Here is a 60,948-nt window from a genome sequence, read left to right on the forward strand (position 1 = left end):
AAACGTGGATATATTGTAAACACAACATTCCTCATAGTAATGTGCAATTATTCGAAGACCAAAAAGAAAACTATGGTATGCATTCTGTAACTTACTATCACAAAAAACATTTTAGACTAGTAAGAGTAATTCATCATTTGAGCATTTCCAAATATTGGGTCAGGTCTAAATTTGAACCTCTTGAAGCACATGATAAAATTGTAGTGACTTTGACATTGCAGAAGATTGAAAAAGTAAATAACACAGAGAACATTTCTAAAAAAAGGAACACTGTGGATTGAATTGCAGGACAACATACTTGAAGCAGTATCAAACAATTCTGCAAATGTGGCACCGGTCATTATATTAGAGCAAGTGGTGGAATAAAGATGTTTCCTTTCAAGACCTCGAACCTATGGTGTATAGGTCCGTGCCTTGAAAAAGAATAACATGATGGCCTCCATAGCTTCAATGACCGTAAGAAACAGGCCACTTTAATAACAGGGCACTTTAATACAACTCGGTCAAAGAAAAAAGTGGATAAGGACAAAGAATTGAGAAAATTAAAACGTTCATTTTACTTATAAAAGGTTTTATTTTCTGATTTAACTGATGTTATTTTCAAACTGTATGTGTTATGCACTAGTCAATTGTAACCACGCCTCTCCCCTCCCCCCCGGTCCGGGGAATAGCGGGGACTTTCGGTCCTGCCAACCCCGGGTAAATCCACCGCATTCACCCGGCACCGCGGGGCCACCTGGAAGGTTAAAACACGGTTCATTTACCCGGCTATCCCCGGACCTGAGGGGGTTGGGGGGCGTGGTTACAATTGACTGGTGCATAAATACAGAATGTTTCTAAAACTCTATTTTTATCTGTTTAAAACAATTATGAGTATATAAAAACTGAGAAATGCATTTAAGAATTTAAAAAAATAACTCGAAAACATGTTCAATGGTTGTACCGTAAGTCGTGTGTCCGTGTATTTTAATATAAGTTTTGAACTAAAAATACGATTTAGTTATTATTCAACACTAAATTTTGAGTACAAAACAATAAATTACTTAAAACACACATAATAAATAATTATTGTCTTCGACGCTGTGAAACTGTTGTTGTTTACTGAAGACTATAATCCATTGACTATGACACTGATTAACACTTAAAACGTGTATTTTGCATTACAAATACTGAAAGTAACCTAAAAAATTAATACCGGAAATGAATAACAACGGTGCGTCCTGCAAAATATTCCCAACAAAAAAAGGCTGTCAACAAATGTCGGCTATTTTGCGGTTACCCGGACCTTATTTTGTCCTGACACGAGGAAATTTTGCTCGCGAAGAATGTAAAGCATGGAATTACCTTCAAAAAGGCGAAGTCGACGTTGCAGGTTTAAATTCTAAGTAAAACAATTTCAGAAAATAGAGGAAATTCAGAAGTCAACAAAAAAAATAAATATGCGCGGCCAAATAGCATGTGCGGGCGCAAAAAAAGTTTTTTTTATTTTTTTTTCGTTTTTCGAATTTTAGGTGCGGCAAATCCGACGAACAAATGATCAATTTGTTGTGGCCTAAAACATCAATTTTTTAACTTAAATATATTAAAATCTGCGATCTATTTTTTTGTCAGCAGTATTGAATAAATAACTGTTTTTCGTGGATTTTCGCAAAAATTGAACGGATCGATATGTGCAGTTATGATGGCGGCGTGTTTCAGGTTCTTGGATGCGTGAGTACCAGGAGGCGCGCGGCCGTGATGTGAGCGGCGTACAGCTCTGGAGGAAGAGGGAATCCACGTGCCTCCATGGCGCGCGTCTCTGCATCGCCGACCCCGCGTGCGTAGCCGTTCGCTGCGACCTCGACGGCGGTGACAGCAAGGGATATTCGTCTGTCACTGGGATTGGGAGTAGTAGGAAGAAGACCAAAGCTCTCTTTGTCTTTTAATGATGACAGATTTGTTGTAGTTTGTTTATTGTGTTAACTCTAATCTTTGTTACAAGAAGAATACACATTAGCGAAAAATATATACACTATTTAAACTTATGTAGTTGGAACACGAAGGTGATGCAGATTCGCATGATAAATATCATTTTCCGAAATATGATGCAAAGCAACAGTGTCATTGGAAAATTATTAAAATTACTAGTACAAAAAAATATAACCATCAGTTAATATGAATTCACCCTTCTGGGCATTGAAATAATTTCGGTATGAAGAAGAAGAAAGTTTATTGAAAAGAAATATACAACACTCTACATATTTGAAATACTAGTAGGCCAATATGAACCTTGATCAAATTAATGTAATACAATGGTTTATAACTTTATATATACATGTATGGCGGAGTAATTTATAAATAGGTTTATCTATACAATAATGTTAACAACTGTATTTGTATAATTCAATATAATTTTCTCAGTATGTCAACTATGAAAACCTTCTCTCTTGTATGTCTATTATTGGTATAACTTTCGCTTGTACATACATATTCGATTTAGAGCAAAAGGCCCATGATCAAAGTATTGTTCGTAAGTAAAATCTTCGGCGGGAAAAATAAATGATTAAACAAATACACATATCACAAGACAACAACTTTAATTATCTTAATTCACTATACCAATCTGATAATAATATAATTTGTATAATCTTAAAAGTGAATAAATATGTTTATGAAACTGGCTATATATTTTGGTCGACCAGCATGAAAGCAATTTAGGTCTCCCTTAATTAGCCTGGATTTGGAAATGTACCTTTTTTATTTCAAATGAATTAAAGGGACTGTCTCACAGATGATCAAATAGTAAAAATAAAATTGTCGAATAATGACATAAACTTGGCATCGATGTGTACAATGCATTGAAACTTACTAATTGAAGTACAACATCGTTTACAATTTATTTATGTTATTTCGTATTTTTCCATTAAAAAAGATTACTGGGTATGTCTATCAGGTAAAATTCATTCTTATGCGTGATTGGCTAGTCGGTGTTATCACGTGATATTACCGAGGTAGGTTTATAGTTTATTTATGTCACTATTTTAGTGTAAGCCTTGATAGCTCAGTAAGGAAGACACTGGACTCAATTTTGGCGACGCGGGTTCGAACCCGGTCTCCGACACAATATTTTTTTTTTACATTTTGGTACCTTTTTACAATTATGACATCAAAGCGTAACACATTCTATAAGATAAATGTCCTAAGATTCGTTACAGAAAAAAACTTTTTTGGTGCAAATCTGTGACACAGTCCCTTTAAAGATAAATAGAGTTAATTTCTTCACAACATTTGCATTATGCGAATTTAACAACTGAATAGTTTTAAACATACTTGGTCTTTCTCTATAGTATATCTTGATATATTTACCTCGTCTATCATTATACAATATGCATTCAAATAACAAATGGTATTCGTCTTCTAACTTATTACATGTAGCGCATAACCGTTCTTCTCTTCGTACGTTTCTCCATCAACCAGTCTCGATACCGAGCCGGTGTGAAGACAAACGTGACTTTGTTAGTGCTATTCTATACTTATGAATGATGACTTGATTAAGATATGATTGCATTTCAAATATTTGCATTCTAAATTGCAAATACTTTATAAAAAGTTGCTCAAGTTGAGTTTTCTAATCTGCTGTACCAATTTTGAATAAAAGTATCTAAAAACTCGACACTTAAATTTGCTAAGAAATATATTTTTGTTACCAACACCCTGTGGTGTTCACATGTCTCGAGTACGGAAATTGCATATCATATTTTTCACAATAACCGCCCAGTTGTTATTTCCAGGGTTATTTTCAATTTCAAGTAAGACTGTTTTATATATAATATTTATGTATTTCCGTTCATTCCAGTGAAATATCTTAAACCAATATTTTAAAATAGCTGTTAATCTCATCGAGTAAAAATCATTCCTGTCTAGTTCTTCATAACTAGAAGTTTTAATACCAAGTAAATTCTTACAAAACAAAGTATGTATTATATCTACATTTTTTTGCACGGGAACCCCCTAAACTTCACATAAAATAAAATAGGCTTAACTAATTTATCAAATAAATCCAAAACATGTTTAGTGTTTATGGTGACAAAGCTTTAAGGGAATTTCTTCTTTTAAATTTTTTGCCTTATTTGCCTGTCCTGACAATTTTTTCAGACATTCAATAAAGGAGCCTCCAGACGAAAATACAACTCCCTAATAACAATATTTTGTAACAATTTCTGAATCACCATAATAAAAATGAACGTTTTGCGCTAATCTACCACCTTTTCTGAAAACAACAATTTTGGTCTTTTCGCCATCTTCTACAGTAACTTTCTAAAATGTTAAGATCAGTTTGCATTTCTAAACTGGTCTTTGCAGAAATTACAATGTCATCTGCTTACAACAATAAAATATTGTTTAACTGTGTAAAGATCAATATCTTTGGCGTCATTCAGAAACAACTCGTCTTCTAGGTCATTAAGATACATAGATAATATAAAAGGGCTAAAACATTCCCCTTGTCGGACACCGAGAATACTTTCAAACATTTCACCAGTTTCCCGGTGAAGTTTAACTTGTGTCTTAACACTGATATATATGCCTTTTTATCACACTAAACAATTTTCCTCTAAGGCCTAATTTAAATAATCTAAAGTATATGTTTGGCATAACCGATAGTCAAAGGCTTTAGAATAACCAACAAACAAACAAAACAGCTGTATATTTATATTTAGAACTATGTAAAGAAAAATATTGCCAGAAGCTCCCATTTTGGAGCGAAAACCGGCTTGAACTTCAACATATATGTAATTAGTTCCGGCCAACATTGCCAAACGTTTATTTATACATCTTGTAAACAATTTTTCCCACCTCAGATACATGGTGATGATGCATAGCGGATTCTTTCCGTCCACATTTTTCCTTTTATCCGGCAGCGGTGCGGATTCTATCCGTTTTGTTTATATTTTACAATTGAAAGCCGAGCAATAAATCGTTTAAATAATCAGCAAGTGATGTAAGTATGTGTGTGATTGATTCCTAAAGAATAACTTCATTTAATATCGACTTAAAAAAACAAAAATGAAAGTCCAATATCGTTTTATTTATCTAAACGAATGAAAATAAAACAGCGATCATGATTCTGACAGCTACTACCATGCAAAAGAAAACGAAACGTTAAAATGTATGTATTATCTGATATTTGTAACCTGATAAATACGTTAAACTGTCAAAAGAAGGTATCGAAGTAGGTATTATTTAATTTTCTGCTTTTGCAAGTTATATGTAAGATAAAAATGGAAATGCAGTCCTTTGTTTTCAGTCGGAAAAGAAGATCTTTTCTCCCACCAGATAAGTAAATCCAATAATTTAACTATGGTAGAAATTCTTATCTTGCCCACGGGCGAAGATAAAATGCCCGTATGGAACTCCTTTTTAATGGTCACCACATTGTAATTACCTCCTTTGTTGAAGACTGTCGTCTATAGCATCATGGAAACTTTGTCTTGTGGCAATATTTAGAAAGCTAATTAATTATTTCTTGCTTCAAAGGTCACCTAAAACAGTTTCCACGCACCTTTCAAGAAATAATGCTTTACTCTCCTCAGAACTATTTAAACGATTTGACTATTAACATAATCTGAATCACTGCGCGCATATCCATGACAACCCCCGAATTATCGAATATCCATACGCAATTATTTTCACTAAGCACAAAAGAGTTCCTGCAAAAAAATACATTTTTACTTAATTTTGTTTTACTGAGGTGGGATAAAAAGCATCTACTAAGTTATACAGTGAGACAGGTTTTAACACTGTATACTGCGACCTCTGTAAAGAATATACTAGAGTATGTACGTAACAAGGCAATTGAAAAAGTGAATAAAGGGTTTATATTTCGTGGGATCTTGAATTCGTGGATCACCCAACCCACGAAAACCACGAACATTAATGCCCCACGAACATTAATGATTTCACAGTATATAGCCGCTCGTGTAAGATAGGTTATCCCGACCCTTGCAGAGGGTGTTTTGCGGAAACTCGGTAAACCTCGTTTCCACAAAAAACACAACGCTCGGGTCGGAATAAACCTATCTTACAATCTCGGCCATGGCAGATAATCTAATACACTTAACAATGTTATTCCTCTAAAAATATTCGATAATCTACCCATTTTATCACACTCGGCCTGCGCTACTATGCATCACTATCTAGGCCTGCACTAGTATACATCACTATCTCGGCCTGCGCTACTATGCATCACTATCTGGGCCTGCACTAGTATACATCACTATCTCGGCCTGCGCTACTATGCATCACTATCTAGACCTGCACTACTATGCATCATTATCTGAGCCTGCACTACCATGCATCACTATGTAACTTGCACTACTATGCATCACTATCTGGGCCTGCACTACAATGAATCACTATCTGAGTCTGCACTAGTATACATCACTATCTGGGCCTTCACTAGTATACGTCACTATCTGGGCCTGCACTACTATGCATCACTATCTGGGCCTGCACTACTATGCATCACTATCTGGGCCTGCACTAGTATACATCACTATCTTGGCCTGCACTACTATGCATCACTATCTGGGCCTGCGCTACTATGCATCACTATCTGGGCCTTCACTACTATACATCACTATCTTGGCCTGCACTACTATGCATCACTATCTGGGCCTGCACTACTATGCATCACTATCTGGGCCTGCACTAGTATACATCATTATCTGGGCCTGTATTAGTACACATCACTATCTGGGCCTGCAGAAGTATACACCACTTTCTGGGCCTGCACTAGTATACATTACTATCTGGGAATGCACTACTATGCATCACTCTCTGGGCCAGCTCTACTATGCATCACTACCTGGGCCTGCACTACTATGCATCACTATCTGGGTCTGAACTAGTATGCATCACTATCTGGGCCTGCACTAGTATACATCAATATCTGGGCCTGCACTAGTATGCATCACTATCTGGGCCTGCAGTACCATGCATCACTACCTGGGCCTGGACTACTATACATCACTATCTGGACCTGCACTACTATGCATCACTTAATTGGCCTGCACTTCTGTACATCACTATCTCGGCATGCACTACAATACATCAATATCTGGGCCTGCACTAGTATGCATCACTATCTGGGCCTGCAGTACCATGCATCACTACCTGGGCCTGGACTACTATACATCACTATCTGGACCTGCACCACTATACATCACTATCTGGACCTGCACCACTATACATCACTTAATTGGCCTGCACTTCTGTACATCACTATCTCGGCATGCACTACAATACATCACTATCTGGGCCTGCACTACTATGCATCACTATCTTGGCCTGCACTAATATGCATCACTATCTGGGCCAGCACTTCTACGCATCACTATCTAGGCCAGCACTACTATGCATCACTGTCTGGGCCTGCACTACTATGTATCACTTTCTGGGCCTGCACTACTGTGCATCACTATCTGGGCCTGCACTACTATGCATCACTATCTGGACCTGAACTACCATGCATCACTACCTGGTCCGGCACTACTATGCATCACTTTCTGGGCCTGGACTAATATGCATCACTATCTGGGCCTGCACTAATATGCATCACTATAAACTAAACGTTTATTTATATATATTGTAAACAATTGCTAATACACTTTACAATGTTAGTCCTCTAAAAAATTAACATCAGATAAACTACCCTTTTTATCACTATCTCGGCCTGCGCTACTATGCATCGCTATCTTGGCCTGCCTACTATGCATCACTATCTGGGCATGCACTACTATGCATCACTTTCTGGGCCTGCACTACTATGCATCACTACATGCGCCTGCACTACCATGCATCACTATCTGGGCATGCACTACTATACACCACTATCTAGGCAGCACTACTATGCATCACTATCTGGGCATGCACTAGTAAACATCACTAGTGGGCCTGCACTACTATGCATCACTATCTGGGCCTGCACTACTATACACCACTATCTGGGCCTGCACTACTATGCATCACTTTCTGGGCCTGCACTACTATGCATCACTTTCTGGGTCTGCACTACTATGCATCACTACCTGGGCCTGCACTACTATGCATCATTATCTGGGCCTGCACTACTATGCATCACTTTCTGGGCCTGCACTACTATACATCACTATCTGGGCCTGCACTACTATACACCACTATCTCGACCTGCACTACTATGCATCACTATCTGGGCCTGCACTACTATGCATCACTAGTGGGCCTGCACTACTATGCATCACTATCTTGGCCTGCACTACTATGCATCACTTTCTGGGCCTGCACTACTATGCATCACTTTCTGGGCCTGCACTACTATACATCACTAGTGGGCCTGCACTACTATGCATCACTATCTTGGCCTGCACTACTATGCATCACTTTCTGGGCCTACACTACTATGCATCACTTTCTGGGCCTGCACTACTATGCATCACTTTCTGGGCCTGCACTACTATACACCACTATCTGGGCCTGCACTACTATACACCACTATCTGGGCCTGCACTACTATGCATCACTTTCTGGGCCTGCACTACTATGCATCACTATCTTGGCCTGCACTACCATGCATCACTACCTGGGCATGCACTACTATGCATCACTATCTGGGCCTGCACTACCATGCATCACTATCTGGGCCTGCACTTCTATACCCCATTATCTGGGCCTGCACTACTATGCATCACTACCTGGGCCTGCACTACTATACATCACTATCTGGGCCTGCACTACTATGCATCACTACCTGGGCCTGTACTACTATACATCACTATCTGGGCCTGTACTACTATGCATCACTACCTGGGCCTGCACTACTATACATCACTATCTGGGCCTGCACTACTATGCATCACTACCTGGGCCTGTACTACTATACATCACTATCTGGGCCTGCACTACTATACATCACTATCTGGGCCTGCACTACTATGCATCACTACCTGGGCCTGCACTACTATACATCACTATCTGGGCCTGTACTACTATGCATCACTACCTGGGCCTGTACTACTATACATCACTATCTGGGCCTGCACTACTATGCATCACTTTCTGGGCCTGCACTACTATGCATCACTATCTGGGCCTGTACTACTATGCATCACTACCTGGGCCTGCACTACTATACATCACTATCTGGGCCTGCACTACTATGCATCACTACCTGGGCCTGTACTACTATACATCACTATCTGGGCCTGTACTACTATGCATCACTACCTGGGCCTGTACTACTATACATTACTATCTGGGCCTGCACTACTATGCATCACTATCTGGGCCTGCACTAGTATACATCACTATCTTGGCCTGCACTACTATGCATCACTACCTGGGCTTGCACTACTATACATCACTATCTGGGCCTGCACTACTATGCATCACTACCTGGGCCTGTACTACTATACATCACTATCTGGGCCTGCACTACTATGCATCACTACCTGGGCCTGCACTACTATACATCACTATCTGGGCCTGTACTACTATGCATCACTACCTGGGCCTGTACTACTATGCATCACTATCTGGGCCTGCACTACTATGCATCACTATCTGGGCCTGCACTACTATATATCAGTATCTGGGCCTGCACTACTATGCATCACTACCTGGGTCTGCACTACTATGCATCACTATCTGGGCCTGCACTACTATGCATCACTATCTGGGCCTGCCCTACTATGCATCACTATCTGGGCCTGCACTACTATGCATCACTATCTGGGTCTGCACTACTATGCATCACTATCTGGGCCTGCACTACTATGCATCACTATCTGGGCCTGCACTACTATGCATCACTATCTGGGCCTGCACTACTATGCATCACTATCTGGGCCTGCCCTACTATGCATCACTATCTGGGCCTGCACTACTATGCATCACTACCTGGGTCTGCACTACTATGCATCACTATCTGGGCCTGCACTACTATGCATCACTACCTGGGCCTGCACTACTATGCATCACTACCTGGGCCTGCACTAGTATACATCACTATCTTGGCCTGCACTACTATGCATCACTACCTGGGTCTGCACTACTATGCATCACTATCTGGGCCTGCACTACTATGCATCACTATCTGGGCCGGCACTACTATGCATCACTACCTGGTCCTGCACTACTATGCATCACTACCTGGGCTTGCACTACTATGTATCACTATCTGGGCTTGCACTACTATGCATCACTACCTGTGCCTGCACTACTATGCATCACTACCTGTGCCTGCACTACTATGCATCACTACCTGGGTCTGCACTACTATGCATCACTACCTGGGCCTGTACTACTATACATCACTATCTGGGCCTGCACTACTATGCATCACTATCTGGGCCTGTACTACTATATATCACTACCTGTGCCTGCACTACTATGCATCACTACCTGGGTCTGCACTACAATACATCACTATCTGGGCCTGCACTACTATGCATCACTACCTGGGCCTGTACTACTATACATCACTATCTGGGCCTGTACTAGTATACATCACTATCTGGGCCTGCACTACTATGCATCACTACCTGGGTCTGCACTACTATACATCACTATCTGGGCCTGCACTACTATGCATCACTACCTGGGCCTGTACTACTATGCATCACTATCTGGGCCTGCACTAGTATACATCACTATCTGGGCCTGCACTACTATGCATCACTACCTGGGCCTGCACTACTATACATCACTATCTGGGCCTGTACTACTATGCATCACTACCTGGGCCTGTACTACTATACATCACTATCTTGGCCTGCACTACTATGCATCACTACCTGGGTCTGCACTACTATACATCACTTTCTGGGCCTGCCCTACTATGCATCACTATCTGGGCCTGTACTACTATACATCACTATCTGGGCCTGCACTACTATGCATCACTACCTGGGCCTGCACTACTATATATCACTACCTGTGCCTGCACTACTATGCATCACTACCTGGGCCTGCACTACTATATATCAGTATCTGGGCCTGCACTACTATACATCACTATCTTGGCCTGCACTACTATGCATCACTACCTGGGTCTGCACTACTATGCATCACTACCTGGGTCTGCACTACTATATATCACTAACTGGGCCTGCACTACTATGCATCACTATCTGGGACTGCACTACTATACACCACTATCTGGGCCTGCACTACTATGCATCACTACCTGGGTCTGAACTACTATATATCAGTATCTGGGCCTGCACTACTATGCATCACTACCTGGGCCTGCACTACTATGCATCACTATCTGGGCCTGCACTACTATGCATCACTATCTGGGCCTGCACTACTATGCATCACTACCTGGGCCTGCACTACTATGCATCACTACCTGGGCCTGCACTACAATGCATCACTATCTGGGCCTGCACTACTATGCATCACTATCTGGGTCTGCACTACTATACATCACTATCTGGGTCTGCACTACTATACATCAGTATCTGGGCCTGCACTACTATGTATCAGTATCTGGGTCTGCACTTCTATATATCAGTATCTGGGTCTGCACTACTATACATCAGTATCTGGGCCTGCACTACTATGTATCAGTATCTGGGTCTGCACTACTATGTATCAGTATCTGGGTCTGCACTACTATATATCAGTATCTGGGTCTGCACTACTATGTATCAGTATCTGGGTCTGCACTACTATACATCAGTATCTGGGCCTGCACTACTATGCATCACTACCTGGGCCTGCACTACTATATATCAGTATCTGGGCCTGCACTACTATGTATCACTATCTGGGTCTGCACTACTATGTATCAGTATCTGGGCCTGCACTACTATGTATCACTATCTGGGTCTGCACTACTATGTATCACTATCTGGGCCTGCACTACTATACATCACTATCTGGGCCTGCACTACTATGCATCACTACCTGGGCCTGTACTACTATACATCACTATCTGGGCCTGTACTACTATGCATCACTACCTGGGCCTGCACTACTATACATCACTATCTGGGCCTGCACTACTATGCATCACTACCTGGGCCTGTACTACTATACATCACTATCTGGGCCTGCACTACTATGCATCACTACCTGGGCCTGCACTACTATACATCACTATCTGGGCCTGTACTACTATGCATCACTTCCTGGGCCTGTACTACTATGCATCACTATCTGGGCCTGCACTACTATGCATCACTATCTGGGCCTGCACTACTATATATCAGTATCTGGGCCTGCACTACTATGCATCACTACCTGGGTCTGCACTACTATGCATCACTATCTGGGCCTGCACTACTATGCATCACTATCTGGGCCTGCCCTACTATGCATCACTATCTGGGCCTGCCCTACTATGCATCACTATCTGGGTCTGCACTACTATGCATCACTATCTGGGCCTGCCCTACTATGCATCACTATCTGGGCCTGCACTACTATGCATCACTATCTGGGCCTGCACTACTATGCATCACTATCTGGGCCTGCACTACTATGCATCACTATTTGGGCCTGCACTACTATGCATCACTACCTGGGTCTGCACTACTATGCATCACTATCTGGGCCTGCACTACTATGCATCACTACCTGGGCCTGCACTACTATGCATCACTACCTGGGCCTGCACTAGTATACATCACTATCTTGGCCTGCACTACTATGCATCACTACCTGGGTCTGCACTACTATGCATCACTATCTGGGCCTGCACTACTATGCATCACTATCTGGGCTTGCACTACTATGCATCACTACCTGTGCCTGCACTACTATGCATCACTACCTGTGCCTGCACTACTATGCATCACTACCTGGGTCTGCACTACTATGCATCACTACCTGGGCCTGCACTACTATATATCACTACCTGTGCCTGCACTACTATGCATCACTACCTGGGCCTGCACTACTATATATCAGTATCTGGGCCTGCACTACTATACATCACTATCTTGGCCTGCACTACTATGCATCACTACCTGGGTCTGCACTACTATGCATCACTACCTGGGTCTGCACTACTATATATCACTAACTGGGCCTGCACTACTATATATCACTAACTGGGTCTGCACTACTATATATCACTAACTGGGCCTGCACTACTATGCATCACTATCTGGGCCTGCACTACTATACACCACTATCTGGGCCTGCACTACTATGCATCACTACCTGGGTCTGCACTACTATATATCAGTATCTGGGCCTGCACTACTATGCATCACTACCTGGGCCTGCACTACAATGCATCACTATCTGGGCCTGCACTACTATGCATCACTATCTGGGCCTGCACTACTATGCATCACTACCTGGGCCTGCACTACTATGCATCACTACCTGGGCCTGCACTACTATGCATCACTATCTGGGCCTGCACTACTATGCATCACTATCTGGGTCTGCACTACTATACATCACTATCTGGGTCTGCACTACTATACATCAGTATCTGGGCCTGCACTACTATGTATCAGTATCTGGGTCTGCACTACTATATATCAGTATCTGGGTCTGCACTACTATACATCAGTATCTGGGCCTGCACTACTATGTATCAGTATCTGGGTCTGCACTACTATGTATCAGTATCTGGGTCTGCACTACTATATATCAGTATCTGGGTCTGCACTACTATGTATCAGTATCTGGGTCTGCTTTACTATACATCAGTATCTGGGCCTGCACTACTATATATCACTACCTGGGCCTGCACTACTATATATCAGTATCTGGGCCTGCACTACTATGTATCACTATCTGGGTCTGCACTACTATGTATCACTATCTGGGCCTGCACTACTATGTATCACTATCTGGGCCTGCACTACTATGTATCACTATCTGGGCCTGCACTACTATGCATCACTATCTGGGCCTGCACTACTATACACCACTATCTGGGCCTGCACTACTATACATCACTACCTGGGTCTGCACTATTATGCATCACTATCTGGGTCTGCACTACTATGTATCACTATCTGGGCCTGCACTACTATACACCACTATCTGGGCCTGCACTACTATGCATCACTTTCTGGGCCTGCACTACTATGCATCACTATCTGGGCCTGCACTACTATACACCACTATCTGGGCCTGCACTACTATACATCACTACCTGGGCCTGCACTACTATGTATCAGTATCTGGGTCTGCACTACTATATATCAGTATCTGGGTCTGCACTACTATACATCAGTATCTGGGCCTGCACTACTATGCATCACTACCTGGGTCTGCACTACTATGCATCACTATCTGGGCCTGCACTACTATGTATCACTATCTGGGCCTGCACTACTATGCATCACTATCTGGGCCTGCACTACTATATATCAGTATCTGGGCCTGCACTACTATGCATCACTACCTGGGTCTGCACTACTATGCATCACTATCTGGACCTGCACTACTATGCATCACTACCTGGGCCTGCACTACTATGCATCACTACCTGGGCCTGTACTACTATGCATCAATATCTGGGCCTGCACTACTATGCATCACTATCTGGGCCTGCACTACTATGCATCACTATCTGGGCCTGCACTACTATGCATCACTATCTGGGCCTGCACTACTATGCATCACTATCTGGGCCTGCACTACTATGCATCACTATCTGGGCCTGCACTACTATGCATCACTATCTGGGCCTGCACTACTATATATCAGTATCTGGGCCTGCACTACTATGCATCACTACCTGGGCCTGCACTACTATGCATCACTACCTGGGTCTGCACTACTATGCATCACTATCTGGGCCTGCACTACTATGCATCACTACCTGGGCCTGCACTACTATGCATCACTACCTGGGCCTGCACTAGTATACATCACTATCTTGGCCTGCACTACTATGCATCACTACCTGGGCCTGTACTACTATGCATCACTTTCTGGGCCTGCACTACTATATATCAGTATCTGGGCCTGCACTACAATGCATCACTACCTGGGCCTGCACTACTATGCATCACTACCTGGGCCTGCACTACTAAGCATCACTATCTGGGACTGCACTACTATGCATCACTATCTGGGCCTGCACTACTATGCATCACTACCTGGGTCTGCACTACTATGCATCACTATCTGGGCCTGCACTACTATGCATCACTACCTGGGCCTGCACTACTATGCATCACTACCTGGGCCTGCACTAGTATACATCACTATCTTGGCCTGCACTACTATGCATCACTATCTGGGTCTGCACTACTATGCATCACTATCTGGGCCTGCCCTACTATGCATCACTTCCTGGGCCTGCACTAGTATACATCACTATCTTGGCCTGCACTACTATGCATCACTACCTGGGTCTGCACTACTATGCATCACTATCTGGGCCTGCACTACTATGTATCACTATCTGGGCCTGCACTACTATACATCACTATCTGGGCCTGCACTACTATGCATCACTACCTGGGCCTGCACTAGTATACATCACTATCTTGGCCTGCACTACTATGCATCACTACCTGGGCCTGCACTAGTATACATCACTATCTTGGCCTGCACTACTATGTATCACTACCTGGGCCTGCACTAGTATACATCACTATCTTGGCCTGCACTACTATGCATCACTACCTGGGCCTGCACTAGTATACATCACTATCTTGGCCTGCACTACTATGTATCACTACCTGGGCCTGTACTACTATACATCACTATCTGGGCCTGCACTACTATGCATCACTACCTGGGCCTGCACTACTATGTATCACTATCTGGGCCTGCACTACTATACATCACTATCTGGGCCTGCACTACTATGCATCACTACCTGGGCCTGCACTAGTATACATCACTATCTTGGCCTGCACTACTATGCATCACTACCTGGGCCTGCACTAGTATAAATCACCATCTTGGCCTGCACTACTATGTATCACTACCTGGGCCTGCACTAGTATACATCACTATCTTGGCCTGCACTACTATGCATCACTACCTGTGCCTGCACTAGTATACATCACTATCTTGGCCTGCACTACTATGTATCACTACCTGGGCCTGCACTACTATACATCACTATCTTGGCCTGCACTACTATGCATCACTACCTGGGCCTGCACTAGTATACATCACTATCTTGGCCTGCACTACTATACATCACTATCTTGGCCTGCACTACTATGCATCACTACCTGGGCCTGTACTACTATACATCACTATCTTGGCCTGCACTACTATGTATCACTACCTGGGCCTGCACTACTATACATCACTAACTGGGCCTGCACTACTATGTATCACTATCTGGGCCTGCACTACTATGTATCACTATCTGGGCTTGCACTACTATGTATCACTATCTGGGCCTGCACTACTATGTATCACTATCTGGGCTTGCACTACTATGTATCACTATCTGGGCCTGCACTACTATGTATCACTAACTGGGCCTGCACTACTATGTATCACTATCTGGGCTTGCACTACTATGTATCACTATCTGGGCTTGCACTACTATGCATCACTACCTGGGTCTGCACTACTATGCATCACTACCTGGGCCTGCACTACTATGCATCACTATCTGGGCCTGCACTACTATGCATCACTACCTGGGCTTGCACTACTATGTATCACTATCTGGGCTTGCACTACTATGCATCACTACCTGGGTCTGCACTACTATGCATCACTACCTGGGCCTGCACTACTATGCATCACTACCTGGGCCTGCACTACTATGCATCACTACCTGGGCCTGCACTACTATGTATCACTATCTTGGCCTGCACTACTATACATCACTATCTGGGCCTGCACTACTATACATCACTATCTGGGCCTGCACTACTATACATCACTATCTGGGCCTGCACTACTATGTATCACTATCTGGGCCTGCACTACTACACATCACTATCTTGGCCTGCACTACTACACATCACTATCTTGGCCTGCACTACTACACATCACTATCTTGGCCTGCACTACTACGCATCACTATCTGGGCCTGCACTACTATGCATCACTACCTGGGTCTGCACTACTATGCATCACTATCTGGGCCTGCACTACTACACATCACTATCTGGGCCTGCACTACTATGTATCACTATCTGGGCCTGCACTACTATACATCACTATCTTGGCCTGCACTACTATGTATCACTATCTGGGCCTGCACTACTATACATCACTATCTGGGCCTGCACTACTATGTATCACTATCTGGGCCTGCACTACTATACATCACTACCTGGGCCTGCACTACAATGCATCACTATCTGGGCCTGCACTACTATGCATCACTACCTGGGCCTGCACTACTATGTATCACTATCTGGGCCTGCACTACTATACATCACTATCTGGGCCTGCACTACTATGCATCACTACCTGGGCCTGCACTACTATGCATCACTACCTGGGCCTGCACTACTATGTATCACTACCTGGGCCTGCACTACTATGTATCACTATCTGGGCCTGCACTACTATACATCACTACCTGGGCCTGCACTACTATGCATCACTACCTGGGCCTGCACTACTATGCATCACTATCTGGGCCTGCACTACTATGCATCACTATCTGGGCCTGCACTACTATGCACCACTACCTGGGCCTGCACTACTATGCACCACTATCTGGGCCTGCACTACTATGCATCACTATCTGGGCCTGCACTACTATACATCACTATCTGGGCCTGCACTACTATATATCAGTATCTGGGCCTGCACTACTATGTATCACTACCTGGGCCTGCACTACTATGCATCACTATCTCGGCCTGCACTACTATGCATCACTACCTGGGCCTGCACTACTATGTATCACTATCTGGGCCTGCACTACTATGCATCACTACCTGGGCCTGCACTACTATGCCACACTATCTGGGCCTGCACTACTATACACCACTATCTGGGCCTGCACTACTATGCATCACTTTCTGGGCCTGCACTACTATGCATCACTATCTGGGCCTGCACTACTATACATCACTATCTGGGTCTGCACTACTATGCATCACTACCTGGGCCTGTACTACTATGCATCACTATCTGGGCCTGCACTACTATTCATCACTAACTGGGCCTGTACTACTATACATCACCATCTGGGCCTGCTCTACTAAACATCACTACCTGGGTCTGCACTACCATGCATCACTATCTGGGCCTGCACTACTATACATCACTATCTGGACCTGCACTACAATGCATCACTATCTGGACCTCACTATCTGGGCCTTCACTACTATACATCACTACCTGGGCCTGCACTATTTATCCCTATCTGGGCCTGCACTACTATACATCACTATCTGGGCCTGCACTACTATACAATTTTTATAATTATATGTGGTGACATTAACGTGCATTTAAATGGAAATAATTGTGACATTGCTTCCTTGACGTTTTAAGTAAAAACAGCTTAACCAACTGTAAAAGCACTGGACTACCATATACCATTAAACTCACACTAAAAACTCTTGACTATATCATTGTAAGCATATCGCAAACAGATTTAGTACTTTATAATACTGTTATAGATAATGATTGTACATGTGTACCTGATCACTTGCCTATTGTTACTCATTGTATCTGAAGATCGAAGCCATGATCCTGATCTAACGAAGGAAGTACAATCAGCTGATGTAGAATTAGCGGTTAAGATTCTGAAACTACGCAAAGCACCTGGCCATGAGGATATCACATCAGAACACCTAAAACATAGTGGCAACGTTTTACACAGATACCTAGCAACAGTTATTCACAATGATGATAAATAGTTAGTATGTGCCTGAAAGTTGTAAAATGGAATTATAATCCCAATACACAAAGAAGGAAAACCTAAAACAAACCCCAGTAGTTATAGGCCCATAACACTATTACCAGTTATATACAAACTGCTTGAACACCTGTTACACAAACGATTGACTCACTGGCTTTCTCTACATAAATGTACAGCTCACAAATAAACAACAAAACGCCTACCAGAAACACCTCGGATCAATTACTGCTTCCTTCAACCTACAAGAATCGATCTACGAGAGATTCGAACTTGGGTCAAACGTCTATGCTGCCCTACTTGACACTGCCGGAGCTTTTGACAATGTACCACACAGTGCAATAATCATTAAAATGAAAAAAGGGATAAAAGGAACGTTTCTATGCTTAATTGCGAACATGTACAGTGCCCTTAAAGGATACGCTTTGGTAAATGGTATAGCTTCAAAACACTTCGATGTAAAGCAAGGCATCCGACAAGGGGGAGTACTTTCCACGTGGAGTTATCTCTTCTTTATAGACGGTCTCCTGAACAAACTTGAAACTACCGGAAACGATCTTACCCTTAATAACAGTATGCATTGCGGTAATCCTACGCTTGCAGACGACTTGGCACTGCTATGTGGAAATAAAACATCATTAGAAAAGCAATTGGATGTTGTGAAACAAAATGCTAATACGTGGGGATATGACTTCAATGTTACCCAGCAAACACATGACGTTGGATCGACGTCGGATATAGGTTGGATTTAGGTCGCGACGTCGGCGACTTAAATACAACGTTGTATCAACGTCGAACTCACGATGTCAGTCCGACGTCGCAATTAGACCTCGAACCGACGTTTTGATTTGGTTATTGTTTGTAATAAGTTGTATTTTATCAAGTTAATACATGATATACACATGAAGTAGCAAGAAGTTGCTCGAAAATTCGTGATACTGCTGCAAATAAATACTAAAACTAGATCATTTTATTATTCAAGTTGCTTCCCTTGTCTGTGCCCTTGGTTTCTGTAATTTCCGCATGGTGTCGCATGTTTATAGTCTTTTTTCTTTCTTTTGATTTTGTTGTTGTTAAAATTCATCTTGTTGAACAAACATTAGCAGAAATACTTATATCGATAGCTTCAAATCATTTAGATTATTCCGAAAACAATGCATGTTTAATTCCTTATCTTAAAATAGACGCGCGCAATTTTGAAACCATTTCGATCCGCCATATTGCTCATGTAGTGTACGAGAGATAAGGAGTCAATTACTCCTCTAGAGACTTGACTGTTGAAATTTCAGTAATACAACAAGATAAGTTAATACAATGCATATTTAACGGTTTATAGCAATAATTTTCTGTTGTTTTACAAGGCTGTTTCAATTTGAATTTAGCATACATGTAATTCAACCCGATTCGTCCTTTTTGTGTGTGAAAACAATGTTTATTGTTCTCTTAAATAAAATCTGATTTTTTTTAGATAAATATTAGTCTTTTTTGTGTAACTTTGGTCAGAATCAGAAAGGCGCAGTTTTGTGTTGTATGTATACTGATATTAAACTAGTTTGTTATTTACCATTATTATTATTGTTCATTGTAAAATTCACTGTCATCCAGCAAAATTGTATATATTGTTATTAAAAAGATTTAAAAAGATTGTAATTATGACTGGTTGATTCAATAGTAAGAGGTATCTTAATTACCTTCATATTATTCTGAGTGTACCATTTTTTGACAGATTAAATATGACGGATGATGTAATGCCAGGCTTTAAAGTGAAGAAAATGACTTTCCAAACGCAGTTTTTCAAGGTGTTCAAGGTAATACTTGCTAAGTCAAATCTGCTTCTTGACATTTAATTATTTTATTATTAAAGTGAGTACCACGTATAGTCTTGTGCATTCACCTCATAAAATAGCACTGGTGCCCGTTCAAGGAAAACAAAGTAACTATTCACTGAAAATGATTTAATCCGCGATAGCTTTGATCACAGATTCTAGTCACTGAAATTAAGTACTAGTATAACCATTAAGAGACAATGAAAAAAAGCCAGCAGATATTGCACCAAACCTGGAGAAATTTTGATGTGTGGAATTTGATATCAAAACTTTATTTTCAGCAATTTCAAGTCAATATCATCTTATTTAGCAACATTTTTATGTATTTTAGCAAGTGTTACTGTGATATCTGCAACTGAACATGGGGTTGATTGGGCAATTGGATCCTGTCTGAAGTACGCTCCAGACGAACATGGAGGTGGAGGACAAACTGTTTACACAAGTTAATAAACTCTGTCTTTAAACTTATAAATTTACCATATGCCATTTAATTTGATGTGCCTTTATCATTCAACAGTTTTAGTGTGTGTATAGATTTGTTGTGAAAATAAAACTTGTAAATTCTCTGAGTTGTTTGATACATAATGAATGTTGGTAAGTCCTGTGGTAATTCCTAATTACCTGTTACCTCTGTGGTATACATGATTATACAATGGATTTTGTTCGTTATCACGACGTTGTTCCAACGTCGTTACTCCAACGTTGTTCCAACGTCGTTACTCCAACGTTGTTTCAACATCGTAACTCTGACGTTGTTTCAACGTCGTGATTCCGACGTCTAAAAAACTTTCAATTTCAACCAATATATAACGTTTATCCTACGTCAGTTTCTGACGTTGTTACAACGTCGTTCCGACGTCAATTGTTTGCTGGGTAACAAAAGTATAGCCATAATTTTTAGTACTAATAAACATATTTATGCAACAAATATTAAATTCGGCACTGAACATATAACCAGCACAGGAATATGGAGGTTATTCGTTGCCAAAAGTCCAAACGTGTAATTCCCACAATGAGCTTCTTAATCGTACTAAATATCTCTTACATTTGTCAATGTAGACGTGCTATTTGTTGTTTCTATTCGTCAGTTTTTCCGTATTGATTTGTCATTTGTCATTATAGTAGTCAAAATGTATATTTTGTCAGATCTACCCTGTATAAACTCACTAAAACATAGATCGTATAACTTGCCTTTAACAATATGATGATGTAATTTAGAAAGCCGAATCATGCATATGTAAAACTGCAATCCTACAGTCTCACTCGCATTCGTAAAATGATCGTTTGCTGTCCAACAAGTCCAGGTTTACAAAAGTCAATTGACAAGTTCAGAATTACAAGGATAGACGATTTCGCCTATACCTTGTGGCGGAGCTAACGAATCAGATTTTCTTTCGTTTATTTCCGTCGAATCAAGCAAGGGAGATAACATCTTCGCCTACCTCCAGTAAATTCCCGGTTGTAAGTCCGAGTACTCTCTTTTTATTTCACAATAAAAACTAAAATTAACTTTATCTTTTATTTTATTTTGACGATCAATGTTCTTAAATGGGTTATAAATCACCATATTATTTAGTCAATTGCAGTTGGGTGTATCTGAGTTGGGCTCACGGACCAAGAAATATACTGCCACTGTCAGTTGTTTTTTTACTTACATACCCAAGCAAGCAAAAATTGTTCATTTATTTTATTTTCAAGTGGACCATGTGCGGCTCGTTCAGTGTGGGGGGGGAGCTGTAGGGCCTGTGCCCCCCCCCCCCCCAGTTGGCCCGCAAGTTAATTTAAAGGTTAATTTTTTTGTCAATATTTCTCAGAAAAAAATACTTAATTACGCCATAATGCACCAATTCAGACTAAAATATTTAGAATATTCTTGGGGAGTACCCCTAAACCCCACTTCCCACATTTTAAACATATTAATGTCATGCCCACTCGAGGGATCATGTCCAAAAAGTTGTGCCCCTAAGTAACGCCCCTCTAACGCAAGTCCCTGTTCAAAACCTGCTCCAGCAAACCCACGAAACTTTTGATGGACATCATAATGATATCCACCTAGTTTTGTCTGATGTTATACATTTACTATCTTAATAAGCATGTATGGTGTAAACGTGTAATTTCAATACATCATTGAAACAAAATATCCATGTGGATGGAAGAACAGCCCTCCAACCCACTTGTGTCCCCCAGTTATGAATTACGGGATCTGCCACTGTGAACCATAACAATCAAGTGGGGGATTTCAAGAACATGAAAAAATAGATATCGTGAGTCTTGTAATAATTGTTTATTAGCAATAAATTGACTTCATCATTAAAATACTTTATTAATTACCTATAAAATAATATTCGTTACAGTATAATGTAAAAGTTATATGAAGTTGTAATCTAAGTATATTTTATCCATACAGTTCCAGCTACCAGGTAAGAAACCTCTGGGGCATCTTAGTGAATAATTTCAACTTAATGAAAATTTAGATTTTTTTCTTCATAAATTTTAAATTATCTAATATTACTTGCAATCTTAAACATTGCAAAAAGGCAAGAAAGTGTCCTCTAATGGTAGAATTTAAAATAATGTTTATAGTAATTTAAAGCTGCACTCTCACAGATTGACAGTTTTGACAACCTTTTTTTGTCCCAGACTCGGCTGATTTTGGCAGCAATGCTTTCTATACAAATGATAAGATTACTCACACTAAAACATATCTAAATTGTTTGGAAAACTGCCGACATTTTTCATTTTTCCTTAAACGTTACTGTAGTATCACTTTTAGCCATAAAACATCAATTTGCGAACGTAAAACTGAAAAACTGTATCTGATCTTTTGTCAGCAGTCTTATACCACTGGTATCCAGACATTAACGCAAAAATTGGCTAATTCCAAAACAAAAAATAAAAATAGTTGTCAACACGGTCAATCTGTGAGAGTGCAGCTTTAAAAGAAAAATAAGACAATGGGACTTTTCATTCTTAAAGTATAATTTAATGCTAATGACTTACATTTTGTTGTGTTTGAGTCAAGTATCATTTTGCATACATCTCATTTCATGTCATATGTGCGTATTAATTACTATTATATAGACAAAACATGTTGTAATATCATATATTATTTTATTCGACTTGAAATAATTTATAATCCATCATGTTTCCAAATCATAGTCCATAATGTCATAATATAGATGATTCGTAATATCCATAATAACGTTCGCAATGTCCATGGTCCAAAGTATCCATAATTGGTTTAAATAGAGCCGAGTGATAGCGGAAATTTCCGAAAGACGTAAGGAGGAGTTAAGACATGGTTTAGGCGGAGTTAAGACATGGTTAAGGCGGAGCTATCTATAAATAAAATTAAATTCATCTCGTAAACATGTTGAACTGCGAATGAAAAGTCACCACCATACAATGTACTTTGTAGTACTACGAACTGAAATCTGTCTTCTACACACCGCAATGTAAAATCGGCATGTGACTTTCACAGAATGACGTGTGTTTAACATACACAACTTTATAAACACGACTGAATCGTCTGTTGAACGAGAATAAAACTCCAATTGGTACAGTGAAAAATGAAAATGTGCAGTGTAAAATGTAAACATACAACCGATGAGTTGGCGGTTGTAAAATGTAAATTGGTAAATCATCAATGTTACAAACCTAAAATACACACATACACGTCTGGACTTTTGGCAACGAGTAGCCTCCATACAGGAACAGTAAAGTACGTTGGAATCATACTTGAAAGTACACTGAAATGCACCAAAGCAATTGACGAACGAGACAGAAAAGGACGGGCGTCTCTATTTTCAATCCTCGCGATGGAAAAGACCACCGGTGACGTTAACCCTCTAACACTTAGCCAATTAGTCCAGAAAGTATGTATACCTACAGTCTTGTACGGTTCCGAACTCTGGCATGACATATCAGGGCATGATCGCTTGAAGCTTGAAAAATACATCAGATTAGCTGCTAAACGTATACAACATCTACCAACGTGGTCAAGAACTGATATGACATTGAGTCTGCTAGGATGGTTCCCGTTAGAGCTGGAGGTCGATAAGCGCAAACTTACGTTCCTACAAAAGTAATGTACCCTTCCTAGTGAACACTTAACTCGAAGAATATTTAATCACAGACTTAATCTGTATGTGTTATGAGGATTCAAGCACCAACGAGGATTCATACCAAGCGTTGTGAGTTTGCTTATTCAGTATGATATGTTCAACTACTTACTGGTATATATCCGCACATCAACATTCCCTAGTAAATATAGCTGGAAGAAAATCGTTCGTTTTAACCTTAAAGAGTATGTAGAGACGGACCCTGAAGGTCGATGGGTGATCGCGGTGGTCGGCGATTCAATCCAGGACTCGCTCAGTTACTGACTCGATTTCACCTACACGCGCTGGCTCGGCACCGAGTACCCGGAAGGTGACTGCCGCCTCTACTCATCGATGCAGGAGGCCGTCGAAGTCAAAACCATTGAAGACAATGAAACCTATTTCGGTTTTCCAGAAACTACAGCAGCAGGTAATTGCAGTTATTTTCATTTACCACATCACGGCGGGCAATCATTGCCTTATGTCAATAAAAAGCCACTCACATGTAAAGAAAATGCTTAAACCTAAGGTACGAGAACAATTCTCACTAAAATCCAGGTTTTTACATTGTCAACACTAACATATACAATGTAGCAAGTTGTGCAAGTTCTAGACGATCAGATTTTAAATTTATTTAGAACTTTTTTATTTAAAACAACTCATAGCCATTCCTATGTGGAACTACATTCTCTAATTTTTAAAATTTACTCGTATAAACCTCTAAAAATGAAAAATAAGAAACCATACTCACTGTTTACATCCATATTCCACTCATTGGCACTATAACGGAAGACGCGTTGGAGCATTTTCAACACAACAAAAAGTTATGGCTCCAATGATTGCCCGCCGATCACATTTTAGCCTAAAAGTATGTTATAATTATAGGGAACTTCTTTTTATGCGCAGTCCCCCATAGTCGCTATTTGTTAATCTGATCTTAAAAATGTCATTGAAGTTAATTTTCGCCCCGTCCAGCCGTCCAGTATTTGACTTACAAATGAACAACATTGGTATAACAGACATTCACATGTCAAGTTCTAAACACTTGTATATAGAAAACATATTGCATATCCACTGCGGAACATAAACAACAAAATAATAACTAATTTTAGAATAATGTATGACTCGCTAAATTAACTTTCTGTATGAGCGCTAATTAATATGACCCCACTCGAAAAGTAAGATATTATTTGTTTTCTAGCCATACATTAGGCACACATGCATTCAAGCGCAGTGTTATGTAGACATCGGTTCCAACTGCAGCTTATGTCATTATAATAGATTCATTATTTCAATTACAGATCCTTTTATATCCAACGCGTCTGTATACCTCTTCGATGTGAATGAGGTCCCGGGGAGGTACAACGTTGAAGGATGGTGCGACTTCAGTTTCCCGGGCAAGTACGGTCGTAATGAGGCGTACGTCATCATCAACTACATGATGGAAACTGATGTCGCCTCGTACAGTGTAAGCTTTGGAAAACATTTGATTTGTATATTTTCACAAACCTAAAACCTCTTCTTTTTTGCTATTTGCAATTCTAAAATCCCAATATTTACAAAGTGGGTGCTTCATAAACCAATTGTTTTAAGAATAGTAGGTTTGCACTCAAAATAGATTTAAGATTTTATTTCCTCAAAGTTCATTCAAGTAAAATACTGGAAGCAAATACGCAGTAAATTAACAACAAGAAATGTCACAGAACATTTTCACCCCACGACTAAGATCTTAAATAAAGCGGTCCCTATTAAAGTATTAGCAAATGTGTGTTCCTAAGCGATACGATATACCATTGACACGTTTCAACTTTGACAACTCGTATGTATATCCGACTGCTTTTAGGATGACCAGGGTGGAATGGTGTTGATGCATGGTATGACGGGAGAGTTTACGTTGGCGCAAATGCATGATGCCTCCTTCACCACATCCAGCATTGAATTTTATGTTGCAACGACTAAGAAGCCTGTTCAGATGGAAAGTTGCTACTGCCTGTTGTATTCCCGTGAGGCTGATGCCCGCGCAATGGTTGAGACGCTATATCAGGTCACTGAGGCATCCCCAACACCAGGCGACGTGGGGTCAACGTCGACAACTGTTTCATCGGAGGCATCCACTACCACTGACGGCCCGGAGTCATCCACTACCACTGACGGCCCGGCGTCATCCACTACCACTGACGGCCCGGAGTCACCCACTACCACTGACGGCCCGTCGTCATCCACTACCACTGACGGCCCGTCGTCATCCACTACCACTGACGGGCCAGAATCATCCACTATCACTGACGGCACTCAGTCCGACATTACCACTGGCGGCATAGGGTCCACCACTTCCACTGGCGGCCAAGAGTTCACCGCAACCGCACTGCACCACGACCATGTCTACCTTACTAGATCGACAAACACCGGTATTTCCAACATGCGTTATAGCTATTTACATTATTTCGTTTTCACACAAGATCTCTTTCTTCACATGCCTTTGATATTTATCATAAGCCTTAATTATCCACGCATTATCTATTTAAAGCTGCACTCTCACAGATATACCATTTTTACAACTTTTATATTATTGTCTTTGAAGGAGCAATTTTTTGCGTAAATATCTGCATATCAATGATAAAAGATTGCTGACAAAAAAATCAGATCGGAGATTTTCATATTTTTCGTTAGAAAAATATGTTTATGGCTTAAGAAAAATGCATAAAACATCGATTTTTGAACTTAAATATTAAAATCTGCGATCTAATTTTGTTGTCAGCAGTCTTGTATATATAACTGGTTTCTGTTTTTTTTTTGCAAAAATTATTAAAAAAAAACGTAAATTTAAATCTACGAACACTGGTTGAGTTCTTTTACAATCCTATCAAACATATAAATCTCGTTTTTGTCTTCCGCCACAGAAATTATTTTAACTGATGACGTCACAAGTCCGGGTTACCCCAAACTTGTACGAGGACGACGCATGGTACGTCTCACCAGGCCGGACAACCACGCTCGGGAAACACGCCTGAAATCAGATTGGTAACTCAATTATTTTGTTTTTATTTAATAAGTTGAGTTGTTTCATGCAAATGGAGTATTTGTGGACTAATTTTAAGTGAAGAACATTTGCCACAATTGGCATTTAACACACACTACACCGTTTCGTCTGAATGAAATCCTTCGAACGAATGTCAGATTCATAAACAATTACCTATCTTCCATTGTGTCTACTGACATTAAGGTTTTTGAAATATCAAATATCAAGTCAGGCCTTTAAAGGGACCAGACACCAGATGAAAAGAAAAAAAGAGAAAATCGTTCAAAACGTTTAAAAATAACGTCGGTGTATTTATCGACACTCATCACGTGACCTTCTCGTGTTAATATATCCACAACAACACAACATGGATAGTGTAAGGAAGCGGAAAACTGCTGCGAAAAAACGTGGACACAGAGCCCGACATACTGACTTAGATATTTTGGCATCTTAACAATACATTGATAACATCACGTGATAATGTCATTTATTCAATCACGTAAAAAGAAAGCAGTACTTAAGTGACCATTATCGTTGTTAACGCTTACCAAAATTGTGGTCTTCCAGGACGACATTCGAGCAAATATCAACATTTGTTGAAGGGTTCCAACTTTTGGTATCATAGTGTTATCTCCTAATGATTTGCCACAATTTAGTCGTACAAAAAAACAAACGCATTTTACAGAAAAAAAGATATTTATATGTTATACATGTTATGTCTTAATACTTTAAAACAATCATCTTATTTTACCACGCTATTAAGATAAAAGAAAGCTTCCAAAGGCTTAATACAAGCACTCGTGAACATAAATCACGCCTCCGACTTGAATGACGCCATGGGTCCAGGACTGGTCACGCGGTGACCCCATATTTTTCCAAATTGAGTCACTATTTATAGTACCAAAATGGCGTCTGTGTTCTGATTCCCATGAAAATATGAAACATTTCCAAGAGAGAGTTGGCGTCTTGATCGATGAATACAGGTTGACAACGTGATATATAGGTTACGGTGTTAGTTGGTGACCCGATATTGGAGAAACGGGGCACAATAAACATGTTTATTAAATGGATGTATTTACTTTGCCCCGGTCAGCTGCTTACCCTGTGACTTATAAAACTGTTTTTTCCTAGTGTACTAACAACTGAAACCAAATAGTCATACTAGCCGTGTACATACCACGTTGACCGCGTTCGGGTATTTGTGAGGCATGAAGAGTATGCCGCCACTTTTCTGGTACACGTGACCGGCCTTACAAGGGGTGCCCTTCAACAGGAAGTCAAGGTAGAAGCACGAGTAAGCGACGAACTGGGGCTCCGTGCTCCACACCTCCAGGTACCTCCCCGTGTTTTTGTGCTCCGCCCTGCACGTGTAAGGGTGAGTTTCAATTATGTGTTGTCAAAAAAAGCATTGTGTTTCTTCGAAGAGCTTGATATAAAGCATGTGCATATCGAGGTCAATTTAAATGAAACTAAGAATCACTGGTTGGTTAAATAATAATAATTATTATTAATCAGTGCATAGGTTTAATGATCGGATGTATTGTCTGATCCTAGAGCATTACGATGTCTTGTTTATACATTTATTAATTATAATATAAATCTTCGCTACAGTGAAACTGAACCATATGACGTGGCACGCCATCCCTGTACTCCAGACAACAGGGTGGTCACAATAGATTTTGCTCAGATGAGATGAGCTTAAATGTAAAGTGGTAACCTGGCAACGAGTCTTTTCTGTCCGTCATGTCCTTGCACGAGATGCGAGTGGTGGAGCCCGTCTTTCCCGGGCATGCGCTCTAACACGTCGCCTAGCAACACCGGCTTCCGGAAGTCGAACAAGCTGCCCTCTACACTCAGAATTTTGCCTGAGTGAATAAACACAGAATGCTGTTACAGCTGATTTAACCTACATTAATAAGATAACATTTAAAAGAACAAACCATCAGACATGCTTTTCCTTTGCTTCGTGCAGAGCTAGCCACACACTAGTGACTATAGTTTAATGAATTTTATAAACATATATAAGTATTTATGTCTTTGTTTGATATTAATAAGATGTATATTTAGACCAATGACGTCAGAGCCAATTGTCTTATCGTCTTAAATCATGTGACCGAAACTTTAAACCACGTGACTAATATCAGCCAATCAAGGCACTCCTATTCCATCACTCTTCGTTCAGATTCAAAGCGGAACCACGCTAAAATTTTTGGAAAACCACCTCCTCCTCTCCTCCTCTCTACAACGTAAGACATTATTGGCTCACCTCACTTTTTGAATTTATTTTATTTTTATTTTCTTATTCCTTTTGATTTTATATTTTATATTTGTTCTTATATTATGGCGGTTTTTTAGCTGTCCAGATATGGAAAAATAACTTTAAACTTCCGGCATTCTAGAATAAATGCCCTTATTTCAATTCAAACAAGTGTTGTTATTATTTCCATACATAGTGAAACCAGGTTGTCCATTACTCCGGAAACAATAGAACATGATGATAACGGGGAAACACATTCGAATATCTAACCTGTTGGAATAAATCGTTCGTTAAATTCCAAGATTTCGGAGGAGTTTGAGGTAACGATATGATCGCCAACATACCCATGGTCCTAGAAATAATCGGGGCAATAGTAAGTAGTACAAGTACTGTATTTATAAGTTCTGACGACACATATGCAAAAACATTATACTAGTAAATTATTAGTAGTATACAAATGTAATTAATTACTCGTTTATATTTTAAAAAAGAACACATGTGTTGTTTGATTTAAACCAGTCATCTTCAGATCTGTATCTCTACTTATAGATACTATAACAAGTTAATGTATGTGCACAAACGACTAGGTGTACACTAAATTGTGAGCCTACATGTCCAGCTAGGTTAACCATGAAGTGATTCGCCATGTCTATTGGAGTGGCTTTGTTCGTAGTCGCCTGGTAATCCATCATGAACTCCGCGTCTGACGTCAGCTCATATGTCACCGTGACGTCAACGTCTCCCGGGAACCCCTCCGCTCCGTCCACGTCTGTGTACGTCAGGATTAACTTGAAGCCGTCGATTTTCCAGTCGAAACATCTCTATACGAATAATGTATACTGATATATTTATAACTACGTGTATAAGCAATATAATAAGTATGTAACCATATGATCAAACAAGATACACGACAAAGAACTACATGAACAGTGTGAGAATAGTTGTAAACTACTTAATCATTAACGTGCACAAATAAGTGTATTCGTAAATTAGGCAGTTTTTCTAAAACCGGCATGCACTTACATTTACACGAACTCATATTGCCGGTTAGCGCATTAAATACTGATTACTTCAATAATTACTCAATCATGGCTATGTATCATTAGTTTATGTTTTAAGACATAACAAAGGTCTTAAATAATAAACCGGTTATAGTCTGCTGAGTTTGCTGTCCCAAAAACGTACCCTCGTAAAGCCAACAAAGCCGCCGTGACATAAGTTGTTTCCAAGCGGGTCGTTTTTGCTGACGTCATAGCGCTTGCCGTCAAGCTCAAATGTCGCCCCGTCAATCCTGTTCGCCACCCGCCCGCAAATAGCACCTAGAAACGCTGGGTTGTCCTCATAGCCTGGAAGGTGAAAACGCTGTAAAGAAATGGACGTTTTTTGCAAATACCGGACGGACTCACAATACAGTCCAATAAGTGCATAGTAGATCGAGCGTCCGTTTAGGGAGTTAAATCTTCGGCCCAGTTATACCAAAGACGTTCATGTTGTATGTTACTCATAAGCAACGACTCTCTGCCTTCACTACAAGTATGTACCTTCGAATGTATCGTGTCCGAGGCAGATGTCGGTTATGTTGCCGTCCTTGTCCGGTACGAGAATTTCCTTTACCACACAGCCGAAGTTGAGCACCCGTACCGTCACGCCCCCCGCGCGCAGGATGAACCTATTGTGAAAACACAGCTAAAATGAACTTGAGTGATGTAAATCACCAATTATTTCCGATTAATCATTAAGTGTATTCAACTTTTTTTAACATCGATTGTGAATATAAGACATCTATTAGAAGACGTTGATGTAATTCCTGAATTGAAACCAGGACAGATGCGGCAGTTGGGGGTGGGGGTGATGGTGCCTATACGACCCGAGAGACGGGCATCTGTACAATCTGTACACTGGCAATTTCATAACACATAGTATTACAATGTATATGAAAGAATGCGATAATTGCAAACAATGTCAGTTTTATTTTTTCATATTTATCTGCATGGTGTACGTGGTTGCCAATGCATTAGTTAATAAAACAAAAATCATGTCGGTCCATGTATATATATATATGTACGTGAAACTTTACATTGTGCTTGAACAGACTGATGATATATATAAAACCGGTATACAATGTGCTGGCATGACATCCCGGGAACCAGTCATTTCGTACCATATATATATATATAGTCAATCATGCAAGCAATGGATTGAATGTCACCGTAACAGCAGAAAGAACGGGGTTCAGTTTAAAAAATGTAAATGACGTGACGCCATTTGACTACGATCGAAGTGCTCCGTGACTAACTTTTTGAAATGTTTGCTGAATGCGTTCATTTCGTAGTATAGTGTTAAACATTTCAGAATTTCTCCATATGAGATAAAAAAAAAATGCATCCTATCATCGAACTTGTAGCTTCAAAACTTCCCGGACAACCCTCGTATAATCACTACAAACACTACTCAGTTTTAGCTGAAAAAATAAAGCTTAAACAAAATTACATATTATAGGTTTCGGTTATGAATGTTCAAAGGGTACAAAATCACCGAAAATTGGAGAGTACGAAAATACTAGGGAACGAAATTATTGTTAACCCACATCCCTAGTGTACGTATGAATTGAAATAAAGAAAATAAGTTAACTTACACATAAACGTCTTTTCCGTCAGACGTTTTCCCAAAATGCTCTTTGGTAATTTCTTTTAAACTCATTTTAAGATTCTAATATTTTAGAGAGAAATGTGCGTAAGTAGTCATAAGATAACGTTTAGTGGAGAGTTATCACCGGGACCTTGAACTCTTCCGATTCAAATCTTCATCAGTACTTAATATACTGTGATGTATTCCTACAGTGGTGAGTACGCATTTGCAATATCTTTAGATGTATGCATGTTTGTGTTATCAATATTTGATTTACAAAATTTGAAAGTTTTTTTGTTGTTTTTTGTTTGTTTTGTTTTTCAATATCTAAAAGATTTATATCAACAATCTTTCAAATCAAATCAAATCAAATTTTATTTTCAGTCGGTATGACATAACAGAGAAAACATTAGCTATGAATAGCTATTGACCGACTGTATCGGCATTTGATGATCGAACTTAGGCTAGGACTGGGAGTAAATAAGATTACATTATTGGTCCCAGGCTAGGAGTACGATTAGATCGAACATAATTGTTGACTGCTTCAAGATGGGTGATCGATTAAATTAAATTACATTAGATTAATCAAGTCTGCCTTTTGCCAAAACAAAGTAATTTATGATTTTATTGTACAATAAATAAAGGTTTTTGAACCAATGCAAAATATTAGGCTCGGTCTGACTCGAGTAACAAAAAGTTTTCTAATTCAGGGTCAAAACATCCGGACAGTGAATAGCTGTCAACGACTGATAAGAAAGATGGGCACCAAAGTTTCGCCGTATGGATCCTGGGCTTCTCCCATCAGCAGTAAACTGGTGTCAGAGAGCAGTGTGACATTCCAGGGCGTACATGTTGACCCATGTATTGAAAACAAAGGTTTGCTGATAGTGTCTTGCTAGTTCACATCATTATGCACCAGTCAATTGATACCATGGCCCCCTCAGGTCTGGGGAATAGCGGGGACCTTGAATTTCCGTCCGGCCAAGCCCAGGCAAAATCCCCCCCCCCCCTGCAGGGACGAACTGCTGGTGAAACCCCCGCAAAATGCCCCCGCACCCCAGGGACATGGGACATTCCCTGCTACAGGGCTTCTAAAATTTTAGAACCTCAATTGTACAGGACCCGGCGACAACCCCCCCCCCCCCCCCCCCCCCAAAAAAAAGAGTCTGATTTTATAGAAATGTCATACATTTTCGCAACGTGTTTTCTGTCAAATTTTTTTCGCGATGTGAAAATTTGTAAGAGGGCTCTTGAGCCATCATAGCCGATTTGGATAGTCATTGATACAAGCTTAATTCAAATAAGATTCTCATCGTGTTCTTCGGCATTCCTAATAAGATTGACTGCTATCCTAATTAACTGTGGCCGACGGGAAGTGGTCAGACGACAAAAAGAGAAGCAGTATTATGATTTATTTACTTAATGCTTCTACAGTCTACGGGTTTTTTGCACAAATCAAGCTTACAATGCATTTAAACACAGGATTTACCTTTCCAATAAAATGAAACTTGACTGATACAGACAACAACTAAGCCAATTGTAACAACTCAGCCATCCTCGTAAATTCAATCCTAACAACTCAGCCATCTCCGAGGTGTTCCGATTGTTGTAAAACTGTGAACCGCAGCCTTCCGGTGCAATTCATGTATATATATAATTATGTTTTGACAGTATGAAATGAAAAAAACACATCAAACTCATAATACTTTGTTGGATATTTATTTATTTTTGTATGGAACTAATATAAAATAACAATATCTGGTAATATTTCTTGTTTTTATGATATTTATTGACGCAATATTGTTTAACCCGGAATTCCAATGGGAATAACTACCCACTTTTGGTACAAAACAATTTGTACTTGAAGGATTTGCAATATCGAAAATCTTAAAAAAAATACGTAAATGTACAATTATTTGGACTAGTGCATAGGCTAATTTGCTGCATATTTATGTTAGTCCACCTATTAAAATGGCCGTCAACAAGTCTTTTGATGATTTTATGACTATGGCAGACTCAAGACATAAGAAATGTCAAAATAAAAAAAACAAGTATCCCTGAATGCTCAATATTGTAGCTACTGCTTGTGTGAATAGGCTGTTGACCAAAAAAATGTGAATATATAGACCAGTGCTCAGGGTTTTTTTTCTGTGATTTTTAGCTCGACTATTCGAAGAATAAGGAGAGCTATCCTAGTCACCCGAGCGTCGGCGTCTGCATCGGCGTCGGCGTAACCACTTATGTTAAAGTTTTTGTAAGAGTTTGTGTACCACCTCAAATATTTTCAAAGTCCATTCACATATGGCTTTGAAACTTTGCTCACGTGTTCACCATTATGCCCCCAACCTGTACACAGGAGGAGAAAACTTTATCAAGCATTTTAACAAAATTATGCCCCTTTTTCAACTTAGAATTGATGTTTAAGTTTGCGTACCACCTCAAATATTTTCAAAGTCCATTGACATATGGCTTTGAAACTTTGCACACCTGTTCACCATCATGCCCCCAACCTGTACACAGGAGGAGGTAACTTTATCAAGCATTTTAACAAAATTATGCCCCTTTTTCGACTTAGAACTTACGTTAAAGTTTGCGTACCACCTCAAATATTTTCAAAGTCCATTGACATCTGGCTTTGAAACTTAGCACACTTCTTCACCATCATGCCCCCAACCTGTACACTGGAGGAGGTAACTCTATCAAGCATTTTGACAAAATTATGCCCCTTTTGCAACTTAGAATTTACGTTAAAGTTTGCGTACCACAAATATTTTCAAATTAAATTTATATAAATTTCTCAGCACATCATGTTTTGCATTGAAATCTAATTTAACAGTGATCCATGCATGTTTCGCCAAAACTTCAATCCATACACCGAAAAGCGGCGGAATAGTCGAGCGCGATGTCTCTGTGACAGCTTTTGTTAAAGCTGGCATTCGGTCATATTCCCAATGGCTCAAAGTATCTCTTGTCCCAATTTTCCAATAAAAAAACCCAATCAGAAGTTCAGAAAATTTTGATATAACTCCATATTATCCTTTATACAAATTATTGCCCTTGATTTACTTCATAAGTTTTGTGAAAGTTTTTGGGCAACATTGGGTTTTAACTCTGATATCATAGTTTTCATTTAATTGCGTTTATAGTTTACACAGTGGCCATCGCACAAATTAGGTGACATAACTCTGTTTAACCAAAAATACAAATTATGGCCCTTGACCATTTTGTTTACTTTGTTTTATTTTAATTGTATTGCTTTTGACATGTACATTTTTGTATATTAGAATGTTAAGGCAGGCCAGCGGTAGGGCTGCTTCAAACTCACCTCTTTAGGTTAGACATATAATGACCAAATTTGATATATAGGAAGAATTCATGGAGACCTTTTATGGGATTGCACTTGGGGCCTTTCAGAATTAAGGTAAAGGTCACTGTTACTAAAAATGGTTGGTAGTGAATAACTTCAGTTAGGGTGGACATATTGCAAATAAACTTGATATGTATATGTAGGAAGAGTTTACAAAGACCTTTCATGGCAATGATTGTGTTTGGGGCCCCTAGGGTCAAGGTCACTGTTACTTAAGATAGAAAAGTGGTTGGTACTGAATAACTTTATAGTTTGGGTTGACATATTGCAACCAAACTTGGTATATGGGAAAGGTTTATGGATACCTTTTATGGCATTGAATTTGGAGGCCACTAGGTTCAAACTCACCAATACAAAAAAGATGACCATTTGGTACTGAATGGCTTAAGTTAGGATTGACATATTGTGACCAAACTTGGTATGTAGGAAGAGTTTATGAAGGACTTCCATGGGATTGCATTTGACCCACTAGGGTCCAGGTTAAGGTCACTGTTACTAAAAATGGAAAAAAATAAGTTGAAACTGAATCACACAATGAAGCCTGAAGTCAATCATTGAAAACCTGGCTTTGTGGCATTGGAGTTTTTCTTGTTTACTCATTTATTTGACTTATTTTTATTGCCTTTGACAGGCACATATTTCATGATTATTGTATTCATTTCTAAGACATAGCTGTGTATAGTCAAGCAGCTGTCCTACAACAGCTCTTAATTTTCAATGATCAATTTTGATAAAACACAGGAAAGCATATATAATAAAATATTTTATTTATTTATGACAGTTCCTCTTTATTAGATTTAAGGTGACGGCATCTTGGTTGCCATCGTGGACAAAATTTAGGTTGATCCTGAGCTTGTTTATCAGGGTGCACAAGTGTCAGCCTGACAGTGTCAGGCAGAGTTTCATGATTTTAACCAAAAGTGCACAATTAGGTAAAATTTTGTCACAATATGACTGGACTATCAGTCTTTACTTCGCCACAAAAATGCGCATTAAGGAAACTTGTTTAACATTTGGACATTTATAAGTGTTAACCTACTGTTGCCCAAACAAAATTGTCAAAAGATGATTCTAAATTAAAGCAATTTGTCAATTTTTAATTTTTTTAGGGTCATTGATGTTTTTATTCCATTTACCTTAATTGTCCTATTAAATTTGCATGCAATAATAGATTGACCATGGGCCCTGGTGGGTCTATTTTCCAACTTTGCTACATGGTCAATGATTACATTAACTAAAAAAAGCAAATTTATTTTCATAACAACATTCCATTGGCCGCTATTTTCGAGCATCTGCTCAGAATGTGACATCATGCAAATACAGTAAAACCATACCCTTTTGTTTACAATGACAGGTGAATACAATTAAAGTCACGTAATGATGAATTGGTCATGTGATGCGTTGTCAGGCAGAATAAAAGGCCACAACTATTCAAATTTGTATTTGTTTTATGTGCTGCCTATCTTAGAAGATAGAGAATAAATCTTGATGCAGTTTTATACTTAAAAGAGATAAAAAGTTTAACTTAAATATTCAGGACAATTTTCTGCCCTTAATGATAAACAATTATTTCTCATTCTTGCCTTAAGTCTTGTATTGATATATTAAAGCCATGTATTCACTGAACTATTGTATTGTCATGCCTGCTTGCCTTAAGTCTTGTATTGATATATTAAAGCCATGTATTCAATGAACTATTGTACTGTCATGCCTGCTTGCCTTAAGTCTTGTATTGATATATTAAAGCCATGTATTCAATGAACTATTGTATTGTCATGCCTGCTTGCCTTAAGTCTTGTATTGATATATTAAAGCCATGTATTCACTGAACTATTGTATTGTCATGCCTGCTTGCCTTGAGTCTTGTATTGATATATTAAAGCTATGTATTCACTGAACTATTGTATTGTCATGCCTGCTTGCCTTGAGTCTTGTATTGATATATTAAAGCTATGTATTCACTGAACTATTGTATTGTCATGCCTGCTTGCCTTGAGTCTTGTATTGATATATTAAAGCCATGTATTCACTGAACTATTGTATTGTCATGCCTGCTTGCCTTGAGTCTTGTATTGATATATTAAAGCTATGTATTCACTGAACTATTGTATTGTCATGCCTGCTTGCCTTGAGCAAGACATAGTTATCACAATGGCAGTTCCGTTTGTGTATATGCATCTGTCCGCACTGGACTTTGTCCATGATCATATCTTGACCATGCATAATAGGATTTTCAAAAAACTTGCCATGAAGGTTCACCATGATAAGATGGAGTGTCGCACACAAGACCCAGGTCTGTACCCCAAAGGTGAAGGTCAAGGTTACAGGTCAAAGGTTGAAATGATCCTTTTCCAGGCTGTATGTTGAACTTTGCATTGTAGAATTTTTTTAAAACTTGCCATGAAAGTTCAACATGATGAGGTGGCATGTTGCTCAAAAGACCCAGGTTTGCACCTCAAATGTAAAGGACTCTTAGAGGTCAACAGTTGAAATGATCCTTGTCCAGGCTGTATCTTGGCATTGCATTTTCAAAAGACTTGCCCATACAACCCAGAACAATAGACCTTATGGTCAGATTAGCAGACTTGATATGAGGGCCCCCGACCGGCAAATAATTGCAGCATCATATGGCCAAAAATTATTCAATGTAGGTTGGATTTACATTGAAATGAGTACATTGTACATAGCTAGTATGTGTACATAAAAATGCATTGAAATTGCATTAAAATATGTATATCCATCTACAATTTGTGTCCTTTTCAGATACAGTATACTGGAGTGAACTGCGGTATGATGAAGGTGGGCGGTACGTGATTTGCTCACACAAGGTTGGCACCGAGGGCTATCAGTCATGGACCCCAGAAGGATTCAACGCCAGAACAAGAGTACATGAGTATGGCGGGGGAGCAGCCTTTGTCTTCAATGGCACACTGTATTTTAGCAATTTTGCTGATCAGAACATGTATAAGCAAACAGCCCCTGGTGAAAAACCTGTCCCTGTCACTAAAGAAGGAAAGGGATGGCGTTATGCTGATGGAAGTTTGAATGCTAAGGTTTGTGGTTGCCAGAGAAATAGGGAGAATTATATGGAAATATCTCACTTTCACATGTAAGCTTTCTTGGTAAACATACTATAATATTTTGAATATCTGGAAGATACATACATATGTAGGATAGATACTTGATTAACTAAATTTATCTCAGAACCTGATTCCAATCTTGTGTTAAGCTGATAAGCCCACTTTTCAGACTGGAAGGATCTACTGTGTGCGGGAGGACCACAGCAGCGGGGTAAAGGGGCAGAAAAAAGAGGCAGTCAACACTGTTGTTACCATCAACCCAGACACTGGCGACCAGGTGGTTTTGGTAAGGAAAGTCTGGATATTATCATTTATAATTTAAACTGTCATATGTTTAATGACAGATTGCTCCAAATGAAAAGTTAGTGCTAGCAAGCTATATATTCTGGGAACTTTACAATCTAGCAAGGAGTGTATTGTGTGAGTATCTTTATATTTTATTTAGTTTTCTGTCTCAGATTGCTAGCATATTTATAAGAGCTTGAACCCTTAATTAAGTTTACCATTGGAATTTAGTATAAAGTGATAGAAATGTACATTATCATAGAATATTTACATATTTTAAACAATTTCTTAACAAATTACTGAAATATTAAATCTTACTAGAAATTGCCGTCTGATCATTTTTTTCAAAATCAAAAAATGCCGAAATTTTTCGCTTGAACTTAACAACTTCTAAATGATTTGTCTGCATTTGATCAGGGTTTGTTCTGAAGTCATTATTTGCATATTGATGTATATAATAATTTTATGTAAATGTTTCTCTGGTACTTCCATTCTTCAAGACATATTTTCATTATTACTGTTACCGGTTGTAATAGACTAATAGCGATTGACAAAGTATAGTTTAATCTTGTTTTCATTGTGCAGGCGTCAGGATGTGACTTCTACAGCAGCCCACGAGTGTCTCCCGATGGCAAGAAGATTGCCTGGATCCAGTGGAACCACCCAAACATGGTGAGGTTTACATTTTTTTATAATGGGTGCTTGTCTTAAAATACTAAAGGGATTGAAATAAAACTTAAAATGTAGATTGATGAAAATAACAGAAAATGCAGTATCCACGAATAATAATCCTACCCTGCATATTTATTTAGCAATCCCCCTTAACCTGATATTTTTCTGTAAAAAGTGCTTGTTCGAGCCATATCTTTGATTGTTCTTAAGGGATTCATATGAAACTTGGTATATAGATAGATAGCAATCAATTTATAAATATTTTGAAAGATTCATATTGAGGCTATCATGCAAAGCTCCTTATCTACTGTGTTTATGAATTTCATTGCTGCTTTTTTATTTCATTGCTTGAAATTTATTTTAAAATCTAATTAATTCTTAAACCTGCCCATATCTTTCAATGTTATGAATTTCCCAACTTGTGTATAAGATTGCTACAACCCTTTTATTTCTATCTGACATTACATTGTAATACAATTTCTGCCTTTTCATATAAATTGGGCTCATTTTGGAGCATCCATCACTTCCAGTGATACTCTTGTTTTACGGTATTTTTGGAAATAAGTTATTTAGCGAACAAGTTGTTTTATATCATGATAAGTGCCAGAATCTTTTTTCCGTAAAAAAATAGCAAACAGACCTACTTTTTTCACCTGCGCAAATGATGAGCTGAATACCACAAACAGACAAAGCAACGCCATTTCCCGCACAACATGCATTGCAAAAAAGAAATCCCTGAAATAATTTAAAAACAAAATGTATTTCTCATTGTTTTAATCCATTTATAAGTTAGATGAATGCTGAGATATGATATCCAGTAGAAATAAAAAATAAACACTGTACTTACCACAAAATTTGCTTTCTTATAAATTGTGATGCCACACCCGGTTGTATGAAGTCATAATTTTGTCTTATGCTCATGATGTCATTTTTGGTTTAAATGCAGAAGGTGACATGTGTAAAACAGAAAAATACATGATGGTTCTATTGAACCAGAAACAAGGTAAAGCATGTGATAAATGAACTTAGGTACAGTCCAAACTCGCTAAATCAAAGTCAGATATCTCGACTTTCCGGTTGTGTCGGCTTTTTTCTCTGGTCTCGAATTTATTCCTTCTTATTTTATTAACCAGGTTTTCACAAAGTTATTAGAATGGCGAACGTCGTTGTTCGGGTTGACATATCTTGACCAAACTTGGTCTATAGAAAGAGTTTATGGGTACCTTTCATGGGATTGTATTTGGGGTCCCTAGAGTCGTGGTCAAGGTCAATGTTACTAAAAATAGAAAAAGGGTTGAAACTGAATAACTTTAATTAGGGATGACATATCTTGCCTAAACTTGGTCAATAAGAAGAGTTTATGGAGACCTTTCATGGGATTGCATTTGGGGTCCCTAGGGTCAAGGTCAAGGTCAATGATACTAAAAATAGAAAAACAGTTGAAACTGAATAACTTTAGTTAGGGTTGACATATCTTGACCAAACTTGGTCAATAGGAAAAGTTTATGGATACCTTTCATTGGATTGCGTTTGGGGTCCCTAGGGTCAAGGTCAAGGTCACTGTTACTAAAAATAGAAAAACGGTTGAAACTGAATAACTTTAGTTAGGGATGACATATCTTGACTAAGCTTGTCTATAGGAAGAGTTTATGGAGACCATTCATGGGATTGCGATTGGTGCCCTAGGTTCAAGGTCAAGGTCACTGTTACTAAAAATAGAAAACAGTTGAAACTGAATAACTTTAGTTAGGGTTGACATATCTTGACCAAACTTGGTCTATAGGAAGAGTTTATGGATACTTTCATGGGATTGTGTTTTGGGGTCCCTATTTGTATCGATTTTTCTATGTCGAATTTTTTTTTTTGCTATGTCGACCACCTATTTCAGTCCCTGTGGTTGAATTTTAAACATTGTCCTTGTGTCTTATGTCAAACTGTAGATCGAGTTGTAGGTGCTAATATTTTCATGGCAGTTTGCGGCATGTCGCTAAATTACCGTACGTGGCAAAATAAAAATCTATTGCTGAAGCTGTTCATTGAAACACACAAGGACCCTGATGACATAATGCGAAAAATTCGACAACATTGAAAACGTTTACGTACAATGTACAAGTGTATGTTATTGTAATTTTATAACTTTTTTGTGTAATCCATAAATGTGAATTAAATCAATTTGCCACAAATAATAATTCTTTTTTTTTCAACTTTTTTTTCAATAATACGTTTGCTGTTTTCACAACAGTAACAAGACTGTTAAATTGCAGCGCGTAAATTGATTTATTCATATTTAAATATGAAAATTCTACTAAACTAATTAAACTTTTACCTATTCCTCAATGATATTGTCTTGGATGGGCTTGAGAAGAAACATTGCTAACGTAACGGTTATTAATCAAGACTTTTTACATCCTTAATACGTTTGGGATCTTAAATGTTAATACATTCATACACACAAACATACACACAAACATACACACATGAAAACACATATACCATTTCATATCAACCAATTATTTCTGTTTTATACATATCTCATCTTTGAAATTTTTATGCAAACATTATTCGGCGAAAAAAGAAATTCACATCTAAAGACCTTTATCGACAATATCATGTTGTTAGTGTTTATGAAACTGACTCATTGTTGTATCAGCCTTCACACTTGGGTATGTGTACAATGCCTCAATCTAGGAACTGATGCATCTCTTATCATCTATAGTTATAAAATATTTGTACTGTTCCAGCCATGGGACACGACAGAGCTATGGATAGCAGACCTTAATGAGACCGGGGATGGGCTGGTGTCGGGCTCAGCAAAACAGGTAAACTTTGATGTCCAGTTATGTCTAGCTTTGCTGAAAAAATTGAGGTATTGGCATCTAGCTTTGGTGTTGACTGCATGAACAAGATGGTGCAAAATCCTTACCGGTAACCTTCAACATATCTCTATATAACTACATGGGACTTCGTAGTACAAATGTGTTCAATGACATTGCAAGTGTGTATGTAGTGCAAGGCACATCACTCCTAAAGTAGTTGTCATCAATATGTCCATTGACTGATTGATAACAAATGGTGAGTGTTGGCATTTTCTTGATCTAATTGTCCTTAAGTTAGTTTTTAGAAACAGTTTCTGGCACAATTAAATGCAGATCATATTCAGGTGTTTATTACTGAAGTGCATGAAGATTGTTCTAGAAGTTCCCTGTATTTAAACACAAGTTTCATGCCAATTTAAGGATGTTTTCTGTTCAAAATGTTTTGTGCACCAACATAATATTTAAAAAGAGTAATTCTTCCCCTTGTTTTTATGTGAGTAATTACATAATACACATTTTATGATAAAGTTGAATGTGACAGGTATCTGGAGGGGATAACACCAGCGTGATACAGCCATCCTGGACATGTGACAATGAACTGCTCTATATCAGCGATGTCACTGATTGGTGGAACCTGTACCATGTGACCGGGAGTGGTGAGCATGTCAACCTGTTGCCACGGAGCCAGGAGTGTGGGGGCCCACAGTGGGTGTTTGGGCTGTACCCATACATGGTGGACCCACGGGGAAATGGGGACATTGTTACTGTTACTGGTTCGGTGAGTAAACTGTTATTACTAATTGCTGGTAAATTGGTTATGTTTTTTTGTTGAATTTGTTTGTGTCTATAATGAAATATTTCTTTGAAAGGTTTAATTTTAAGTTATTTATACTCTATTTTGCATCAATATATATGGATTGAATTTTAAATTTAACTTACTCTGACACTCAATTATTTATGAAACATTCGGTCACTTATGTGTATTTCATTTCTGTCTTTTAGGAGATGGGCGTGTACAACCTGAAAACAAAGAATTACCGCACTGTAAAGATGGACTTTATCAACCTGTCATACGTAAACATGACCGGGAACGGCTTGGTGTACTGTGTGGCCGGCAGTCCCACCCAGTTCCACTGTGTCATACAGGTTGACACACAGTCGGACAAGGTACGTGTATTATAGATAGATGTTGAGACAATTTTTATACAATTGGACATGATTGGTGAGAAAAATAGTGATTTTTTGTAAAAGATATCCACACTTAAGGTTCATGACAACTTAATGATATTCGATTTTCCATGTACAGGTGACAGTTTTGCGTGAGTCCAAGTCTCTCTCTGTAGACAAAGCGTACTTTAGCATTCCCAAGGAAATTACGTGGACAACCTCCGGCGGGGAAAAGGCGTATGGTTATTTCTACCCTCCTGTTAACAAAGACTTTACTGCACCAGGTACATGTAGTCTTAGCTGGCTAATGGTGTAATGTAGTATTAGTTGTTATTCATTTTCAATATATAAAAATAAAATTAAACTGTCAGTTAAATCATTAACCTGATATGTTCATGGTTTCAGGGAGTTTTATTTGAAATTCCTGTTTAAGATAATATATTGGTCCCAGGTATCAATAATGACCAATTAGTAGCAAGTTTATTTTCATTATTCTGCATTTGATATACATGAACCAGTGCTAGAAATTCTACTTTTCTAGCACTCATCAAACTTTCTGCATTCTTATGTAGATACAAAAATACCCGGGTAGCATACAAGTCAAACTCTATATTAATCATAAAAAGTTAGAAAATTTCAACTAGCTCTAGAGGAGATTTTTTAGGCAGTTCCTTATATATTTTATTTCTTTTATTCATCAGAGGGCACATTGCCACCACTTCTGGTGAAGAACCATGGAGGACCGACGTCACAGGCATCCAGCACATTAAGTCTAAAGACCCAGTACTTCACGAGTCGTGGGATGGCGGTGCTGGACGTGAACTACCGTGGCAGTACCGGATATGGGAAGCAGTACAGACATAGGCTCCGAGGACAGTAAGTGGCAACGTCATGGTTGTCAGCAGTTTGTCGCTATCTGATTCCCTATTGATGATGTGTGTTCAGTGAAGACACATGCAATATTTCGAACTTGATCAAAGTAAATGTTGTAAATTTGTTGAAAATTTAGTTGCTAATTTTGGAGTTAATAATTACTAATCAGTTGCACTTTTTAAAAAGGCCAATGTTTTCAACTTCCATGTGGTCAATCTCTATCATTTGCCAACAGGTGGGGTATATTGGACCTTGATGACTCATGTACAGGGGCGGAGTTCCTGGCCCAGTCTGGAAAAGCAGACCGCAACAAACTTTGTATTGATGGCGGGTCTGCTGGGGGATATACAACATTGGCTGCCGTTACCTTTAGGGATACATTTAAAGCTGGTTAGCACTTGAAAGTGTCAAAAGTTTAAATTTGGTGCATAATCATAATTTGAGTGCTATAATTTTAACCATAGCTACATTAAAGAACATTGGCATGAACAAGTATTTGAGTTGAAATTTAATGAATACATTTAATGATCCTATGTTATAGTCGTTGAATTAGAGAACTGTAGCATAATCCTAAAAACCTTTATTTTTCAGAATTCAGAAAAAAAAATATTAGCTTAAAAATGACGACAATAACCTTGTTATTTAATGAAACTTCAGTTGAAAAAAAGTAGTATGTTCATGGAAAAGTATATAATCTGATCTCTTGTCACACTTTTTTTCACAGGAGCGAGCCACTTCGGTATAGGAGACCTGGAAGCCCTAGCCCAGGAAACACACAAGTTTGAGAGCCGCTACCTCGACACGGTTATCGGTCCGTATGTGACAGAGGAGGACAAGAAGAGATACAAGGAGCGCTCGCCCATCAACTATATCGAGAAACTGAACTGTGCCCTCGCTCTCTTCCAGGGGGATGAAGATGAGGTGATGTTGAATGTCACTTAACTAGGAGTTCTATTCTAGAATCAGATCTGTATGGGGTTTTCATAATAATTGAATAACTACTAATGTACAAAACTAAAAATAATGATTACATTTCAATTGGAGGATTTCCTTCATCTGGTGTTGTAAAGGATAAAGGATTAACCAGTCATGTCTATGGGGTACTGATTGTTAAACATCGACAAAGGTCACCGACTGGAGCTGGGTACAAGGGTTCTGAATTAACATTGGGAGCCTAGCTCTACCATTTCACTTTTTAGAGGTTAGTTTTCAGATGGGTGTTTAAGCAGTCCACCGGATTTATGCAACCAGATATTTATTGACAATAATATATAAGTCCATCAACTGAATGGTTGAATAACAGCCAGATTCATGTTCATTACACACCAGCCCTGAAGAAACCCCATTCCTTTCCGTCATTTCAGATAGTTCCCCCAAACCAAGCTGAGATGATGTATAAAGCAGTGAAGGCGAAAGGCTTGCCGACCATGTATGTTCTCTTCAAAGGTATGACCTTCGATGGATAACTTAAACTGTCACATCACTGGCTACAAAAACTTACTTAAAACTTACTACATTTCATTTACAATCTGAATGATAGTAGAATTTGTGAAAAATAGTTAATGAAACTGAACTTGATGCCTTTATTAAACATCAAATTTTGAGAAATAGCTAGATTATACATTATTGAATATGTGTATTTCATTGCCATCCGTGCATATGACTGCCTGTCTGTCTGCATCGAGCTTAGTCTTTGTCATGCAAGGACAGATTCAAAAATTACTTGGCATAGCCCACTATGTACGTAACATGATCGATAATGACCCACTATGTACGTGACCTGATCGATACTGGCCCACTATGTACGTGGCATGATCGATAATGACCTATATGTCTTCGCTGATAAAGCATATAGTGTTCAAGACCAACGACCTTACCTGAAAGTACAAGTCCACACAGTGACACTTTCATTATGATTACATGTCATATGTGTTTGTAACATAAAGATGACTTGGTCAAAGGTCAAGGTAACACTAGAGCTTTATTGTTATGTAATGTTGTATGTATGCGCATAGATGTAGTAACTCTTAGTCATATCCTGGCTGTAACTTTGTAATGCATAGAGGGATTTTGAATTTACTTTGGACAAGTGTTTGGTAAATAAAGACAATGTGTAGCGTGCAAGAACCGGGACCCTTACTCAAGGTTCAAGGTCACACTGAGAGTTTAATCTTTATTGAATATATATATATGCACAAAGATAAGAGTATCCGTGTCGAGGCTGTAAAGTTGTCATGCACAGAGTTATATAAGCACTTGTGTTGTGTACATAAAGGTGATGTGTTGCAAGAAAACCCCATGACCCTACCTAATATTTTCAGGTTACACTTAATCATCAATAATGCTGCATATATGCAAATAGATAGAATATAGTGGTTGCATCTGGGCTGTAGCTCTGTCATTCCCGGTGATATTTCATAATTACTTTGCACATGTATTCAGTACATAGGACGATGTGTTTTGTGCAAGACCCATGTCTCTACCTCTTACTGTATCACTCTTCCACACTTGTCGTCAACAATCATGGGGGCCAGCATATATTTAATTTATGATAGCTCTTCCTGAATGTAGGCATATTAATATTTGAATAATCTATTGAACTGGATGACTTTTTAGGGGCATTCGTCACTTTCTGTGACAGTTCTTGTCACTCTGAAGAACCATTGAGATGTTACTTAATAAGATTCTCTTTTGCTTAAAGAAATAGATCATACTGTATCGTAATTCTTAACGAGTGCATAACATTGTATTGTTTTCTGAAAAATGAGATTATGTTTTAAGAAACGCTGGAAAGTAGAAATTGTGCAAAGTTTATTTAAGAAATATTACACACCACTGAGGGTCATATGCCATTATAAGGACCAGCCAGACAGTCCTCAAAGGTGTATATTGACCGAGGCGTTAACCTCGGTCCATTCACCAAAAGAAAAAAGTATCAAATATTGTGATTACCATGGTCGTGGTCTGTACCATTGGCCTGTGGAATCTTTTTACCATGCGTGGTATTCAAAAACCAGTCAAGATTTTAAAATAAAATTTGTAAATATAAAGTGCACATGAGACAATAAGCATATGTGTACCAAGGCCGATAACTCTGGCTTTAGTAGTATTTGTGTTAATTTCTTTCCAACAAAACAACAACAAGAATAGATGACCAAGGTACCAGTTTGCAATGCTCTTGTTAATACTACAGAAACACCTCATGAGTCGAATCTGTGCTTCTACCATTGTAGGTGAGCAGCATGGATTTCGGAAGGCAGAGAACATTCAAACAGCCCTGGACGGCGAGTTTTACTTCTTTTCCAAGGTGTTTGGCTACGACCCCGCAGACAAACATATCAATGTGAGTTACATTCTTTTCACCTTTGAATACTTTATTGAGTTTACTTAAGCCATAAATTAATCTGATTCTGCTAGAAAAAAATATTGTATATATTGAACACCTCTTTCAGCACATTTTCATGGCTTCATATTATCATACATGTATACAGTATCTTATTAAAGATGTCACAACAGCATTTGATTTAAAATTGCTATCCATAAAGAAAATGAGACAACTGTTTTAATATAATAATGTATAACATATTTTCAATTTAAAAAGCTATTTAATAAACTAAAAAAATAGCTATAAAATCAAGTGTTACACGTAAGATGTGTAGAGACATTGGGATCTGGGATGTGGACAATTGTGTGCTAGTTAGGGATCTTTCCTCTAAAATGTATTTACATAATATTGTTACTTAAACAGATACCTTATTTTTCCCAGCTACCCATTGACAACCTGAAGTGATGTGCCAGACTGCCGCCAGTAGCTCATGATGAAATCCTGGGAAGGAAAATGTGACAGATGTTAATAAAACATGTTTACAATGAAGTGCTTATGGATTCCTGCTGATTCATTAATCATTATCTAAGTGTTATAACTGTTTATGAAATACATTCTGATGGGTTGTAATTTGATTACAACTGTTTATTATAAGAAATTTGGTGTTACCTTTTTTATCCAATATTTTTTATCTTCCACATGTAATGATAGCCACATGTATGTCCCTATTTGGCTACCCCATGTGCATATACATTTTGTTTACAATAATTTGGATGTTTATAATTAATGTTTATCAAATGTGATGAATTTGTAAATATCATGGTTTTTTATATGAAGTTTAATTCATTATCATAAATCTTTACTCTGCTGATTACTGTCTGTGGTGGACATGGAAAAAATTCTTTATTCAACTCTAATCAAAATTGATTTTCCTTATGTAAAGCCAGCACTGAATACTTCATTATGGTTTTCATTGTGTTAATTAAAATGATATGTTTGTATACCTGTGAAATGTTAAATATATGTAATTATTGACTCTTGATCTTATAATACTCAAATTATTGTGTATTTCATAGAGAAATGTTCAGCATATAACATACCGCAATATATCAACATCAACCCTTTTATGCCCTGCTAAATGCATGGGAACTTGCAACAATATTAATCGAAGGTTGATTTTTGAAACAATATATTTTTACATTCTGATTTCATTAAAACATTCAGCCCTATATGCGCTAGTGTACTGTGATGACCTTATGTTTTTCTCAATATTTTTATAGCAAAAAGACATTTGTACTATTAAAATGAATATTTTGCGAGTTTTCTAGGTGACTCTTAATTGTGAAGATTGTGTACAACATGAACTTGATCCAAATGCAATATTAGGTCTTTTTACATGTGTTGTCATGTAAGGTTGTATTGTCATGCTTTTACATAATTTACTGATGGCTAAATATGAAACAAAATGTGTTAGTGCTAGTTTTATGGTCAATTTTTTGTACACTTGACATACTAATGTGAGTTTTACACCTTGAATATGTACATGCACCATGTTGTAAAGTCATTCATTGAAAGGACACTTTAGAATGTCTTTTCTCTGAAGTATAACATTAAAGGTACTGCCATGGTACTGATAAAAAGATTATTGTCCGCAAAGTAATACAAAAAATTAAAAAGTAGTTCATACATGTAAATCAAAACGCTTCAAGATATTCTCACAAAACTTTGTACATATGATACAAATGTGGGTATGTGTACCAAGTCACATCCTCCTGGCAAAAAGCATGATGATTGGTTTTAAGTAATGCCTGATGGTCAACTCAGACTAACAGACTTGCATTGTCGTCAATTGAGATCAACAGACTTGCATTGTCTTTTATTGAGGATAACAGACTTGCATTGACGTCAATTGAGGCCAACAGACTTGCATTGTCGTCAATTGAGGCCAACAGACTTGCATTGTCGTCAATTGAGGCCAACAGACTTGCATTGTCTTCAATTGAGGCTAACAGACTTGCATTGTCGTCTTTTCATGGGGCTCTTATTTCAGTTAATTATGTCTTTCTTCAAAATATAACGTCATACTTGTCAAGAAATTATGTTTACCAACTATGGAGTAAATTGTATGGAGTGACATGTTTGCATATTAACCAGATCAAGTGTGTATTGTGTTTCTATTGTATTTCATTATTATAGTTCATTTCTGGTATATTCATTTATTCAGGGATTATTTATTTTTATTAAATTGTATTAAAACAAATAAAGGTCCCCATCTCTGTCTTGCCGATTCCATTGAATCCTTATCAGAAATATTTACAAGTTTCGCTGAGGTTGTGTGACCTGAGGGCTATTCCAATAAATCATATAACCCCCAGGGGGAAGGCACTTTAAAAATATACCATCCCCCTACAGAAGCAAATTTACTTTTTCGGGGTCCAGATTAGAGAAAAAAGACACCCACCCATATATTATTTAAGTAATTGCCCCCACCCTATTTTACTGGAATAGCCCTTGCATAGCTTTATGACTACCATGGTCAATAGTGTTATAGTGAGTTACCATTGCACAGTTCCCGCCAACGTTCAAGTTTCTTCAGTAACAGTACTAACTACATGTACATAGTCTAACATGTTGACTGAGTCCGTATTTCAAGCTTCTTGGGGGAGTACCGCAGGTCAAAAGGTTACGCCCCTCAGTTAATCCCCCATAACGTCAAAACCTGGTACTGTTGCAGTATTTCCATAACTGCTATGATCCAATGTCAGAGATTTCAATGGAAACCAGGCCTGTTTTGATAATCATCACCCGAAGCTATAATTATCCATGCGTGCGACGACTGTCTTTTAAAGAAATTAAAAAAGAATTGGCCTTGAAAAGAATCTCAGTAAAATGCCAAACAAACAACCATTTCCATTTATTAAATTTAGAACAAGAGATCAAAGGATGGCTATTGAAATTGGCAATTGGCATTGAATACCACTTAATGAAAGAGTATGTAATAATTCCAATAATAATTTGGGTGGTGATTTTACACTATTTAGTTGATGATGTAACCTTTAAAAAACCGAACGTTGTCAGTTTTTTAAACCATTCTTATACAGACACCCCAATACATATTACATGCAGTTATTTGTTTTATTCATTCAAGCATCAAGCAAACGCAGGCGAATCTATACAGATTTGTAGCTACTATTTTTCAAGGATTAGGTGGTTGAATGGTTGTAAATACTGAGTCAGTTGCAGCTACATGTATATTGATATGTTACAGAAAATGTGTATGTTTGTACTATTCTGTTTCACTTTATTGTACTTGTAAGCATATACTAAATGTATAGCTTATTTGTGTTGTGTTTCACTCAAAGACGTAACTATATGTGTATGAGGATACCTGATATGACACCAATTAGGAATGGCAAGAGTAGTAGAAACTGTCCTCGAGTACTCGTAAATACTTAAATTGGTTTTCGGAAGAGACATGTTCGTGTACCCTACACATGAATGTTTATTTGTGAATTAGAAAATATAGTACTTAATTTCACTGTGGTCATTTGTTAAAAATTTAATTAACATACATTCCACAAAATAAGTATGACTTAGTAAAAATCATGTTGTTTTTATATTTATATGTATGTACTAGTAAGTTAGATTCCAAGTCAAATTCATGACTCTCCTATACCCATGTTGGGTATCACATGGGTATATGGGTATCACATGGGTATATGGGTATCACATGGGTATATGGGTATGGGTATATGGGTATCACATGGGTATATGGGTATCACATGGGTATATGGGTATCACATGGGTATATGGGTATCACATGGGTATATGGGTATCACATGGGTATATGGGTATGGGTATATGGGTATCACATGGGTATATGGGTATGGGTATATGGGTATCACATGGGTATATGGGTATCACATGGGTATATGGGTATCACATGGGTATATGGGTATCACATGGGTATATGGGTATCACATGGGTATATGGGTATCACATGGGTATATGGGTATCACATGGGTATATGGGTATGGGTATCACATGGGTATATGGATATGGGTATCACATGGGTATATGGGTATCACATGGGTATATGGGTATCACATGGGTATATGGGTATGGGTATATGGGTATCACATGGGTATATGGGTATCACATGGGTATATGGGTATCACATGGGTATCACATGGGTATATGGGTATGGGTATCACATGGGTATATGGGTATGGGTATATGGGTATCACATGGGTATATGGGTATCACATGGGTATATGGGTATCACATGGGTATATGGGTATCACATGGGTATATGGGTATCACATGGGTATATGGGTATCACATGGGTATATGGGTATCACATGGGTATATGGGTATCACATGTGTATATGGGTATCACATGGGTATATGGGTATCACATGGGTATATGGGTATCACATGTGTATATGGGTATCACATGGGTATATGGGTATCACATGGGTATATGGGTATGGGTATATGGGTATCACATGGGTATATGGGTATCACATGGGTATATGGGTATCACATGGGTATATGGGTATCACATGGGTATATGGGTATCACATGGGTATATGGGTATCACATGGGTATATGGGTATCACATGGGTATATGGGTATCACATGGGTATATGGGTATCACATGGGTATATGGGTATGGGTATATGGGTATCACATGGGTATATGGGTATCACATGGGTATATGGGTATCACATGGGTATATGGGTATCACATGGGTATATGGGTATCACATGGGTATATGGGTATCACATGGGTATATGGGTATCACATGGGTATATGGGTATCACATGGGTATATGGGTATCACATGGGTATATGGGTATCACATGGGTATCACATTCAAAATTTAACCATGTATCTGCCGCCATGCCATACATGTATATAATATATGTATGTAAGTAGGTATGTATGTATGTATTTATCAGATTAATAAATTTACACTGGTAAATACATACATCATGGTCATCATGTGTATTGCAGAAAAGATAGCATGCGCCACTGTAAGCACGTGGCGAACATTGACCTTGTTAAAACCAGCTTGTAGGATGACCTTTCTTTACACCATACTGTCTCCTGAATGCAAACACCAATCTCTGTACAGATATGCAGGTTGTTGTATAAATGATCCATGTAATCCACAAGCGTATCTACGTCGGTACATAACGTATGTCACCAAACTGTTCTTGTCTCGGTGGTGGTGGTGGGGGGGGGGGGGGGGTCCAACGTAAATTATGTTTGCGGAAGCCTAAGTGTGGAACATGTTCGATGCGGAACAAGCATATTGTTTGAGTATGTTTGGTGTGTTCGAAGGTTATGTTGACCCTTGTCGAAAATGTGACAACAAAAATACCGTGTAGGCAACAACATAATGTAACTCTATGGTAAACGTCAAGGCAAGTTCGCAATACAGCTGCAGCCAATTGTATAAAACTTTGAGAAGTTATCCCTAGGTTTTATTTTGGCTAGTTTGCATATTAAAACAAATTTATGTATGTGTGTGAACTATATGCGTGTGCGTTAATATACCCCCGTGGGTATTTGTGTTAAGATGCGCATATTTTCCCGGGGGGATTTGTCGTCGTATAAACGGCGTACTTGATTGGATAATATTGACAATCGGATAACTATACCTATTTATTGAAGAATTAATATAAAAGTTTCGATTGGGACGATTTTTCAGAACTTTGTTAAAGTTAACATAACATAACATAACATTGTGTTTATTGTAATATAAGGCCACCAGCCCAGAATACATGTAACAAATTGTAGTATTTAGTACGTCAAATATGAACTATATTGGATATTTATAAAACATGTTTTATGTTGTTGCACAAATCAAGCATATCAAAGTAATGGTCATATACAAATATATGTAAACATATAACCACACACACACGCACGCACGCACGCACGCACGCACACACCCACACTCACTCACATATACATATAGATAGTTCCATTTCATGTATTAGTAGTTGTACAATAAATTATCTGTGTAAGATCAGTTGCTTTCTCAAATCGAATGCTTTATACACGAATTTAGTTAGCGAGAATATCTCACTAGTGGCATCAGTGCACATTATATTATTGAACAATTGAAAGCTTGAATGAGTGAGCCAGGTAGTCCGGAACAGTTCACGTCGTAAACCATCGTAAGAAGGACAGACCAGAAGAAAGTGGTACTCATCTTCTATTACATTGTAACCAGTACTCGAGCATAATGGACAGAATCGGATTTCCCGTGCAATATTCAAGTGTCTTCCTTTTTCTATCATAAGCGTATGACCTGAGCATCTTAAGTTTGCAAAACATTTTTTCTAAGGATATGGTAGGTCTATTGACAAATAACGTTCTGGGTCAAGAAGAGTTTTATAGTGTTTATAATGTTCAGCTTTTGGTGACGACTCAATATTTGCATACAAGTTCTGTATGGAACAGTCTTTCAACCTGTTCGTGAACATTTTCATGAATATGTTTGGTTGACCAACATCTTGCGCTATCCATGCGTATCCAAAGCCGTGTTCAAATATGATATTTTTAATGTGTGTTGCCCAACTACTACGACCAGCATTATCCATATTCAAAAGCATAATGTAACACTGACGTGGATATCTATTACTGGTCATGTTCATAATTTTGATCCAATATCTAACACATTTTGGAAGATAAATTGTCAGCATTGGTAGTCTACCACACTCGCTCAAAGCAAAAAAGTTTGAAACTGTTCTATTTAGCCCACACAGTTTCTTGCAGAAGTTATAATGCACTTTTTCTATGTTCTGGCAGTATTTGTATCCCCAAATTTCTGACGAGTAACATAAAATTGGCGTTACCATAGAGTCGAATAGTTTAAACGCATCTTTGATATGAAAATGACCAAAATGATTTTGGTAGCGGAATGTAACTGAAATTGCTTTCGTTGCCTGTTTTGAAAGATGATCGGTTGTCATAGTCCATCTTAATTTAGGCGTAAAAATGAGTCGAGGTACTTATATGATGACACAACTTCAAGTTGTATTTCCCTGTACCACCATCTTTCATAATGCCGCAACGTGCCCCCGTTTCGGAAAACCATTACTTTTGATTTGTCCGTATTAATGTTCATACCTGTGCTGTCACAGAACCTATCGATAAGGTTATATTGAGCTAGTAGATTACGGGCTGTATCTGCGAAACTAGCAACATCATCCGCAAACATAAACGCATACAAATTTCCCGTCTCCTCCGTGACGTAGATTCCATTTGGTGAATGTTCTTTGAGAACGTTTATGAGATCATTCATTAACAGTGAAAATATTCCGGGCGACGAGATGCATCCTTGTTTGGTCCCTTTTTCACAGGGGAAGTACTCAGTTAATCCACAAGAGAGTTTTATACACGATTCAAGTTGCCCATACATTGATTTAAAAATATTTATAAATTTTCCACGAATTCCCGATCTGTACATTGACTGCCATAGTGTATTGTGTAAGCAACCATCAAATGCTTTAAGAAAGTCGACGTAAAATACATAGAAACGACCGCCCTTTTTGGATAAGTATTTCTGTATCACCGATTGTAAATTAAAAATATTGTCAACCGTTGAGTATTTTTTTCTAAAGCCTGCCTGCGACTCGTCAATAACTTCATTGTTTCACACCAGCATGTCAGTCTCTTCGTCAAAATATTCACAAATATTTTACTGAGGCTGTTTGATAGTGTTATAGCTCTATAGTTATTACACTCCTTTTTTGATCCTTTTTTGTGTATAGGGGTAACTATATTTCTACTCCATTCGGGCGGAAACACTCCACGGTCATAAATTGTGTTAAACAGATCTAATAGGTATGTTTCAACAATGTCTATTGTGTATTTATACATGTTCATATTAATACCGTCTATTCCGGAGGCACAGTTACCCCGAAGGCTCTTTACACTATCACGTAGTTCAGACACTGTGATTTGACTATTTAAACAATCAGAGTTTCTCTCCCTTTCTAGTGGTGTCAAAATTGTACTATCAAGTGTGTCGTTAGAATGTCTCGCTGAAAAGAGATCTTTAAAATAGTTAAACCAAATATCACCCGATATTAGGTCCGTGGCATCTTTTGGCTCGTCTGAGCAGATTTTATATTTTTCCAGAACAATTTCGGATTTGATCTACTTTTAATTAACTCGACCCGACGTTTCACAACATTGTTTATGTCATAGTCGTACACTTGTAAATATGTTTTACCTTGAAGGTGTCTTAGCAATTCTTTTGATCTTCAGTATTTCACACAACTTCAGAGAAATTCTTTCAGCTGTTCTGGTGTAACTTGAATATATATGAGCACATTATAAAATAGTTTACGTTTTACAGTTAAAACAATGCAGTTAAGAAAGTTGTTACCCTTAGTTAAGTTCTGAAAGATCGGCCCATTGACATGCTCTTGTTGTATAATCTCAGATGATTGGGAACAGAAGACACAGACTCGAATTTCAGGGTCAAAGTGTCATCACATTACGAAACATTCGTGCGGGAGGGTCACTTACGTCCTCGTGTCAGTCAGTAGGTATTTTGAGTCCGGCTAATTGTGGTGCTAGAGGACCAAAGGTTGGGACCACAATCAACGAGTTAATGCCTCGGTTAGGTTATTATACAAATATGTTCACCAGATGTTCAGAATTTGGAAAGGCTGTTTAAACATAAATACTTAATTAAAAAAACACAATTTTGAAAATACAAGTGAACTCATAACATGTTGATTTCGGGCCTTTATAACGTTTTGATTTCACAAGTGCCACTGCCAAAATGGTACACATTAAGCATGCCACAGCGCGCCCAGTGATTGCTGGTGGTCGCGGGCGGGGACCCGGCGCCACTCCCGGAGCACGTGGAAGGGGTTGGGATGTTACCCTCCCACTGACCGTTGACGACCGCCTTGATCTCGAACCAGCCGCCGTCCGTCCGGCTACAGTCCATATCAACGTCCACCAACCAATAATGCTGACCGTATCTGTAATTGTATTGCAGAAGTTGGCTAGAGTTAACTATTCAACAACTGCAAGTAAAAACGCTTTCAGTGATATTGAATAAAGAAGCAGATATGACCTTATTTTACCTTAATTGTTAGTTTTTATCCCTCATATGTCAATACTTATTTGTGGGTTTGGGTTGGGTAAGGAAGATGAGCTAGGGTTGTCATGGATATGATCAGGTCTATGATACAGGCACAAACATGGTGACATATTATTGAAAGCAGGTGTGAACAAAATTGTTTCTATTTATACGTGTTAAGGTCGCTGTGCCCGGCCTGCCCTGCCACGTTTGTTGTCCAGACAGCCGGTGTTCCCTCGGCCACCTGGCCGTGGTAGGTCCCTTGGCCGGCTTCCGCTCCGTACCAGTCCAGGAAGTTGTCTCCATTTGACCAAGCGTTATATTTGGTGTAGTGAGCGGACGTACCTAGAGACCGCTCCCGAATTGGTATGGCACAGGCGCTTGTTTTGGCGTTCTGGCTGCAGCCTTCGGACAAGACATGTACGCCAGATGAGGCATTTATTTACTTCAAAACAAGTTGTCAAACACGTGATTAGTACGTTTAAGGTCTTTGATTCAAAGTTAACGATATACTGCATGTACATGTACCTGTGCAAAACATAAAACAACGAAAACCTATAATTTGGTAAACTACAATCCATACAAATTAAACCGTTGTTACCCTTACCAGTATTCCTGCTATGGTCAAGCCCGCCGCGAATGAACAGGTCCTGACCCGGGTTGGTCTGTTTCTCCACCATGATGACGGTCCGCGACCAGCCACCTGGGGCCGTGGGGGCCGAGCCGGATGCCGCTGTGGTTGTCTGGGAGTTGCTGCTACCTCCGCCGGACGTCCCTGCTGGTGTCTCGGATCTCGCCCCACCTGGTTGATGGGTAGAAATTTGAATGAGTGTTATGTCCACAAAATTTGAAAGAATTCATCCAATTAACTAAACCCTAACAATGAGCTTTATTTATCGCCATGTCTCTATGAGCTGATAGACGTTACAGATAAGTATGCTTATGATTGTTGACAACTGGGGTTCTCATGACAATGTTACTCTTACCTACTATGAAAGCCACAACTGGTTCATCAACACTGTTTATAGAAATGTGAGCCTTGCCGCTGCTGTCAACCGTGATTTTCTTCGCACAGTTTGTGATCAGGTCGCAGTATTGGCCAGCCGGCAGCCCCGTGTCTAGTGTCCGGTCCATATGGCCGCTCTTGGCCATGGCGAAGAAGCCTTTGTTACCTCTGGAGAAGGCGACCTCGTCATTCTGGTCGAACCAGTGACCCTTGGTGGTTCCGGCCACGGCGTTACGGAACGCCACCATGTTGGCAATGGATGACCACCTGTGCTCACACACCCAGCCGTTACCGCACCCCTTACCGTCGGCGTTGACTGTGACGTCTTTAATTGAGTTATCCCCGTTGTGAGGCGGCCCCTGATCGCTGCTGGAGAAGCTGTAACTGCTCATAACACGTGTGAAACCATAATCAAAGGCCAACATAAAGGCCACTGCTAGTTTATATTCGTGGGGTTTCTTATAAGTAAGCTGGTCCCCGCCGCCCCCATGTCCTCGCTGGTTGTCGTGGTTATCGATGAACACAAATGCGTGAGCGGAATCTGTCATACCCCACCCATAGTCAACCACTTGACCCAGACGTCCAAAGTCTTGAATACCTTCACGCATCTTGATACCAAATCGGAACTCTGTCACGTATCCACTTCCGGTGTACTCGCTCGTTTTTATCGGTTCCCCTCCTTGGTCGATAACTTCCTGGTAGAAAAACGGCCTGCCGCCCTCGGGGAGGTCTTTGAGTTTCCCCTGAATCCCCTGGATGTCACGTGGCCACATGTGCTTGGCAGCGTCCACTCTAAATCCGGCCACACCTAAGTCGATCATTGTATTGAGGAAACCGGCGATGCTGTTCCGGACGTATTCGTTTCCCTGGTTAAGATCTGTGAGGTCAACCAAATAGCAGTTCCTGACCTCGGTTGGGTCTCCATAGTTGGTGAGGCGACAATAGGGATTGAAGTGCTCCCTGACGTAGGGGACACCGGGGAAGTCGAAGTTATCCGCGTTGAAACTGCTACCTCCAGTTCCGGTCCCCTGGCGACCCTTTCCGGCCATGTGGTTTATCACAATGTCGACGTAGATTCTACAATAGTTAACTATTGATAAATATATAAGTTTAATACAATGTATATAGAAATAGAGGTTGGTCTTGGTGTTTCTTTTAAACATTGAATACATAATGAAATGTCTTGATTTATGAGTGGTGATACAAGGAAGCACATACTATCATGATAAAGTAAGAAAATTACTACCTAACTCCGACAGCCTTGCATCTGCTAACCATGTTGGCAAACTCCGCCTCCGTGCCGCTGCGGCTGTGCAGCTTGTAGCTCACGGGCTGGTAGCGCTCCCACCAGGGGCGCGGCGGTGACGATACCATCACGTGTTCGTTGGCCGGCGAAACCTGCACGCCACAGAAACCCTTTTGGGAGAGGAAACGCTCACACTCGAGGGCGACATCCGCCCATTTCCATTCGAACAGGTGCACGATTACCTGCTTCCCCCCGCAGTGCGGGTCGGTGTAATCACCGAGTGCCGCCCCTGGAACCAGGATATGAATATTAAACACACCGAAAATGTTCATTTACTATTTTATCGTCGTACTTTATACGGCAAATCCCACCATGGGTTCATTCAAAGAACCATGACCATGACCTTGCTATTCGACTATTTTCTGACGCAGAGCCTCTGGGCGGTTTTGCGATCACCCACGACTTAATTGTCTGACTTTCTGGTCGTAACTAGTTTCAATTCGTTGTTTCGGCTACGTGTGACGAACAGTCCCTTGCATGTACAAAATGTATGTTTATATGTTTATATATATATATATATATATAAAGCTCTTAAATAAATATCGACATTAAAATACAGATATACGTTAGATATAGATACAGTATAAGATATATAAGATTTACAAGATGGTGTTCTGTTCACATATGTTCTGCTGAATAAAAAGGGGTTAAGTGTAAAATTCTACATAGTATTACGGTGGTGCATGAGGATGGCAATCTTGAACTCATTTTGAATCAAAATTAGTAATTAAGTTATAGTATAGATTGAGAAGAACTTACCTAGGAGCGCACAAAATGCCAGCAATGTGTTCATACTGGTGTATGTCGCAGAGCCTTCGGTCTGTATGGTAATTATCTTATCAATACGAATCTTTTATCTTGCTTTAATATTATAGGACAAGCGTACGTGCGTCGATGTTACTAAATGGAAACACCATTTCAGGTTTTATAGTTACTTACCTTATATACTTCACTTTTATAGGGTCGTTTAAGTTTGTTTTTACTCAGGAATAATAAACTCCGGATCTTTACAATACAAACAATTCAGTTTGGCCGAGAGCGTTGTAACGCTTGTATTTCCTCGTCCACCTATGCCTGTCGTGGTGAAGAGGGCATTTGGCTCCCTGGACACGGTCGACATTAAATGACTGCAAGGTGTCAGCATGAAGACTCTACTAAGACCTGTGGGGTGGCATCCATAGAGAGCGCCTCCTTCACAAAATGGTCACGCCGAACACTGAGGGTTCAGATGTCATTCATCGCGGTTTCACATCATTCTTGCTTCAATTGCTTTTCTATCATTCTCCTTCAGTTTAAGGGTTTCACGGGGGTGCA

General features: G+C 39.2%; 4 protein-coding genes across 8 annotated transcripts; 2 read left to right on the forward strand and 2 right to left on the reverse strand.

Moving 5' to 3' along the window:
* Positions 1 to 25,070: 25,070 nt before the first annotated feature.
* LOC128207757 (uncharacterized) lies at positions 25,071 to 27,218 on the forward strand. The gene is made up of 4 exons (XM_052910883.1): positions 25,071 to 25,146; positions 26,018 to 26,184; positions 26,560 to 27,096; positions 27,213 to 27,218. The coding sequence occupies exons 1-4, from the start codon at positions 25,071 to 25,073 to the stop codon at positions 27,216 to 27,218; spliced, it is 786 nt and encodes a 261-aa protein (XP_052766843.1).
* LOC128208944 (galactose mutarotase-like) lies at positions 26,332 to 32,777 on the reverse strand. The gene is made up of 8 exons (XM_052912674.1): positions 32,628 to 32,777; positions 31,534 to 31,661; positions 31,178 to 31,338; positions 30,604 to 30,813; positions 30,263 to 30,344; positions 29,453 to 29,600; positions 28,913 to 29,096; positions 26,332 to 27,723 (listed from the first exon to the last, which is right to left on the reverse strand). The coding sequence occupies exons 1-8, from the start codon at positions 32,690 to 32,692 to the stop codon at positions 27,625 to 27,627; spliced, it is 1,077 nt and encodes a 358-aa protein (XP_052768634.1). The 5' UTR covers positions 32,693 to 32,777; the 3' UTR covers positions 26,332 to 27,624.
* On the forward strand, positions 30,296 to 51,544 carry LOC128208943 (uncharacterized peptidase YuxL-like). 5 transcript variants are annotated; one of them, XM_052912670.1, is made up of 15 exons: positions 30,296 to 30,365; positions 33,331 to 33,496; positions 38,751 to 39,040; positions 39,237 to 39,353; positions 39,938 to 40,024; positions 42,766 to 42,843; positions 43,382 to 43,618; positions 43,843 to 44,007; positions 44,147 to 44,291; positions 44,709 to 44,883; positions 45,116 to 45,270; positions 45,605 to 45,801; positions 46,245 to 46,326; positions 48,114 to 48,223; positions 48,647 to 51,544. In XM_052912670.1, the coding sequence occupies exons 1-15, from the start codon at positions 30,321 to 30,323 to the stop codon at positions 48,668 to 48,670; spliced, it is 2,073 nt and encodes a 690-aa protein (XP_052768630.1). In that variant the 5' UTR covers positions 30,296 to 30,320; the 3' UTR covers positions 48,671 to 51,544. The 5 variants fall into 5 exon arrangements, with proteins under 5 accessions (XP_052768630.1, XP_052768633.1, XP_052768631.1 ...); XM_052912673.1 differs by lacking the exon at positions 30,296 to 30,365 and adding an exon at positions 32,819 to 32,834; XM_052912671.1 differs by lacking the exon at positions 30,296 to 30,365 and adding an exon at positions 33,033 to 33,096.
* A 5,422-nt stretch (positions 51,545 to 56,966) lies between these two features.
* Positions 56,967 to 60,465, reverse strand: LOC128207414 (alpha-amylase-like). The gene is made up of 6 exons (XM_052910306.1): positions 60,394 to 60,465; positions 59,575 to 59,863; positions 58,309 to 59,405; positions 57,930 to 58,124; positions 57,496 to 57,727; positions 56,967 to 57,221 (listed from the first exon to the last, which is right to left on the reverse strand). Exons 1-6 carry the CDS (start codon positions 60,425 to 60,427, stop codon positions 56,981 to 56,983), a joined length of 2,088 nt encoding a protein of 695 aa, XP_052766266.1. The 5' UTR covers positions 60,428 to 60,465; the 3' UTR covers positions 56,967 to 56,980.
* Between the last annotated feature and the right edge of the window lie 483 nt (positions 60,466 to 60,948).

The sequence above is a fragment of the Mya arenaria genome, chromosome 11, assembly GCF_026914265.1.
Source record: "Mya arenaria isolate MELC-2E11 chromosome 11, ASM2691426v1".
Taxonomy (NCBI): Eukaryota; Metazoa; Mollusca; class Bivalvia; order Myida; family Myidae; genus Mya; species Mya arenaria.

What these genes read in the sequence shown, in the direction of transcription:
- LOC128207414 (XM_052910306.1), bottom strand. Translation starts at nt 60,427, where the DNA reads ATGAACACATTGCTGGCATTTTGTGCGCTCCTAG. An exon ending in GGCATTTTGTGCGCTCCTAG is followed by an intron (nt 59,864 to 60,393) that starts GTAAGTTCTTCT and finishes TCCTGGTTCCAG; the next exon opens with GGGCGGCACTCGGTGATTAC. An exon ending in AGTTGTGGCTTTCATAGTAG is followed by an intron (nt 58,125 to 58,308) that starts GTAAGAGTAACA and finishes CCCATCAACCAG; the next exon opens with GTGGGGCGAGATCCGAGACA.
- LOC128208944 (XM_052912674.1), bottom strand. Translation starts at nt 32,692, where the DNA reads ATGAGTTTAAAAGAAATTACCAAAGAGCATTTTGGGAAAACGTCTGAC. An exon ending in CGAACGATTTATTCCAACAG is followed by an intron (nt 29,601 to 30,262) that starts GTTAGATATTCG and finishes TTATTCACTCAG; the next exon opens with GCAAAATTCTGAGTGTAGAG. An exon ending in ACCCGAACGCGGTCAACGTG is followed by an intron (nt 27,724 to 28,912) that starts GTATGTACACGG and finishes ATCTGATTTCAG; the next exon opens with GCGTGTTTCCCGAGCGTGGT.
- LOC128208943 (XM_052912669.1), top strand. Translation starts at nt 33,277, where the DNA reads ATGCAAAATATTAGGCTCGGTCTGACTCGAGTAACAAAAAGTTTTCTA. An exon ending in CCCATGTATTGAAAACAAAG is followed by an intron (nt 33,497 to 38,750) that starts GTTTGCTGATAG and finishes TGTCCTTTTCAG; the next exon opens with ATACAGTATACTGGAGTGAA. An exon ending in AGTGGAACCACCCAAACATG is followed by an intron (nt 40,025 to 42,765) that starts GTGAGGTTTACA and finishes GTACTGTTCCAG; the next exon opens with CCATGGGACACGACAGAGCT.
- LOC128207757 (XM_052910883.1), top strand. Translation starts at nt 25,071, where the DNA reads ATGCAGGAGGCCGTCGAAGTCAAAACCATTGAAGACAATGAAACCTAT. An exon ending in TCCAGAAACTACAGCAGCAG is followed by an intron (nt 25,147 to 26,017) that starts GTAATTGCAGTT and finishes TTTCAATTACAG; the next exon opens with ATCCTTTTATATCCAACGCG. An exon ending in CTGATGTCGCCTCGTACAGT is followed by an intron (nt 26,185 to 26,559) that starts GTAAGCTTTGGA and finishes GACTGCTTTTAG; the next exon opens with GATGACCAGGGTGGAATGGT.